We start from the raw sequence: 70,936 nt of genomic DNA, 5'->3' as shown, positions 1-70,936 counted from the left end.
CTGAAAAAGCACAGGCAACAAATCCGGTTGCCTTGGTAACAAAGCCAATGAAGGAAACCGGGCATAAAGGCAGCATTTGGCAATGAGCTTAGGAAAGGGGCTTGGAAGAAGTCTGGGAGTGGGTGTGCAGGGGCGAAGCATGGGACGAGGAGGAAACAAACTTGCTTGTCAATATCAGCACTGCGTCTAGGTCCATGAGTTTGAGAACTTCTTAGGTTCCACATTGCCTCTTCCGCTGACAAGGCTGCAGTGAGTGTCAGTAATTTAAATGCCTGTGAGCCCTGCCGAGACCGGTTTGGCTCAGTGGATAGAGCGTTGGCCTGCGGACTGAAGGGTCCCGGGTTTGATTCCTGTCAGGGGCATGTGCCTTGGTTGCCAGTGGGGGGTGTGTAGAAGGCGGCTGATCGGTGACTCTCTCTCATTGATGTTTCTCTCTATCCCTCTCCCTTCCTTTCTATAAAAAAATCAATAAAATATATTTTAAAAATAAAAATAAATAAATGCCTGTGGGCCCAGAGCTCCTCGGGCTTTCCTCCATCACCCCCTCAGCAAGCAAGGAAGCGCTGAGCTCGAGCCAGGAGAATCCCTGCCCCCAGGGGGTGTTTGCAGATAGGCTTAAGTTACTCGCTTGCTGCACTGATTAAACTCCCATCCCTGCACCCATTTAGGTGCATGTAAGGAGAACCTAAAAGTTCTCTCAGCTTAGAAAACACATTCCCCAGGGTCCCCTAAAACCTAGAGACCCTCGCCAGCTAAGGTTTCCGTTTCAATTTTAAATAATTCTCTCTTTTCTTATGAAATGACTAGAGGCCCAATGCACGAAATTTGTGCAAGAATAAGCCTTCCTTCCCACAGCTGCTGGTACCAGCTTCCCTCCGGCACCTTGTACCAGGGCTTCCCTCACAGCCCAGCTTCGTCCAGAAGGTCATCCGGAAGGACATCCAGAAGAACGTCCAGTCTAATTAGCATATTATGCTTTTATTATTACAGATTCTTATATTTAAGACTCAACCTCTGTAATCTTGTAAAGATAAAAGCTAACACTAGAGCAGCCGAGACCGGTTTGGCTCAATGGATAGAGCGTCGGCTTGGGGACTGAAGGGTCCCGAGTTCGATTCCGGTCAAGGGCATGTACCTTGGTTGCGGGCATATCCCCAGTAGCGGGTGTGCAAGAGGCAGCTGATCGATGACTCTCTCTCATCGATGTTTCTAACTCTCTATCTCTCTCCCTTCCTCTCTGTACAAAATCAATAAAATATATTTTAAAAAAAAAAAAAAGCTAATGCTAGAGCAAATGACAGTTTATGCGCTTCACCTAAACAGAAAGAGAAGGGATCAAAGCTTCTCTTCTCTTTCTGGCCTATCCCCAGAATGACTTTTCTTTATACCACATGTGTCAAACACAAGGCCTGCGGGCCAAATCCGTCCCGCCAGGCCTTGCAATGTGGCCCGCACCGCGCTGTCATCACTGCACTCCGCTGCGTTTCCATCACAATGACAGTTTATGACTGTTCAGTAAACCATTCGGCCCGCGATTTAGGCTGGATTTTAGATTTTGGCCCCTTCTCTGATTGAGTTCGACACCCCTACTTTATACCTTAATTCAATGAATTATACCATTAGTCAATGTTCCTGTTTAAAGTAAATAAGTGGACACAGGCCAAGCTCCTGAGCATGTCAAGAACCAATGATAGAGTTCAGCAGAAAATAGCTCACAGGTAAAATATATGAGCCAAACATGTTATGAAGGACTTTGAGCTAAAAATCTGGAAAACCCCGGATTAGAATCCGAGCTGCAGAGAGTTTAGGAACACTGGTCAATTCCCTTATTCAGGCAATGGACCAATATCTGTGCTACAAGAATACAACATATGTCGACATTACTAGACCAAGAAGTTTTCAAATATCCCCAAATCAAAGAAAACAGTCAGAAAATTTATAAAAATTAACTGGAATATCTCATCATAGTGAAATTTCTTCATAAAAAAGAAGAAAAAGAAAGGAAGGATGGTAGGAAGGAAGGAAATAAATAACCTCTCTTCTGGAGGAAGTAAAATCAGAGTGGGAAGTGAGTCAGTGGAAGGGAATATTCCAGCCAAAGAAGACACCTTGGAAATCTGAATGACAACCAATAGAATATGTGAAAAATAGTTATCAACACCAAATCTTATAAACATGTTTCCTGCCGAAACCGGTTTGGCTCAGTGGTAGAGCGTCAGTCTGCGGACTGAAAGGTCCCGGGTTCGATTCCGGTCAGGGGCATGTACGTTGGTTGTGGGCACATCCCCAGTAGGGGGTATGCAGGAGGCAGCTGGTCGATGTTTCTCTCTCATCGACGTTTCTAGCTCTCTATCTCTCTCCCTTCCTCTCTGTAAAAAAATCAATAAAATATATTTTAAAAATAAATAAATAAAAATTAAAAAATAAAAATAAAAATAAAAATCTGCCCAACCCCTTCCTTCCCTGAGGTCAAGAAAATTAATAAAACAGCCATCACGAGAATGTTCCATTAGGAAGGAGGGAAACTTAGTGCAAACATAATCTGAAGGTTTGCAACGAGTCAAAGCAACACAAAACCAAACAGTAATGTCAAGTTCTAAGACATTTGTATTCTACTGGCTGCAGTGAAGCGAGCGCACCCTAGTTAATTAAGTCACTAAAGTGCATGGTTCCCTCTCAGCATGCAACCTTCAGAATGGTTCTGTTTAATCTGGCTTTCCCAATCTCACTGATTGGGGTCGTGACAAAACCAACAGAGGTTGAGGAAACTGGTTAGCTAGACCTCTAAGAGAGGCGACATGGTATGATTTTGAGGATGTAGGCTTTGAAGTCAAACAGATCCATGTTCCAGTCTCCTGGCCTGTCCCTCACTTTGTGGCTTAGTACAAGATGCTTAAGCACTCTGAGATGCTGGTGCCTCGCTGCTGAGTGGAAATAAGAATGTCTGGTTTGCAGTGTTGTTGTATGAGTTAAATAAGATTATACTTCTAAAGTACCTGGCATAGCACTGGACAGAGATGACTCCTAGTGAGTGTTAGGAAGGATAATCCTAACAATGGCAATAACGACCACTGTGATGGTGATGGTGATGGTGGTGATGATGGTGATGGTGATGGTGGTGATGGTGATGGTGATGGTGACGGTGATGGTGATGGTGATGGTGGTGGTGGTGATGGTGATGGTGGTGGTGATAGTGATGGTGATGGTAATAGTGATGGTGATGGTGATAGTGATGATGGTGATGGTGATAGTGATGATGGTGATGGTGGTGATGATGATGGTGATGGTGAAGGTGATAGTGAATGTGATGGTGATGGTGATGGTGAAGGTGATGGTGATGGTGATGGTGATGGGGAGATCAGAGAGGGACACATCATGCACATACATGGCAATGAGAACTTCACCTCCAGTAAGTCCATCTTCTCGGGCAATGCTCCCAGCATGATGCATTCATGGGTCAGAGATTCTAACCATGGGCTCACTCCATGGCCCTGTCTACACCACAAGGCAGGCAGCCTGGACTCCCATCTCGTTTCAGCCCAGATTGGAAACTGACGGTGATTTCCCAGCCACCTGAGCCATGGAAGTCTACCTCAATAATTGTAAAAATGAATCTTTGTCACCTGATTCTTACTTTTTAGTGTTAACAAATGAAAACAGTACTGAGGCTCTTATTAAATACAAGACTCCACGGAGGATGAGGGGTGGAAGATGAAGGGTGAGCTTCGCTATGAGGGGGTGGGGGTAAGTAAACATCACCAAGTGGGAAATATTCTAGCCCTATTCCCAGAAACAGGAGGCAGTAGCTCAAGGCAGAAAATGACAGTAATGCCTTTGCTCAGAACTGTCAGCATGCATACATTGCATCAAGCCCTGGCCCGTGGACCCACTTTCTAATCTCATTTCAGCAGCCTCCTTCTGGGAGTTGGGATCCCCTCCTTATGCCTAGAGGCTAGATGTAAATTCTGCCTCTGCAAAAGGTAATTCTTTTCAGACTTTCCCTCAAGTTGCCTGTTTTTGTTCAGACAACTAAGTTCCACAAGCTTTTCAAGTCCACCTGGTGAGTTACCAGCCACAGGGAGGACTGAAGGGCAGACAGTGTCTGGCTCAGGGCCTCTCTGCTGCCAGTGGTTATTGTGTGTGTGATGTCTCCCCACTCCCCACCCCCAGACCCGGCACACGCCAACCTGGGCTTAAATCATAAACCTGTGCAAACCACTGCTCAAGCTATTCCAAGTCACCGAGCTGGCCTCCTCCGTCATGCTGGCTTTAGGACTTCATTGGCAGAGCGTGCTGGTGTATATACGTATCTAGGAAAATGCATTCCAACGTTGTGGTACTGAAGGTGGGGACTGGGCTATGTCCAGGAAAGCTCAGTCTCATAGTGCAAATGCTAAAGAGACAGAAAGGCATTTAAAGTGTTATACTTTTGAAAGACAAACGATAAACACTCTTTTAGTGGTGAACTTTACACTGTGGAGTGAATTTTAAAATTTTGGATTTGGTAGCAATCAAAGCATTAGAATGTAAGATTCTGTATTTGAAGAATCTCGGTGTTCCCAAGTTTTAAGTCCTATCAATAAAAGAAAAAAAAGTATTCAGGGAGAACTTCTCTGCTCAGAGGACTCTGAACATTGTCATCCTCTGAACTTGCCTGTTGAGGCTCAGTGACCAGGTAGTGGCTGGTGATGGGGAAGGCTGGGGGGAGGGGAGAGGGCGACAGAGAAGAAGCATGGGCAACAGGCCCATCCCTCCCTCTCAAAAGTCCCAGCACAACTCCCAACATCCTGCAAGAGTATGACAACACTCAGAAACTTAAGTGAAGATGAAATTGAGTAAAGGAATCCAGAAGAGTAAGTTGTAGAATATGTCACAATTCCATTCATCCCGACATAGTGTCAATATCATGATTTGTTCAAGATAAAGACCAAAAATAAACATAAACCAAGTGCACCATCTCATAGAGAGGCAGACCTTCATCAGACTGGCTCCCAACCCTGCTGTCAAGAGGCCGTTTTTCTCAGGGACACCTTTGCCAAGCGCAGCCCCACAGCTTAAGGGATGTGTGAGGAACACACATTCATTCTCCACTCCTTAAGCCCCCACACAGGAGAGAGTTGTCCGACGTCCCCTCTGTATCAGTCCAGAGAAACAGAACCAATGGCATAAACAGAGATATACAGGAAGAGATTCATTTATGGAATTGCTCATGTGATTATGGCTGCTACATCCCAAATCTGCCTTCTGCAAGGTGGAAACCTAGGAACTGGCCAGGGGGCAGGTCAAAGGCCTGAAACCCAAAGAACCAATGGTATAAATCCCACTCTGAGGCTGAAAGCCAAGGACCAGGAGTGCCAAGGACAAGAGATCAGTCTTGTAGAACGGAGCCCTTAACCCTTGGGTTCTGACGCTATCACCAGGTAAGCAGTGTCAGATTGAATTGAGTTGTAAGACACCCAGTCAGAGAATTGATTGCTGGCATGGGGAGGAGCTGGGAGAGTGAATCCTCACACTGCAATTGCTGTCTTAATCCTATTCCCAAAGGTACCCCGGCTGCTTCTCTGCCGGAAGGACTCCTGTCCTTCCATGTTACCAATGCACATCTGGGTTCCGGCTGTGTCTGCTCCCAAAGGCCCTTGTCCTTGCTCCTGGGTCTCTCTGATGAAGGGTGAGCTTCACCATGAGGGGGTGGGGGTAAATTACCATCAACAAGTGGGAAACATGGAAGACTTTGGGAGAATCCCTGCCTCTCTCAGTCCCAGTTCCTTCCAACAGTCTCCATGGTCATTTATGCAGAGACCAAGAAAACCACACTTTCTCACACAAGGTCTTTCACTCCTGGCTGACACTGTGCAGCCAGCCAGACAATCTGTCTTTGAGGAAAAATGCTGAACTCCTCCAAGCCACGTGAAATCTAGGGCTAAAATCCCAACAGTAGGGAACACAACATTCTACGGTAATTATTATCACTCAGTGCTTTTTTTTTTAAATATATTTTATTGATTTTTTACAGAGAGGAAGAGATAGGGATAGAGAATTAGAAACATTGATGAGAGAGAATCATCGATGTGCTACCTCCTGCACACCCTCTACTGGGGATGTGCCTGCAACCAGGGTACATGCCCTTGACTGGAATCGAACCTGGGACCTTTCAGTCCGCAGGCCGACGCTCTATCCACTGAGCCAAACCAGTTTCGGCACTCAGTGCTTTTTTGAACATTGAAAGTGCCATTCTCTGGTGAAGCTGGAAGTCCTTTACTGATGCCACCACACATGCCTGCCATCAAAGGCCATGAATATTCTTCCTGATCAACATTTTCCAGCAGGGACGCCAGGAGCTTCTGTGGCTGTTTGATGAGTGACTTTGCCAGGATTGAGAAACACCTCAAAAGAATGACACACAAAACTTGAAGATTAAGAACAGGCATATAAATATAGTTTATCCTGCAGGGACAGTGTACTACACATTTAATGGCTTAACAACACAAATGTATTATCTTACTGCTCTGGAGGTCAGAAGTCCAATACAGCTCCCTGGGCTGAGGTGAAGGTGTTGGCAGAGCTGTGTCCCCCTCCAGAAGGTCCAAGGGAGAATGTGTTTCCTTGCCTTTTCCAGCTCCTAGGGGCTGCCTGCATGACTTGGCTCATGGCCCCCTCCTCTGTCTCTGAAGCCAGCAATGTTGCATTTCTCCAACCATTCTTCCATGACCACGCTGCCCTCTCTCTTTTCTCTTCCACTTATAGGACCTTTCTGCTGACATTGGCCCACCCAGACCATGTAGGATGGCTTCCCCATTTTTTTAAGTATTTATATTTTTTTAAATATATTTTATTGATTTTTTTTTTTTTTTTTTTTTTTTTTTTGAAGAGAGGAAAGGAGAGAGAGAGTTAGAAACATCAATGGGAGAGATACATCAACCAACTGCCTCCTGCACACACTCCATCAGGGATGTGCCTGCAACCAATGTACATGCCCTTGACTGTAATTGAACCTGGGACCTTTCAGTCCACAGACCAATGCTCTATCCACTGAGCCAAACTGGTTTCGGCAGCCTCCCCATTTTAAGGTCAGATAAATAGTAACCTTGTCCCTTTGCCAGGTAATCTAACGTATTCACAGATTCCAAGAGTTAGGACATGGACATGATTCTGCCTTCCATAGAACATGTAGGAGTAAAGCAGACCAGACATGAGCTGAAAAGGGATGCTAATTTTTATGTGAAATATTTTGCTTCTTGAGCTTTAGCTGCTAAGTCAAGCTTAACCCCAAACAAACTCTGTCCACATCAAAGTCATCTATGTTTGCCTGTAGTCTGTAGTATACAACTTCTGCCTTATATTATGGAGCAGTGACCACTTACCTCTTTTTTTTTTTTCCACCTTCCACCAAAAGTCACATTTTGATTTCTCCTACTTAAATCCCAGGTTTTGATAGATTCAAACTAGTAAATGAATTCTGTTTGTGAAGTAATGGCTCATTTTCCAAATTTTAGACAAAGACAGAGATAAATATTGATCCTCTGTAAGAACAGCATAAGGTAAGGGTGATAAATAATGAAGCCAGTGTAAATTGAGTACTCATTAACCACCTTGTGCTATGCTAAGTGACTTCTATGAGTTGATTCCCTGAGTCCTCACAACAATTTTATAAGATCAGGACTATTATTTCTCCCATTTTATTAATGAGAAAAATCAAAGCTCAAAAAGCTATGCCCCCAAAGTCACACAGACAATGAGTGGCCAAGTCATTCAAACCTAAATCTGATTTCAGGAGCCATATTTTTTTAAATATGTTTTTATTTATTTCAGAGAGAAGAAGGGAGATGGAGAGAGAGAAACATCAATGATGAGAAAGGATTATTAATCAAGCTGTCTCCTACCTGCTCCCCTACTAGGGATCAAGCCTGCAGCTCGGTCATGTGCCCTTACTGGAAATCAAGCCGTGACCTCCTGATTCATGGATCAATGCTCACACACTTTAATTATAAATGTGGCTCCTGCCAGGGCAGGAGCCACATTTATAATCATTACATTATTCTGCTGATACATTTCTAACAAGAGAAAGAAAATTTTATTGTTGTGTGTGTCTGTGCCACTGAAGGGTAACTATGGACATGAGTTTCTTTGAGATGTTGAGAATAATATGGTTTTGTGTCTCTTTGCTTCCTTTGGTGACTCCTGAGGACCACCCAGCAGTGGGGTTTGAAATAATTCAAGCAATAGAGTGGTGACACACAGATCCCCTTCTATCAGATGAAGAAGTCACCAAGATCATCTAAAAATTATCACTTCAAAGCAACAAGAATGGATATTAGATTGGGCATCACACACAGGAGACTCCAGTCTTGCAAACAAAAAATCTTGAAAAGAAATCTGATTTCCTGAGAGACTTTCCACACAGTTTGAATTTTCTTTTGAACAACTGACTTCCTGGCAGCTCACTGCCTGCCCCCACCCCCCACCCCACCCCCACCCCTCACCTGGAGCGGTCCTGGAGACCACTGCACCTGGAGCAGGTGCACCTCATCAATCTTAGAGTTACACGATGCCCGGCATGATTAAGAATGTGGTACAACACTGTATGGTCAAGCACAAGCACAGTCATTAATCACCCTCAGCCTCCCTGGACAAATGCAGCCCAGTCCAGATGTTACACTTTCTGAATTTAGTGTAGAACCAAAACAAAATCCAGTTCCCCAGGTGTCTCTGGGTCCCCTGGTCAAGGCTTAGACCTAGTCTGGCTTCTAACACCAATCCTGAAAACATATGGGAGGGAGGGAGGGAGAGAGGGAGGGAGGGAGGAAAAGGGGAGGAGAGGAGAGGAGGGGAGGGGAGGGGAGGGGAGGGGAGGGGAGGGGAGGGGAGGGGAGGGGAGGGGAGGGGAGGGGAGGAAGAGAGTGAGAAAGGATCTTACTCCAGAAATACAATGTGTGTCTCATATCCCGGTTTCTTCTAATTATAGAAGGATCATATTTTCTTACTGTCTTTGTAGGTAGGTGGGATCATGTGACAAGTCTGCTTTGAAGCATAAGTGTTTGCTGGTTGGTGCAGGTCCTCTTTATTCTCTTCCCCTTCTGGGGTGATCATACGGAAATTGAAGGTCATGTGATGAGATAGAAGTGCTACAACACTGACAACTTTGTCTTGGAGAATTGCCCACATGCTCAGTGGACTTGAGTGAACAAGAAATAAACTTTGGCTTCTTAAGCCAGAGAGGTTGGGGTATTTTAGTTGCACAGTGGCTAGGACTTAATTGGGGCTCAATAAATACTTGTTGAATATTATATGAAGGGTTTCCTCAAACACTAATTAGTGATGTCTTATTTTGTATCATAATATTCTTTCTATCACTCTCCGTCCCTCACCTTCCATCTTCCTGTGCTTTCATAACTGTCTCAGAGGGTTGTGAAGATTCTGTGAGGTGATCCATCTAAAGAGTTTTCAACAGTATTAGCACATAGTGAGTACTCAATCAATGTTAGCTACTGGTGTTGTTAGTGTCTTGTGATTCCTCCCAAACTTCATCCTCACTTACACTTTTCACTTGATCCTTTTCTCTTCCCTCCCCCCAAATCCCTGTGCTCATGGACAGCTGGCCACCTGAGCAAAGTTGTCCATCCTATGCACTGGGTCCCAGGACCTTTATCTCTGTCCCTTGGCCCCAAAGCACTGGAAGGCTGGGTGAAATAGGCCCAGGCTAAGCATGTTATCTATTTTAGCCAGTTTTCTCAATTCTAGGAAGTAGATGTTGTTACGCCCACTTTATAGAAAAGAGATGTGAAGTCACTCAGAGAAGTCACATAGCCCCAGAGTGTTAAAGTAGGGACTCCACCCAAGGCCAATGCCGCTGCATCCACCGTTCTCTTGGTGCACATGGTTTTCCTTTGGAACACAAGCCAGGCACATCTTGCTCTCTAGAAATCGGGAAATCTCTCTTTTAAGATGCTCCGCCGAACCCTTCAGGAATTAACATCTCAAGTGTCTGAGTCACCGCCACTGGGGATATGCAATCTTTATTAAATTAGCAAAGGGCCAACCCAATAAAAGCTCGATCAAAGTGGTTCATAATGGGCTTCTGCTTTCCATAATGACATTGCATGTGTCCCTTCCTGGAGAAAGCTTGTGTCCGGGTAAGAGGTGGCCAGACTCACTCGAGTTCTCCCCCACCCCCCTTCCAATACCCACTTAATACAATAAAATCTCAGACCTGTCAGAGAGTCTGAGCCCTGCTTCCTGGAAGGATTTTTTTTTTTTTTTAAGTTCTATTTACATTAAAATAACCTCCACCCCAACTCTCAAGGTTACTTCTTACTGCAGTGGATCGGGGGCTGGAAATACACCCCAACAAAAAGGAATCAGAATGCATCTGGCTGATGCTAATCTCCCACTTGTATACTTCCCCTCAGGGAAGAAAGAGATAAAGCTGCTCTTTATATTCCACTATTGTCAGGTCTGAATACGTGCACAGTCGTCTTGGCTTCATACATATTAACAAAACATCCTGGAAGGAGCATTTCAGACACTCTCTCCCCGTCACTTTCCTGGAATTCAGTTAAACCCCTTCTATTGAGTAGGAAATCAAGCCGTGATCGGAGGCTAGAACCACGTCACACATTAAGTAAATGAAATCCCCATAATCATAAACACTTTTCACTCTTCCTCATTCATTTCCCTAATTTCTCGGCATTTCTTACTTCTTAGGCTTGAATAAAAGCAAATACTATTTTTTTTTCAACTCTGCCTTCATTTTTGGTCCTTTAATAACTTCTGGGCTCCACCCTGTGTGATCAGAAGTCAGTCATCTATGGAGCCGTTCACTGGGGCCGGTCTGACTAACCTACAGGTCCTCCACAGGTGCTGGGCTCCCTCTTGCCTTCAGGCCTTAACCACTGCTCCTCCTTCTGCCTAAAACAGAACTTTCCACCTCCCTCCTCCTGGTGTGACTTCGCTAATGCCTGCTCACCTAGCGATTTCTATTCAAGGCGTCCTCCAGAACCTTCCTCCTGCTCTTGGTGAATGGTGTCCCCACAGCACCCGCGCTTCCCTCCCTGGTGGCACCATGAGGACAGTAGGCACACACGGTGGTGTCTAGGATGGCTGCTGCGGATTCAACAAAGATAAATTTCCTTCTGTCATGTTCTCTGGTTATCAAGTTGCCTTGGGTGCCTGCTACCATGACCCTTTGGGAGAGTCATAATGGAGTTAACAAGGCAGAGGAAGGAGGTGAATCCTTCATCTGGGTCTAAAACTACATTTATGGAGCCTTTGCTACATGGTAGGGCTTATGTTACTGCTTACTACAGCATTTTATCAGATCTTCAAACCAAACCAGGAGAGAGGTGTGGCTGTGCCCTTTTCACATGGGGAAACCTCGTCTGTGTGGTGAGGCATCTGCCCCCAGCTGGCAGAGATGGAGCTGGCTTCAAGCAGGGATCCAACTCCAAAGCTCGCACACACCTTCCATATGACTGCCTGCAGATCCATTAGTCCCAAGAACCCCCCTATGCATTTGGAATTGGTTTGTTATATTATTTAAGATATTCAATTCTGCTAGAGAAAATCAGAAGCACAACAAGAAAAATAAGTATAGAAGCAAATAGCTTGGGAAACACAAGCAGAATTTGTTAGATATTATAAACTAGTGGCCTAGTGCATGAAATTCATGCACGGCGGGGGGGCGGGGGGGGGGGGAGGTGTCCCTCAGCCCAACTTGCACCCTCTCCAATCTGGACCTCTGAGGGGATTGGGCCTAAACTGGCAGTCGGACATCCCTCTTACAATCCAGGACCAATAGCTCCTAACTGCTCACCTGCCTGCCTAATTGCCCCTAACCACTCTGCCTGCCAGCCTGATTACCCCCAACTACCTCCCCTCCACATGAGCCTGCTTGCCCACAACTGACCCCTGCCAGCCTGCTTGCCCACAACTGCCCTTCCCTGCCCACCTGATTGCCCCTAACCACCTCTGCCTTTGCCCCACCACCATGGCTTTATCTGGAAGGATGTCCAGAAGGTCTCCCAGAAAGTCTCCCAGTCTAATTAGCATGTTACCTTTTTATTAATATAGATAAGTTGGTTACATATGGACACATGTTAGCATGGACAAGAAGTAGAGCATGTGTGTGCTGAGCAAAGAAAGGAATGAAAGACGAAGAGGCAACAAATATTCATGACTCACTAAATATACCTAAGGTAACTGAGGTTCCAAATCATCACAAAACATGTAATATACATGAGGCACTCGACACGTATGAGTTCTTAAATCGGCCACCCAGTGGTGACTCCCAATCCAGCCCCACAAGCCCTCTGCCAAATGAAAGCCAAGCTGTTCCTCAGGGTAACTGTTGAGTTACAATTAGGGGCCAGACCTAACGGCTCCTCCATTTCTCCCTTAGAGCCAGTACACGGTGTTGACCCCAGGACCTTTCAGCTGCCAAGACCCTTATTCCACCTCAACTATGCCCTTGTCCTCTCTCCATCATCAGGGAAGGCCAATGTAGCAGACAGGGGGAGCTTTGCATAAGCCGGGGTCCAGGCAGTGCGGTCCTTGTCCCCTGCCTGTGCCTGATCCTCAGTGCACAGCTACCCCAGCCCCCATTCCTTCCGCTTTGCATTGTGTGTTGTCCATCTCTACACTAAACCACATGATTCGAGCATCTTAACCTGTTCCTTGAGCTTCTCTGTTACAAGAGCTTTGCGGTAGCCTTCCTTCCGTTAGCATTGTATCCGGATAATTTCCCATGGGGCACCCTTGGGCAATTCTTTTCTCCTCCAAGGATGCCCTTGATGCAGTGGTATAAGGAAGCAAGCAGTGGATTTGGAGTCAGGCTCTTGGACTTAATTTAACATCGCCTTAGCCACGCTCCGGCTTTTTATGCTTTCATCCTCTCCAGATTTGTCAAGTGAGGATGCTAATCCTTCTCTCACAGGGCTGTTCTTAAGATTGAATGATGGTATTTGTAAAAATATTTTGCAAAACCGTGAAACCTGGATGACTTTTGCTTTGACACTCTGATCGAATGTGCCTTACTTGGTATCTCGGCGTCGATGGGAATCTTAATCCCAGTCTTTGGGTGGGCGGGCTAACCCTCACGTGGATGTGTGAGGGCCCCAGGGTCTTAGCAGGAAACTCACAGGCCCCTGAGATGCGCACTGTTCGAGACAGCACGGTGTGACAGGAAGTGGGCATCTCTACTGCCCACAGGACTCCCACCCTTCTTTGCTGAGAGTGGCTCACGGCTGCATGCTGGGTGTCCAGTACCTAGATGGTCCGTGCTGTTTGGGGGAAGGGCCACACAGTCCCCACCTCTTTATTGGCCAGATCCAACTCTCCCTGGGTAGAGTTCTCTCCCCTTCATCACCCTGAACATTGCCTTCCTCGCAACCAGCCCCGGCTCCAGAAGGTCCAGGTGCTGAAAGTCCAGGTGCTGCTCACTGTCCCCTGGAGGGTAGTGAGCAGTGCACACAGACGGGGTGAAGGGGATCACAGGGCAGCGTCAAGGTCCTGGCCCTGTCACTGCATGGCCTTAGGCAGGCTATGATTTAACCTCTCTGTGCACTGATGTCAGTAGAATGGGTTTAATGATAGAACCCAGCTCACTGAATTGCCATGAGGATTAAACAAATTTTAAAATGCTAAGAATTGGGGAAGGGAAAAGACTAGGAAGAGAACAGAGGATTTTTAGAGCAGTAAAATAAAGAAATAAAGAAATAAAGAAATAAATACCGTAATGATTGACAGATGCCATTACACATTTACCCAAACCCACGGAGTGTACACTATAAAGTGTAAGTGGACACTTTAAGCATGACTCCCACTATAAGCTACGGGGAAGTATGATATATCAATTGTAACAAAAGTACCATCCTGGTGGGGGATGTGGACAATAGGAGAGACTCTGCGTGGGAGGGGCAGGGAATACATGGGAATTCTCTGCATCTCCACCTCAAGTTTTTAAAATATATTTTCATTGGTTTCAGAGAAAGGAAGGAAGAGGAGGAGAGAGATAGAAATGATGAGAGCGGGGGGAAAAAAAAAAAAAAGAAATGATGAGAGCGAATCTTCTATCGGCTGCCTCTCGCACAACTGCTGGTGGGGATGGAGCCCACAACCCAGGCATGTGCCTGGCCGGAATCGAACTCCTGGTTCATGGGTCGATGTTCAAACCCTGAGCCACACCAGCTGGGCTTCACCTCAATCTTGCTGCGAACCTAAAACTGTTCTTATATTTAAAAAAAAAAAAAATGTTTAACTAAAAAATCCTTGGAACAATGCCCAGCCTAAGATATGCTTTCAGAGCTAGCCATTACTTATCATTATTAACTTTTCTATACTCAAAGAAAATAAAACACAATTCACTTCTTTCCCTTTTAAAGTGTAACTTACAAACAACAAAATGTGCAAACCTTAGCTGTCCCAGAAGACCATCAGGCTCAAGGCAGGCATTTCCACGTCCTCAGAGAATCACCCACCTTTTCCCGGCCAACACCCACCCACCCAGACAACACTGTTCTGGCTTCATCAGCGTAGATTAGTGTTGCCACATCTCTCTCGGGTGTAATGCTTCATTTCTAAACCAGGTTATCCTGTCGTGCAATAGCAGGCTTCTCAGAGGCTAGATTCCCTGCGATCACGTGTTTCCAGGGGATATACTCAGAGAAGCATCCTGAGAGGATGGGGTAGAGAATGGGGTAGCCCGCAGCCCCGCTCTCCAGACCCCCTGTGCCTGGCTCAGCCCAGCGGGGCATGAACGAGGGCAGAAGCCACAGCAGAGCTGAGCTGAGGTAGCTAAGAAAGACGACCAGGGTGTGATCAATAATTGATTCCCCAAAATAAAAAATAATGGATTCCCAGACTCAGGTTTTAAAGGGGATGAAGCTGCCGTGAGCGGACCTGGATCCCGGTGTCCCGCACGGGGCCCTGCGGCCTCAGGCGATAGCCACACGCAGGCCTGTCGATACTTTTAACTCATGTCACGTGCACCGCTTGTTTCACCCCCAAATAAATTAATTATGGAGGCTTTAAAGGATTTTCAGAGGGAATCTCATTACTCGCTGCACATTCGGCCCTTCCAATCAATAGGCCTTTCATTTTTACATGGTGAGTGGGAGAGAAAAAAGGGTTAGAAAAGGAAAACTTCTTCCAGTTTCTCACCTCCTCCTCTCCAGCCTCGGCACTCACTGAGTGCTCTGCAGCACTCTCCAGCTCTCAGCCTCCGCTGTGGCACCTGGAGCAGCTTAATTAACCTCTCTGAGCCTCACCTCTAAAACACCTTTGCTTCTCCCTCCACCTTGAGTGCTCGTCGTGCTTGTTGGCCACATGAGAAACTCCTGTTCGTTCTACAAAACCCTATTGCATTCGTCATGGACAGGATTCGGCACAGTGGTAAGAAGACCAAAGGTTAGAGGGAGACAGTCCTGGACTCCAGCGCCACTCCAGCACTTACTCTGCAGGGTGCCTCAGTCTCCTGATCTGTAAAATGGTGCCAGCACACAGGCCTCGCCGGTGGTCAGGTGGAATAAGTGATAGAATGCACAGGGCTGACCACATAATAGGTACTGAGTACCCACGGGCTCTCATCATGATGCAGCTGTTTACTCCACAACTATCTGTGGGAAGTCTACAGTGTGATGTCCCTGCGTTGGGACAGAAGCCTTCCATGAGCCACTGCCCCATCTCAACAACCTCTGTGAGACAGTAAAGCAACAAACAGACTGTCAAATCACAGAGGGAAGGTTAGGGAGATAAGAGATCAACTGAAGGACTTCTATGCATGCATGTAAGCATAACCAATGGACACAAAACTCGGGGGGGGGGGGGTGAGGGCATGTATGGGAATTGGGGGAGGGAGCAATGGTAAGACATGTACACATATAATACCTTAAAAATGAAAAAATAATAATAATAATAATAACCTCTGTGTGTAGGAATCTCTTTCATGCCCCACGTGGAAAGGGTTCCAATTCAGGGTTCGGGTTCTGGAGAAGGGCCACACACAAATGAAGGGACTTGAGAGTTGATGAAATTCAATTTGGTGATATGGGAACCAGGCGGTAGTCCAACTCTAGTGGGAGAACTACTCCTTGCTCTGGCCCTGCCATACCCTTTTATTGAGGCTTTGGGTAAGAAATCTTAGGCAACATAAACAGAAATTTACATGTAGCCCTTGGGCAGGAAATAACAGACACTTACACGGGACAAACAAGGTGGAGGCTGCTTCAGCTAACAATGTCTCAACTAAAGGTTAGAGCAATGAAGGTTGTTGCCCAGCCTTCCTGGCTTCCTGTCAACATATTTTTTAGTGAAACTGATTTGTTTCTGGCATCTGTGGACTCTGCAAGGCTCCCCTGCTTTATGCTCCCCGTAACCCTGTGGTCACTCTCCATGTTATGTTTGTGGGGCAGCGGGACAGCTCTTAGAGGGCAGGGGCCAGTCCCACTCGGCCTTGCATGCTCGGCGTTCGGCATGGTGTGTGGGCACACAGGAGGCCTCGCTCAGTACTAGCTGAGCTGTGGGCATTTAAAGCCCCGTCTACAGGCGGGTCCACGTGCTTCAGGAGCACCGGGAAGAAAGGGCATTGAGTGTCGGGAAAATGTGCCAGGGAAGGTGCCATCTGAGCCCAGTCTGGGAGGATGAGCTGGGCTCCGGTAAGGTAAAGGAGAGGAACTGCTGGCCGCCGAGGTCCCAGAGATGCTGCCAGGAGCCCTGCCTGTGGGGCCGCTCACAGCTCCGGCTCTCCGTGTCCAGGAGAGAAAAGCTACAGAACAGGCCCCTGGAACCCCGGTGCCAGCCACGGCACCCCACAGGGCCCCGGTGCACTGAGGAGCCGGGAGCCCCGGCCTGCGGGACGGTCGCTGAGGCTGGAGGAGCCGTGCCAGAGGCCCACGTCTGATTCCGCTCGTCCCATATCCCCAAGGTCTGGCACCCGGGAGATGCTGTGGAAACATGTTCTGAAGGAACAAGGAAGCACGGCTCTGAACCTGGAGGTCACTCAGGAGATGGCAGTGGGTGGAAAAGGAGAGCCTGTGTCCTTGCCGGCTTGGCTCAGTGGACACAGTGCCGGGCCTGCAGACTGAAGGGTCCCGGGTTCGATTCCCGTCAAGGACACATGCCTCAGGTGCAGGCTCCTGGCCCTAGCTGTGGGAATGTGAGAGGCATCCAATCGATGTGTCTCTCTCACACCCCTCTTCTCTCTTTAAAAATCAATGGGAAAATATCCTCAGGTGAGGATTATAAAGAAGGAGGAGGAGGAGGAGGAGGAAGAAGAAGAGGAGGAAGAGGAGGAGGAGGAGGGGAAGGGGAAAGGGAAGGGGAAGGAGGAGAAGCTGGACCAGTGCTGTCTATCACCGTGCAGCCCCACAGTAAGACTAAAACGGCATGAATGGTGAGGAATATCCCCTGTGGTTCCCTTGCTTTGAAATGTCTCACTCCCAAGCAACATCTCTTTTCACACATGTTTATTGCTCACGATGCCAGTTAGGGTTTCTGATCAGCCTAGTGTAATTCCCAGTGAAGCTGGGTCTGGCAGGTGGGGAGGGGTAGCAGTGCATTTCTGAGGACCTACGGCAGGCCCAGTGACCGGAACCAGGCGGCCTGGGCTTGAGAGCCAGCCCTGACAGGACCAATTCTGTTTCCTTCTCTGGGAAATGATAGTGCCTATTCCATGAGATTGCTACAACGACTCAGTTGGTTCATACCCACTTTTAAAAGCCTGGTACATATAGGCTTAATGACACAGGCGAGCTATTTCCGTGCGTTTTACACACATTGCCTCAATAACCCTCTCGGTGACCCTGGGAGGAGGCTGTCATCACGCCATTCTGCAGGTGGAGCAGCGCACCCAGCAAGGAGAAGCAATGGGCAGGTTTCCAGTGTCGCCCTGATGGCAGCACCAGGGCCAGGAGTCAAACCCAGGTTTATTACCTCCGAGGCCTGAGCTAAAGCAGCCGAACACCCTAAGAAATGACAGCTTTCCTGAACAGCAGGTGCACCAAAAAGAGGAAACCAACAGGGGGAGCCCTGTAGCTGCTCCAGCTTACCCCTGGGGGAGACTTTCCAGGCTGCCTGCAGGAAGGAGATGGGAGGGGAGACCAGCTATGACTGGATAAAGCTGGGAGTCAGGGGGCGAGGGATGGGCAAGGGAGCCCAAGTTGGCAGGTCAGAAAGGAGAGGGCTTCACACACAGACAGTGACAGTGACAGAGACACAGACACAGACACAGATAAAGACAGACACAGACACAGACACAGACACACACAGACACACACAGACACACACAGACACACACAGACACAGACACAGACACACACAGACACAGACACACACAGACACAGACACACACACACACACACAGACAGACACAGACACAGACAGACACAGATAGACATACACACACACAGACACACACAGACACAGACACAGACAGACACACACAGACACAGGCACACACAGACACACACAGACACAGACACACACAGACAGACACAGACACACACAGACACAGACACAGACAGACAGACACAGACACAGACACATACAGACACAGACACAGATAGACACAGACAGAGACAGACACACACAGACAGACACAGACACACACAGACACAGACACACACAGACACAGACACAGACACAGACACACACAGACACAGACACACACAGACACACACAGACACAGACACACACAGACACACACAGACACAGACACAGACAGACACAGACAGACACAGACACACACAGACACACACAGACACAGACACACACAGACACAGACAGACACAGACAGACACACACAGACACAGACACAGACACAGACAGACACAGACAGACACAGACACACACAGACACACACAGACACAGACACAGACACAGACACAGACACAGACAGGAGCAAGGGAGGGAGAGAAAGTTCCAAAGACCTGCGGGCACTTCTTGTTCATAGAAGCTCAGCTCAAGCTCACTTACCCTCGAATGGACATTTTAACCATTCTTTTCTCTAGGGCCTGGGGAGATCGCTTTGAAGTGGTATCAGAGGAATAACTTTCAATTAGTCCTGAGCAAGTAGAATGGAACTGCTGGAGATCGATCCCTTTCCCCCCTTACCTTCTAATTAATGGAGTGACTGCTCTGCTTTGACAACCACAGCTCACTCCCGGGGTGGGGGCCCCCAGGGTGGAGGGAAATGTACCAGTTACAGGGGAAGCATTTTGGAGTCTCTTCTCGTTTTTCCGGAGGCTCTGTTTGGGCTCCGTTTTCACCCCCGTTGCTGAGAACCGTGCTTTAAGCATAGGAATCTGCTTTGCAGTGAATGAATGGAGGCATGTGCTTGTTGTAGCTTTTAGAAATGTTTAAAGAAGAAACACACCTCTCCGCTGCTGGCGAGCACCAAAGGGAGCCATGCTCTCTGGAGCTGCCCTGAGGGCCTGGCAAAGGGGGCCATGGGGAGGAGATGTTCTGCCCTAAAAGAGTTGGGGAGGAAGGAAAGTGAAAATCGGTCCAGAGCACCACAGTCAGAAAACAGGAGTCCTCTCCCTCCACTCTCCCCCCCAACCCCGGCCACTGTGGCTCAGTGGTGGAGCCTTGACCTGTGAACCAGGAGGTCACAGTTTGATTCCTGGTCGGTCAGGGTGCATTCCTGGTTCGTGGGCTCAATCCCCAGTGGAGGGGGGAGCAGGGGAAGGGGGAGGGGGAGGGAAAATGCAAGAGGCAGCCAATAAAATTATTCTCATCATTGATGTTTCTATCTCTCTCTCTCCCCCTTCCTCTCTGAAATCAATAAAAATTTTAAAAAGGGCCGAAACTGGTTTGGCTCAGTGGATAGAGCATTGGCCTGCAGACTGAAGGGTCCCGGGTTCAATTCCGGTCAAGGCCATGTACCTTGGTTGTGGGCACATCCCTAGTTGGGGGTGTACAGGAGGCAGCTGATTGATGTTTCTCTCATTGATGTTTCTAACTCTCTATCCCTCTTCCTTCCTCTCTGTAAAAAATCAATAAAAATATTTTATTTTAATTTTTTTAGCCGAAACCGGTTTGGCTCAGTGGATAGAGCGTCGATCTGCAGACTGAATGGTCCCAGGTTCGATTCCGGTCAAGGGTATGTATCTTGCTTGCGGGCACATCCCCAGTAGGGGGTGTCCAGGAGGCAGCTGATCGATGTTTCTCTCTCATCGATGTCTCTAACTCTCTATTCCTCTCTCTTCCTCTCTGTAAAAAAATCAATAAAATATATATTTTTTTAAAAAATTGGTTGACCTATAAAATAGTTCTATTCAGAAACAGCTTTCAAAAGTAAGTCTTTTCACCCTAGCTGGTTTGGCTCAGTGGATAGAGCATAGGCCTGCGGACTAAAGAGTCCTGTGTTCAGTTCCGGTCAAGGGCACATACCGAGGCTCTGGGCTTGGTCCCCCGTAGGGGCGTGTAGGAGACAGCCAGTCAATGATTCTCTCTATCATTGATGTTTCTCTCTCCCTTCCTCTCCGAAATCAATAAAAATATATTTTTAAAAATAATAAAAACAATTTAAGTAAGTCTTTCCTTTTTAAAAAGTATTGAGGACCATTAGAACAAAATGGGAGGAAATTTTATTTATATTGATCTTCTGAACATTAAAATAACACATAGAATAATTATTCTTATACATCAAATACTTCAATTTATCTGTCTCTAGTACAATTTCAAACGTATTTTCTAAAGAATTAACGGTTTTATCATTTTTAATGTTTTCATAAAATTGCCTGCACTGTCCTTTCAAATTGCATGTGATGTTGAATAAATTTGAAATTGTTGAGAACTTCGACTGACTCTTTATAAACTCCAACATTTTTAATACCTGAATATTAGTAGGCAGCCTAAGACAAAAAGGCATATGCTGCCATGATGGAGGGTTGTGTTTTTTGGTTGTTGTTTTTTAATCCTCTCCTGATTGATTTTTAGAGTGAGAGAAAAGAAGAGAAAGAGAGAAACATCTATCGGTTGCCTCCCATACATGCCCCCACTGGGGATCAAACTGTAACCTTTTGGTTACATGACACTCAACCAACCGAGCCACCTGGCCAGAGCTAGAGGGGTTTTTTTTAACCCAACATTGGCTTAACCACAAACATTTTGTAGTTCAGTCACCCAAACTACATATGTATAAGAAATCGTATACAATTTGACAGGGAAAGCTCTACATTAATTAAAGTATCACCACTTGCAAATTGTATGTACAGTACAACCAACTCCAAGGACAACTTTACTCCATGGGTTTCATAATTTAGTAAAAATACTATTTTACCTTGATACTGTGTGGCACTCAAAATTATATTTGTATTCTTGTGTGAAGACTAATTTTATCTTCAGTGTTGAGCTTTTTAACTTCACCTGACAGCATTCACCATAGTGTCAGGTGTTTTCCCTTCAACCGAATGAATTTCCAAATTTCTTTTGTTTTCAATACTTGGGTGAAAAACTCAAATCATTATAGAAATTAAATGATTTTCTGTCTGAAGCATCTCCAGGCATGGATATAAACCCAGCACCACTTAACTGTTTACAAATTCTTCTTCACGGAGAACTCTAACCAATGCCCAGGGCCAAGAAGGAGGACCAAGTCCTGACCAAATCAAAGGGCCCCTCCCCAAGGCCAGACTCAGAGAAAAAGATGTGTCTGCAACTTAGTAAATAGCCCAGAAGATCGGAGGGTTGCTAAAGCTGGTCCTTGGTCTCCGGATAAGCAGGAAGTACCGAGGGGTGGGCAATGGGGTTGTCTAGGCAGCGCACAGCCCCAGTGCCCGTGTCCACATAAAGGGGACTATAAGGGGGCGGGGGCTGGGCCAGGACTGTGAGCTCACTAAAGTAGCGCCTGCACTGAGCTTACAACTGGGGTTGAGTGTTGACAAGGGTGGATGGGAAGAAAGAAGGAACCAACATGCCCTAGCCGGTTTGGCTCAGTGGATAGAGCATCAGCCTGTGTACTGAGGGATTCCAGGTTCGATTCTGGCCAAGGGCATGTACCCTGGTTGCGGGCACATCCCCAGTAGGAGGCATGCAGGACGATGTTTCTAATTCTCTATCCCTCTCCCTTCCTCTCTGTAAAAAAAAATCAGTAAAATACATTAAAAAAAAAAAAGGAGGAACCAACACAGCAATCTGGACCCAGGAAGAGCATCCTGTCCTCTTGCAATGTCCCTCTAGCGCCCCCTCCTGACAAAGCTTAATATGTTCGCTGTTACTGTCCTCAGGGGCGAATCTGGGACTCGGAGGTAATAAATTGATAGCTGGCATGCTGATTGAGAACACAGCACATCAAGCTTTTAAAAAAAGATTACATCTATTTATATTTCAAATAATGTTTGGGGGCCCACGGTTTAAGAGACGCTGGTCTTTGCGTAGCAGAGGTGGTTTGCTCAGGGGCTTTTATCCCCCTTAGAGGCATTCGCTGTTGTTGAAGTCCAAAATGTGTTATATCAACAACCACATCTGCGAAACACACTCCGCTTAGGAAGGCTGCCAAGGGCCAGGCTGGGTGTGTGTGTGTGTGTGTGTGGGGGGGGGGGGGGGGTTAAATCCTGCAGCGAGGATTTTTTAATGCAGGAAGCAAAAAAGATTCAATGAATCATTAATAAGAGCAATTTAGCAAAATACATCAACAAGTTCTCGCATTCAGTGACAATGTTATGACTACCTTCCCATTAGCCCAGATCTCCGGTTACAGGGGCTTTGGAAGTGCCCAAATAACACATCTCCTGAGCTGGCACAGATATAAAAACCCGAAAGGCTGGAGATACCGCTGCTTTTCACATCCCACAGAAAACCCTCCAGGTCTTTCTTGTCTTTCAAGTTCCAGCTCAAGCACAGACTCTCCCCAGCAACCCCCAGATCAGAATGAGCTCTCCCTCCTGCACGGCCTGGTTTTTTGTTTGTGCCTCTATAGAAGCGCTTCCCCGGGCTAACTTGTGGAGCTGGTTATGTCTGCATCTTTCTTCCTCTCAAGGGGAGGGCGCATGCCTCATTCGTCTTTGTATCCCAGAGCCAAGCACACGGCTTGAGGTGGGAAGCCCCCATCCGTACATGTTGACCCAAATGTGTTCACTCAGAGTGAAGGGAGAACTTAGCTTAAAGTCTCGTGATTTTCCTTCCCAGCTTGCAAAGGAGCTCGGCCACGGGCAGGCACCTACTAATTAGCTGCTTTCTGCTGTGAGCTGTCTTCAAAGCATCGGGCAAACACTGGTCTTTAGGGGGGCTCTTTCGAGATCGAGTGGAAAATTTATTTGAGAAGTCTGGAATCCAGAAAGTTTACAAGCTAATTCAAGTCCCAGAAAAAGTCATCAGACATTATTTTCTACTAGAGGCCCGGTGCACAAAATTCATGCACAGCAGAGGGGGTATCCCTCAGCCCAGCCTGCACCCTCTCCAATCCAGGACTGCTGGCTCCCAACTGCTCCCCTGCCAGGCTATTTGCCCTTAACTGCCTTCCCCTGCAGGCCTGGTCACCCCTAACTGCCCTCTCCTGCAGGCCTGGTCTCTCCAACTGCCTTCCCCTTCTGGCCATCTTGTGGTGGCCATCTTGTGTCCACATGGGGGCAGCCATCTTTGACCACATGGAGGCAGCCATCTTGTGTGTTGGAGTGACAGTCAATTCGCATATTACTCTTTTCCTAGATAGGATGGCAATTCTGTTGCAGCTCACCTCGATTCATTGCTTGCCTTCTCCTCACCTCTCGCTTCAAGTCTTGCTCCTGCACAATGTAAGACAGGACCACTTATCTGGCACAGTCTGAAGATATTGTATTTAGTGGGACATGGAATACTCTACCCCACTCCAACCTTCCCTGAAGAGGTCAGATCCGCTAGATTAGAGGCAGTAACCAACAGCCCTATGTTCCAATGCCTTCATGCTATAATAGTTTGTATCTTATTTTTGCAAAGTCCACTGTGGGTTAAGCAAGCCTTCAGGGCCACTGTGCCCAGGGCAGTAGCTCAGTGTTTCAGGTGATTCTCACCTGGTGCCTCTGACACCTCAAGACGAGGTGATGAAGAGAGAGCCGAGGATTTCAACTCCGCGTGTCTAGTGCTATGGCTCAGAAGTGACATGTGCTGCATGAGCCTCAGCAACTCTGGCCAAAACCAGACAGGATCTCCACTCGTGGGTAAGGAGATGAATATGCGTGCATCCAAAATAACAAATCTTAGGCTTCAAACAGGTACTCATGTGGCTGAACGTGATGAGCTGTGTGTTCAGTTATGGGAGAGCAAAGACAAATTGAGCAGAAACATCCTGAACTGGAAATGTATTGGCAAAACTACAACTAAAAGGCAAGATGTAAATAGAAGTTTTATAGTATAATATTTTTAGCTCTTTGAGAACAGGCCTTCCCTTATATAAATAAGCCTAATTTTAGACTCTTACATTTGATTTTCTCCACATTTTTGGGACACAGTAACACACAACATCAGAATAACGCCAGTGTGGGTTGTTGTTGTTGTTTTTTACAATAAGTCTCATTTGTTCACTGTATCTCCAGCATCCAAATCAGTGTCTGGCACACAGTAGGGTCTCAGGAGGTATTTGCTGAACAAATAAATGTCCGGGTCTACATCACTAAATTTACTTTAGAATCAGATATTGTTTTAAAACAATGTAAATTTAAAATAAAGTAAATTTTTTTAAGTTGTGGCATTTAAATCACTGGAGTTTTACACATTATTTTGATAGTAATTAATTTTTCCTCATTGTTCAAAATGTTATTGACAAGCATCTAATGTCATATGTTAGTTCAATTTGTTGTGGAAATGTTCCCTATATTAAAAGTTAAATACTTGTAAAAAAAAAAAATAAAGTGAAAAATAATAGAGAGAGAGAGAAAAGCTGCTTCACATTTCCCCTCCTCCACATTGGTGACCCTCCATCATCCTCACACGGAAATGGCAGGAAAGCTAGCAATCCAGTGTGGTTTAAGGCGGAAATGCTGGCGTTCAAGTCCAAGCTCTGACTTAAATGATGGCTCTGTGACCCGCCGATACCGTGACCTCCGCCTCTGTGAGGCTTAAGTGCTGTCTTGTAAACTAGTGGCCCTGCACACGAATCCGTGCACCAGTAGCTTGCCAGCAGCTCACTGCCGCCCTCCAGTAGCTCTCTCCACCCGCCCCCCCTCCTCATAGCCTGCTGCCCTGCCCCCTCCTGTAGCTCTCCGCTGCCCGCTTGTAGCCCACTGCCCCACCCTCCTGCTGATCCATGATCCGGTCGTTATGCTTCACGGAGTAACACCATATTGCATATTACCTCTTTATTATATAGGATAGGGAAGTGCCTTCCTACCTCTATGTAGTAGTAGTGCGAAGATTCAGGGAAATAACTATGCTCAACTTCCCAGCACCACACCCGACACAGCAGGAATTCAGTCAAGGCTGGTGAGGCCTCAATTGCCATCAATAACCATCTCCTGGTATGCAGGGCGCTGGCACCTTTTCGGGGACTCCTGGCATGGGACAGAGATAGACCTTTCCCAGTGACTGGTGTACGTTCTAGGGGTCTAAATTGTGATGGTGGTGGTGGCGGTGGTGGTGGTGACGGTGGTGGTGGTGGCGGTGGTGGTGGTGGTGGTGTGTGTATGGCCATCAGTTTGCATGTGGATTGGGCTTTAACAATGTGCAAGCTTGATAATGTTTGGGAAGCATCTGCCACTTTCCTGAACCTGACTTTCCACTTCAGTGAAGAAAGAAAACACGAGAGTATTGTGAGGGAGAAAGGGTGAGAGGAAAGGAGGGAGAGAGAAAAAAAATCAGAATGAACAGCGGCAAGTCTCCAATGCTTGAGGTTACTGATCGATCTTAGATCCACTCAGAGCTGAGCAGAGGCCCCAGGAGGCAAAGAAAATTGAACCAAGTTTCTGCATGCTAGCTGGTTTTCTGCGGCCCTTTTTTCTCATCCATTGCCAATGCCTGCCCCCTTGTGGACAGTCCTCAAATGCTTGTATTTTCTAAAATACCAGGGAACGGAAAGGCTCACAAGGAGAAAATATTAGGCTTTCTGAGGTTCCCCGTTGCCTGCAGGGTAAAAATTCCTAGACACAGATCCTTCGTGACCTGTCCCCTGCAAACCGTGCCAGCACTTTAATAATAAGCATCTCTAGTCCCCCAACAATAGCGTTGATAAGAGACCAACCAGGTGATGGGGCCAGAGTTCAAAACTAGCCTTTTCTCCCTAGCTGTGTGACTCTGGGTAAGTTACCTAACCTCTCTCAGCTTGTACCTCATTTGCAAAATGAGGATAACAGCCCCTCACCTAGAGTTGTAGAGGTGATTGAGATAAAATGTGAGAAACATCTCACAACTGCAACACCCTTCACCTGCTACTGTGAGCTCAACAGTGTTCTTTCCATTTGCTTAACGAGCATTCATTATGAACTACATGAATGACAAATAAGGCACGTTTTTTTTAAAGACCTTATAGTCAGCCGAAACCGGTTTGGCCCAGTGGTAGAGCATTGGTCTGTGGACTGAAAGGTCCCAAGTTCAATTCCCGTCAAGGGCATGTACCTGAGTTGCAGGCACATCCCCAGTGGGGGGTGTGAAAGAGGCAGCTGGTCGATGTTTCTCTCTCATCGACGTTTCTAGCTCGCTCTCTCTCCCTTCCTCTCTGTAAAGTCAATAAAATATATTTTAAAAAATAAAGACCTTATAGTCAGCTGAAAGAGAAATAACTACAGATACATAATTATTTTTTATTTTTTTATTTTGGTAAAGGCAGTAGTAAAGTTAAAGATAGTTGGAGCAAATCTAAGAGAAGGGATCATAGACTTTATTTTGGGAAGTAGTCCTTGAACGCCACCTCCAGCCTGTGACAGAGGACAGACATGGTCTGGGAGAGAGTACCGGAGAGATCAGGGGAGGGGCGGGAGGGGAGGCAGAGGCATGTGCTTCCTACAGGCCAGATGTGGCCACCCCGAAAGGGACATTGGCCAGCAGAGTGGCCTAGGCCCAGTGACCCCGGACCAGTGGCAGCCACGGACACATAGGGCTGCAGGGTTACACCTGCCAGAGGGGAAAACGGATGTTCAGGGTTGTGGGCAGACCCCAGGTGATGAATGCTTTGAAATTAGACAGGGCTGGTGGTGACGGATCACAAACATAACAAATGCCACTGACTTTTCCTACTTTAGAATGATTAATTTTATGTGATGTGATTTTATCTCAATCATTTTATTTCTTAATCAAAAAAGAACCTGGCCAGAGTGACTCAGTGGTTGAGTGTTGACCTATGAACCAGGTCATGGTTCATACCCCGGTTCACATCAGTCAGGGCACATGTCCAGGTTGTGGGCTCAATCCCCAGTGTGGGCGTGGAGGAGACAGCCAATCAGTGATTCTCTACTCCTCCCTTTCTGAAATCAGTAAAAACGTATTTTAAAAAAAGAAAATCCGTGGTACAGGTCTTTATGGACAGCAATCGGATGCCCAGGGTTCTGGACTCAGTTCTGCCACCTACTGGCAATGCAGATGCTACGCCAACTGGGTTTCCTCCTGTGTAAAATGAAGGGTAGGGGCCCATCGCTGGTTCTCAGTGAGGAACAGACTGTAACGTCACATGGAGCGCTGCTTCCAAAGGTTCAGGGCCAACGGGCCGGCCACCCTGATTCTGACACGCCCAAGCGAAGGTCGTGCCTGGCGCTATTGGAAAACGTACTTCAGGCCCCGCCCGAGTAGCTCAGATGGTTACAGCAGGGGTCACCGAATGGTGGTCCGTGAGGTCTGAAAGGTTGGCGACCACAGGGTAAAGCACTGTCCCTATATTCTAAGGTTGTGGGTTCGATCCTCCGTCAGGGCACTTATAAGAAGCAACCAATGAATGCATAAGGGGAACCACCAATCAATGTTTCTCTCTCTCTTCCCCCTGTCTTTCTAATATAAAAAACAAAACAAAATGCATTTCAGGGTTTGAATACAGCAGACTAAAGCTGCTAGCAGCCCATGATTCTAGCACGGAACTATGTGTACGACGTGCTTTGATTACAGAAGATACCACAATCAACGAAGTGCATTTATTAGGAAATCACGAGTGGTCCTCTCCCACACTCGGCGACCGCACAGGGAGAAGATGCCTGACGGAGTCCATGGATCTTGCTTATACCACAAAGGGAGTTTTAAGGCAGTTTAATTCAATGCTGCAAAAACTACATCTGTGACAGGAACGTAACACTCAAAACAGCTTGGGGCCCCAAATGTCCCCAACAGATCTCTGAACCGGTCAAGCCGACAGCCACTGTCAGGGACAGACAAACAGTTTCAAAAGCAACTCAACACGACGCCGACCCACAGGGCCCGTGCAGAGACCCCCGAAACCTAGGTGGTTAACACAGGTGGCCCATGGCGCCCCCTGCAGGCCTCCCCACACACCGTTTTATTTCACAGGAACATTTTACACTGCCATTTTGTCTTAGGAAAGCAAGTGCACGTTGAGGTGAGAGGAAAACAGGTGTCGCTATCTCGAACCAACAAACAGGATTACAGAAAACACGAGGCCAGAGGCGGCTACACTGAGACACGGTGGCTTTTCTGGCAGGCCCCTCGCAGGCACTGAGACGAAGCTTAAAAATACGCGGGGGTGAGTTCCGTCTTTCCCTCCGTCGTCACCACCTGGATTAGGCTCCCTGAGCTTGGCCGGTTTTTCTCTGTGATCCAGTCATGGAAGGTTCTAGAACAAACAAGGAAAGTGTTACGTTTTAAAAGCAAAAATGGGACACGTGCTTATATTCCCACCTATGGCTTGGGAGCCACCGTGACTGAGGCGTCACGGACACGTAACCAGGTCCCCGTGATTCCAACACTCCACTCGTTCCACTTTCCGAGTGGCAGGGGCTGGCGAGATGTGAACGTTCGCTTCTGTATTTTCCGGCATTGTTGGAATATGTTATAACACAGCGTATGATTTTACATATTTTTAAAAAGCACTTCAGTTCATTCTAAAAGATAGACACATGTGTAATAATACTTCATACCCTGCTATATTACCTTCCCAGAAATTTGAAACAGAGAAAGAAGAAACTCATTCTTGTTTTGTTTTTTTAGAGCAAACATGTATGGATCACCTACAGCTGTATCAGGCAATGGGGGGGGGAAAGTACAGAAAATAGACTTTTACACTAAAAGGCATTAAATGCTAAAACGGGCATTTACTAATTCTGTGTGGGGAGGAGCAACCAACCCTCCTTGAGGGAGGCAGGGGAAAAAGGCATAAGAAACCCAGGAGGGCCCTAACCGGTGTGGCTCAGTGGCTAGAGCATCGTCCTGCGGACTGAAGGGCCCAGAGTTCAATTCCAGTCAAGGGCATGTACCTTGGTTGCAGGCATATCCCCAGTAGGAAGTGTGCAGGAGGCAGCTGATCGATGTTTCCCTATCATCATTGATGTTTCTAACTCTCTATCCCTCTCCTTCTCTGTAAAAACATCAATAATATATATATATATATATATATATATATATATATATATATATTTTTTTTTTTTTTTTTTTTTTTTTAAGAAACCCAGGAGGTGGAACACGCAGCTGATGTTTTTGGAAACCTCTCCTTTGGCTGTTGAGTACACCACCCCTCTAACAGTCCCCCGGCCGGGACTCTGCAGCCCCTTTAACCGGATGGCACTCAGAGTTCTGGGGACATTCCTGAGTGCCAAGCTGTGCCTCCCGGACCAGACTCAAGTTCAACTGCCACATCTCCGGAGCTCCGCCCGAGTGTGGAGCAAGCGTGGGGGAGGACAGGCTCCAAAAGCAAGCGCACTGAAACTGCCTAACGTGCTGCCCTAGGGCATGACCCCGTCTCCGGGGCGGGGCAGGGCTGGGGACACCCCCCGACCCAGGGGCCCCGCCCCCCCTTCCCCTATGAGAGTCACACTGACGTACCATGCACACTCAGGGCACAGGAGGGGCTGGAGCCCTGGGCCCTGGCATTGTATGTGTGATACTCACTGCACCAGGAACTCCAAGGGCGTCCAGGAGCTGAAGTCGGCCTCGGGCATGGACTTCCTGTTCATCGGGGTGTCCAGGGTGATCCTGCGGAGCGGAGGGAAGTAAGCCTGTCACGTGTGTCCCCCTCGGCACCCGGCCTCCTCGGCCAGGAAAGCACACCGGGCTCCCAGCACCACGGGCGGCAGCATCGCACGTGGAGAGACCACGTGGGCAATCGGAGCGAGGCCGGGAAGCCGCTGCGCGCACACACAGGCCACGTCCGAGTGTAAAACCAAATGAAAGAGCCGCATTTGCCTTATTTTTTAAAACATAGTCTTGCCCGACTGGCACAGCTCAGTGGTTGAGCACTGAGTACTGACCTATGAGCCAGGAGGTCACAGTCAGGTCGATTCCCGGTCAGGGCACATGCCCAGGCTGCGGCTCAATCCCCCGCCGCGGGGGGCGTGCAGGAGGCAGCAGACAGGTGATTCTCTTTCATCATTGATGTTTCTCTCTCTCCCTCTCCCTTCCTCTCTGAAATCAATAAAAATGTATTAAAAAAAAAAAAGACCGAATTACAAGTATCCAAATAAAATGTGTGAACTAAACTTAATGGAGGAGAAGGGGAAACAGATGGGAGGAAGGAAAAAAAAAACAATTAAAAGATAAGAAAGACGGACCCGCCCGTCAGCCCGGCCACCGCTCTGGCCGCCAGGCTTGCCCAGCACCGGGAGAAGGCTCCTCGGGGCCGGGTGAATTGTAGAGCCCGGGTGGCCGCACGCACGCGTCCCTGGGGAACGGCTCTAGGCCACGGAGACGCTCAGCAGAGGGGGCCGAGGGGGCCGAGCACTCACGGCAGCACCGCGATGGCCGCGGCCCCGGGCGGCATGCCGCTGTTCTTCCCTGCGAGGCTCTGGCAGAGCTGGTGGACGGCGCCCTTGGCCATGCCGTAGCCGATCATGCCTGGGAAACGGAGAGAAAGCAGTCCCGTGAGCACTGGCCACCGCCGGTACGTCCGAAGACCACCGCCCAGGGCCCAGAGGAGGCGGGGAAGAAGGGCAGGACGGGCATCTATGGGGAGAGCGTGGGAGGCACGTAACACTGCAAGCGCACCTACTGGCACCTGGCAGTTAACGTTTATCACAAAAGCCGTAAGTATAGCCTATTTTTATTATTATTGTTGAGAACATTCAGGCTCAGACAGGGTAAGTCACACGCCCAAACTCTCTCTCTCTCTCTCACACACACACACACACACACACACACTTACACTGAGGCCCCCCAGAGGTGAAGGGCCAGGCAAGAGCTGGGCTCTGAACCCCCGGATTGTCCATTGTTTGGGAGCAAAATGGAGCTGTCATTTGGAGTCAGGCTGCACAGGTTCAAATTCGAGCTCTTCGACCACCACCAAAGAAATCCTGAGCTAGTTCTCATGGCCCTGCTAACCTCAGCTACCCCGTCGGTACAATGGGAATGAAGTACTTACTTCTGAGCTCAGCACACAATAGGTGCTCAATAAATGTTTCCCATCAAATTCAAAGAAGCAGCACGCCCAGGAGTCCGTCTCCCTGGGTAAAGTGTGAGCAACGCTGACATACGGATGCAACGCTGCCCACCAGTCTTCCTTTGCCCCACTGCTCAGCGGATGCTTGCTGACTGAGCAGGGCGTGCCTTTTCTCAGGACAGGGGTCTGCCTGCTCTGCAGACAGGTGGCAGGGACAGGGTCTCTCCCCTCCACTGCCCCCACACACCTAGCTGTGGACGCTCTCTAACTGCTGTAAACACCTCTCCTCCTCCACATGACTTCCGGAGTCAGCAGCCTCTTTAAAAGCTCCCGGCAGGCATGCTCTTCAGAACAAAACAGCTGAGGAGGCAGCAAAGGCCCAGAGGGAGGTGGGGATCACAGCCCAGCCGAGGGACCAATCACTAAACCGCTTCCACAGCAACCTCAGGTTGCAAAAGCAGGTCAAGGCCCCAAATGGTCATTTAGAAGCATCAGCAGAGTATTTCACTATCCCAGGCTTCTCTATTTTTTTTTTTTTTTTTTTTTTCACGTCAGACGGGTCATGTGCCAAAGGCGTAACAAGGTTAATGGGCGGCACATCTCACACAGCCGCCTGAACACCCAGTCATCACGCTTATGAACTCCGAAAGGATCAGGCTTCTCTGTTTAACCAGGGGCCGGGGGCCACCAGCGGTAGAAAGATCAGACAAACTGCCGGTGTTCAAAGAAACCAACTCATGAATCTCATCCAGCCATCCCCCACCCCGGCACACTCCAGGGCTCACTCTTCATTCCATTCCAACAACATGAGAGAGGATCTGATGAAAGAAACAAGCACCCAGCTGGTGTGGCTCAGTGGTTGGGTGTTGACCTATGAACCAGGAGGTCATGGTTCGATTCCCAGTCAAGGGCACATGCCTGGGTTATGGGCTCCGATCCCCAGTAGTGGGCATGCAGGAGGCAAACTATTGATGATTCTCTCTCATCATTGATGTTTCTCTCTCTTCATCTCCCTTTCTCACTGAAATTAATAAAAATGTATTTTTTGAAGCAAGCAACCCACAACCCTAATGGTTTAATTCTATAAAATTCTACACAATGCGGGGGGAGAAGTATTTTATAAGAAGCTAAGTACTTTCTTCCCAATTATAAAATGATCATGGTAGTCCCTCAAGACTGCTTTCCAAACACAGCAAAACCAAAGTGATCACTAGCATGTGATACAGTTTCTCCTCCAGAGGTGACCTACAAATACAACCTTGGAAATAAGAGGGTGGGGTTTTCTGGGTATATTTTCGTTTTTGAACAATTTTTCTTGGGTTTGAAGGACTACTAAGCCTCTTCGTTGTTTACTTTCAAATTATACACAGAATTCCCCAGGTTTTCCTAGGGTCTGAACCAAAGCTGAAAGATTTCATGACTCAAATAAATTTAGCAACACCTAACTAAGAACTTAAAGATGAGCACAGCTATGAGCATCTGCAGCAAAAGCAGCTGAGCAAGAGGAAGTCTGCAATAATCATGCCAGGTCACATTTACTGCTGACTCTGTCATTCCTTTCTAAGCCATTTGCATCCATTAAGATGTTTGCAAGTCCTAACTGCCATATAGAATATGTGATTATTTATCCCCATTTTACAGATGACACTACTGAGCCTTAGAAAGGTTAAGTAACTTGCCAAATATCACACACTAGGTGGCAAAACCACCAAAGACACCCAACCGGTATAGTCCCTGAGCCTGTGCTCTTAACCAGTATCCAAAACTATGAACAAAGAGATATTTACAAACCAAAGGAAAGTAGGAGAGCGTTTTGTCCTTCGGAAAAATTACTCTTTCATGTCCTGGGGTTTTCTTTTTTAAATGCCAAGCTGATCTTCATTTCTCTACTTACTTCACCTCTCCATCACCTTTAATAAAAATCAGAACTCAACCAAGCTAGCATCTGACATTTACACAGCTCTAACGACTGCAAGAGACACGGACGGGTAAGATTATAAGCTCTGAGACGCGTAGTAAAAAAATAAGAGGCAAGAAATTGCTGATTCGCAAGAGCCTCACAGGAAAAAGATGCCCTAACTGGTTTGGCTCAGTGGATAGAGTGTCAGCCTGTGGACTGATGGGTCCTGGGTTCGATTCTGGTCAAGGGCATGTACCTTGGTTGCGGGCACATCCCCAGTAGGGGGTGTGCAAGAGGCGGCTGATGGATGTTTCTCTCTCATCGATGTTTCTAACTCTCTATGCATCTCACTTCCTCTCTGTAAAAAAATCAATATATGTATTTTTTTAAAAAGGAAAAAGGTGCTCAAGCTCTCCAGCCCCTGCTCCCCCCCTTTTATTAAAGAGTTCCAGTAAAGGAGGACACTTTCTGCTTCTGTGCTGTAACCCCCAAACCGCCACTTAAATTCCTGTAACCCTACCTGAAAGGGGGTATTATGAGTCAAATTGTGCCCCCCAAATACCTATGTTAACGTCATAAAGCCCCGTACCTCAGTATGGGACTGTACTAGAGCTGGGGTCTTTAAAGGGGCAATCACGTTAAAATGAGGTCATTAAGGTGGGTGCACCATGTCCTTATAAGAAGAAGAGACTGGGACCCAGACAGGCACAGGGGGCCTCAGGAAAAGACAGCCTCTGACACGCCAAGGAAAGAGGCACCAGGAAGAAATCAAGTCACTGACCCTGCTGACACCGGCTCTTGAACTTCCGGCCTCTAGAACCAGGAGACGAACATCTGTTGTCTAAGCCGCGGGGGTACTTGGTTACAGCAGCCCTGGCACACTAACCCCGGGAGCAAAACACGCCGAGGAACAACAAAAACTGATGAACAAAAACAGATCCAGAGACAGAGAAACATCGATCAGACCGTCAAACCTCGGAGGGAAGGCAGGGGAGGGTGGGTGAAGGGGGAGAGAGCAACCAAAGGGCTTGTATGCATGCATAGGAGCCTCTCCAATGGACACAAACACCAGGGGGTGAGGGCATGAGTGGGGGGGATGGGGGATAACGGGGGAATAAGGACACATATATAACACATTAACCAATAAAAAATAAAAAATAAAAAAAGCCAAGGGAACTTGGATCTGCCGGAGATCCTGGGAAAAGCACACTGTTTAGAAGTGACAGGGGTTCTGCTTCAAAGTAAGGATAAAACTTAGTTCCTGCAGAAACCCAGACAAGTGAGTTAACCACGCTATGTTCCAGCTCCCTGACCTATAGACGGAGAAAGGTCACGAATGCCCTCGGCCCCAGGGTCCCCTGGGAACACACAGATGTGAAGGGGCCGATGAGGAGCAGGCCCTGAGCCGGGCGCCTCGCACACGTTAAGGCCTCAGCGCTGACGGCTGCTCTCAGGGCAGACGCTGCTGTCACCAGTTACGGTGACTCCGGCAGGAATCTGCTCAAATGTGTGATCTGTCCAAGGCCCCCCACCCCCCGGTCTAGGACAGAGAATGCACCCCAGCCTCTCTCAATCTGTCGCCCACACTGTTCTCGGCGGCTGAGCTGCCTCCCCGGGACACCCGAGTGAGCACAGTGTGATGGTGATAATACACGTTTATTCTCTGATCTGGACCTACTCCAGCACTGCTCGTTCCTGGAGTGGATCGTGGGTAAATAAGCCAGGTTGGAGGGGGGGGGGGGGGGGGGGGCAGATGGCAGCATTCCTTAGCCACTGGGAAGATGAGGAATTCAGGCCTAAAGGAAGCAAAACCCACCCTCACAAAGCACCCCAGAAAAGGCTTCAACATTCCCCATCTCACCAGCGAGCAGGCATCAGCGCTCCCATGTCACAGAGGGGGACGGGGAGGCTTACCGGGAGTCCCGTCCAGCGCGGCCTTGGCGCCCGCCAAGGTCAGGAGGCCGCCTTCCTTGAGGTGCTTGGTGGCCAGGTGGCTGGAGATGGTGGACGTCCACAGGCTCTGCTTCCACATGAGGTCGCAGTTCTTGAAGAGAGCTGAGGGGGGAGCACAGCGGGGCTCAGCCTGGGCGGGGGGGGGGGAGCCGGACAGCGGAGCCCCTCGGGGTGCGGACCCCGGGGAAGCACCGGCCTCCCCGGCCCCGATGGCAGGGTCTGGTACGAGCAGCGCGGGCTCTGAGGTCAGAGACGCGGGTTCGAATCCTGGCCACCAGTCCCAGCCTGCTCCCCCGGAGACCAGCCTCGGCTCAGCCGGGAAGGCAGACTGTGAACAGTCCGGGGGACGGCCCGCAGGAGCGGGGCCTGCTCGGCGGGGGCGTGAGGTTTGTAACGGGACCTGCGTGTCTACGTCAGGTTTGAGTGACGGACCGTTGCCACAGGACGCAGAGGGCTTTTACAAAGCTGCGTTTTCAAGGCCGAAAGTTTAATGCGGGCTTTGAAGACCCTTCAAAAGAAAGCTGAGCCCTGGCCAGTGTGGCTCAATAGTTAGAGCATCGGCCGCCACACACCCAAGGATTGTGGGTTCGATTCCGGTCAAGGGCACGTACTTGGGTTGCAGGTGCGCGCTAGGTGCAGGGACACATGAGCACAACGTGATGGTGGGGGGCAACCAGCGGATGTGTCTCTCTCACATGGATCACATGCATGTTTCTTTCTCTCTCTCCATCCCTCCCTCCATCCCACCCTCTCTGAAAAGCAATAGAAAAAAATATGTAAGGATTCACAAAAACAAAAAAAAGCTGAAATGACAACATTTCACACTTATTTTAACTCTCTGGCCTTGCTGAAAATGCAGGAAGAAACGAGTGGTGACTGCATTTCCCCTCCCCCTCACAAGGCACAAAGCCCCCATGAGGCTGTGTCCATGGCCAGGAAGAAGGCCCCCCAATCCAGCAGGGGGTCTTCCCCCAGGGACCGCGTTTCCCTGCAGAAAAGGACCCGCGCTGACCATTTCTTGTTCCCAAAATACACAAAAGGCCATCAGCGTGTCCTGCCAAAACCCCGTAAGATATCAGGTTCACAGTCAAGTGTGGCTCACAGGAAATCGATTCCTTTCTACACGGCTTTGGCTAATCCATGTAGAAGGAACGACAGAATCAGGAAACTCCATTCTCCAACCCCCACTGCGATCACTGACTCCGATCACTGACTCCGGCAGGGATGATCCACGGATGCCTGACACCCTTAGGCGATAGAAACCTGGGATTCCCACCGTGTATGGGAAGCGGATATGCACGCACAATGCAAAGCACCGTCCCACGGATTGCTTACCAATTGCAAACAGAAAACAGACCTTTACAGTGGAAGCCCATCAGCTACCCCCCCAACCCATCGGCAAACGGGGCATCCGGCCACCTGACACGGTGACAGTCCCACTGGGATTGGTAAGAAGTACACATGACTCAGGAAGAATTCTTGCCTCCAAGATACTTAACCTGATCCTAAGCAAGTCCCAGACCTAAATTCCAGCGCACCGGAAATACTCTGGCTAGATGAACAGGTGAAGACAGAAACAGTGAGATGCATTTGTATGAAAACTGCCCCGCCTCACCAAGTCTATCACAGGATTAGGGAGGGGGAGAGATTCTGCATTAAGAGACTAAAAACAACAAAAGGAGACATAAACCCTGATGCTTAGGAGGAAAAAAAACTCTAAAAGCTCTGGAATAAACTGGGGAATTTGAATGTGGGCTGGATCTTATTAATCTTACAGAATGACTATTAATTTCCTTAGCTATGGTAACAGTATGATGCTGACGTAGGGAAATGAGCATGTTCTTTGGGGACGCATGCTGAAATCAGCAAAGGGTTAATTTACTCGCCAGTGGTTAACAAAGAAATGCCCACAGAGCAGCCCTGCAGAGACCCAGCAGCCGGGACAGCAGTGTCAGCAGGTGCGAATCCAGATGGAGGAGGCGGGTGCTCCCTGGACTCTTCTCCCAGCTCCTCCCGGTGTTTGCATGTGTCCATAATAAAAAGCTGGAAAATGTACTCGGCATTGCTAACGGCTCAATGCGGAGACCTTTTGACCCCCGGAGCGATCTCTCTGTGTCATGCACGTCCCCCGGTCCCCGGGAATAAGCCCTGTGAGAACAGGGTGGGAGCCATGCTGAGTCCCTCCTGCCTGATCCCTCACGCTCAGTGTCCCCTCCTCTAGCCCAGTGTGCAGGAAGCTGTTTCTTCAACTGTGAAATGGGGTGGCCGTCCCTACCTCACAGAGCTGCTGTACAGAGTGAGGGACACACGCAGGAAAACACCTGGCCTGGCACGCGGAACCGGCCCGGCCCTGCCCCCGGACAAAGAGCAGAGCGGGGTGAATGATCAACTCAGACAAGGACTCACATTTGGACTTGGCATTGCCCCCGGCCCAGCCTCCAGCCACACACAGGATGGCGTCCACCTTCTCTTCACCCAGGAGCTTCCCGACCTCGGCCGTCACCTGGAAAGGACAAGAGGCATAAATCGTGGGGGAAACCCAAACAGGCCGACGCCTGCAGACATTTCCGTTTATTTCCCACTTTCCTGGAAGACGGGTCACGGCACCTGGCAAGGAACACTCTGAAACCCAAATGTAGGACGAGCCTACGATGGCCATTTGGGTTAGCAAAGCCCACCTACATTTCCATGTGATGTTTATAAAGCAATCTAGAATCTTCTTTTCAATTTTTATTTTTATTGACTTCAGAGAGGAAGGGAGAGGGAGAGAGAAACAGAAACATCAATGATGAGAGAGAACCACCGATCGGCTGCCTTCTGCATGCCCCTACTGGTGATCGAGCCCGCAACCCCAGCCTGTGCCCTGACCAGGAATCAAACCGTGACCTCCTGGTTCATTGGTCAGTGCTCAACCACTGAGCCACACCGGCTGGCCCTCCCTTCATTCTTAAGCCACATCCTGTTGCCAAGTGCCCAGGGTCCAGCTGCCGGAAGTTGGATCACCTCCCCTGACTCTGTTCTAACTTTTAGGAAAGCAGGGAGCCCACAGCAACAATGAAACTGTTTGACCTTTTTTTTACATCTACACTTTTTTTAATTCCTCCCCCTTAAATGTTGCTTTCTACCCAACAATTTTCTATAAATTTTTTTTTTAATATATTTTACTGGTTTTTTACAGAGAGAAAGGGAGAGGGAAAGAGCTAGAAACATTGATAAACATTAATCAGCTGCCTCCTGCACATCCCCCCCACCGGAGATGTGCCCACAACCAAGGTACATGCCCCTGACCAGAATCGAACCTGGGACCCTTCAGTCTGCAGGCCGACGCTCTATCCACTGAGCCAAACTGGTCAGGGCAGTTTTCTATAAATTTCATGCCTTCCTGGCTTCTGCATCTCTTCACTGTCACTAGTGGACTGCGGCCCGAGGGCCAATGTCAATATGTATTAGGTTGAATTTCCTCTTCCAGAACTTCACAAACAAAAACTGGATGTTGTGCTATTGTCCAGAAAATTCCTAATTGGATGTAAGGGGTGGAGGGGGAGGGAGAAGTTAAAGAGATTAAAGGTTCTGTACAGCCGAAACCGGTGTGGCTCAGTGGATAGAGCGTCGGCCTGCAGACTGAAAGGTCCCAGGTTCGATTCCGATCAAGGGCATGTACCTTGGTTGCAGGCACATCCCCAATGGGGGGTGTGCAAGAGGCAGCTGATCAATGTTTCTCTCTCATCAGTGTTTTTAACTCTCTATCCCTCTCTCTTCCTCTCTGTAAAAAAAGCAATAAAATATATTTTAAAAAGTTCTGTATAGTCAAGTCTCAGATACAAGCAACTTCACATTCAAAAAGCACATAGACATCAGCACTGGCCACAAGAGCAGCAGACACTGGCTGCAGGAATCACTCTGCCGCGGCTCTCAGAGCCTGGGCCCCCCTGCACTTAATTCCAGCTTCCTTTACTTTATCTGCATGGAGCTGCTCTGCTGCCAGGAAGCTGAGCACGCAGTGAGGAGAGCAGGCGTCCACTGCCCAGTTCAAATCCTGGCTGGGCCACCTCCCACCTGTTTGACCTTGAGCAAATACCGGGGCCTCTCTGTGCCTCAGACTCCCCATTTCTAAAAGGAAGACAAATTAGGAACTTTGTTCTGGGGTGTTACAGACATTCAGCAAGTTCATGTGAATAAAGCACTTAGGATGATGCCTGACCCGTAACAATGCCATGTCCATGAAAGCCAGTAATGCAGGAAACTCGGGGCCATATTGTGAAAAGTTAAGAGCAGAGGCCGTGGCCGGTGTGGCTCAGTCAGTGGAGTGTTGTCCCAGGCACCAAACGGTCACCGGTTAAATTCCCAGTCAGGGCGTATAGCCAGATTGTGTGTTCAATCTCTGCATACAGGAGGCAATCGATCAACGTTCCTCTCTCACATCCATGTTTCTCCCTCCCCCTCCCTCTTTGTCCGCATTCAACCAGATAAAATAGAGACGTATTTAAAAAAGAGAAAAGTGCCGAAACCAGTTTGGCTCAGTGGTAGAGCATCGGTCTGTGGACTGAAAGGTCCCAGGTTCGATTCCTGTCAAGGGCATGTACCTTGGTTGCGGGCACATCCCCAGTAGGGGGTGTGCAGGAGGCAGCTGGTTGATGTTTCTTTCTCATCGCCGTTTCTAGCTCTCTCTCTCTCTCCCTTCCTCTCTGTAAAAAATCAATAAAATATATATTTAAAAAAAAAAAAAAAGTGCCGAAACCAGTTTGGCTCAGTGGTAGAACGTCGGTCTGCGGACTGAAAGGTCCCAGGTTCAATTCCGGTCAAGGGCATGTACCTTGGTTGCAGGCATGTGCAGGAGGCAGCTGGTCTATGTTTCTAGTTCTCTATCCCTCTCCCCTCCTCTCTGTAAAAAAATCAATAAAATATATTTTAAAAACAGAAAGAAAAAAAAGAAAAGTAAGAGCAACAAAATTTCCCTCAGTGGCCACACAAGGCTTTCATAATTAGAGAAATAATACTTGAAAAAGGGAAGAGCACATGGCCAGTGGAGACCTATGCCCAGGACCCCCCACCCCCACAGGCTTGGGGGCCTTTTCTGGAATTACCTGGTCAGCCTGCTCGGTGAACGAGTCTGTCATCCTAACAACAACACTCGCGCTGGCCTCTTCATTCTCCACCACGTCGATGCTGGCCACCCACTGGAGTGAAGACGGAAACAGCTTTGGTCAAGAGACAATAGTTTGATTCCTTTAAAGATCCACAACCAGAATAGGGGCTGTGGGAGCAGGGGACATGCCCCCAGCACAGAGGGATTGAATTCTGCCTCTGCCCTCCAGTGGCTTTCTCGAACTCATGCTTTGCAGAGGGTCCTCGCCTGCCCAGTGGGGTTAGCAATAAACACGGTTAGTGTGAGAACTAAATGAAACAGAGGAGACCCTAACCGGTGTGGCTCAGTGGATAGAGCGTCAGCCTGTGGACTGAAAGGTCCCAGGTTCAATTCCAGTCAAGGGCATGTACCTTGGTTGTGGGCACATCCCCAGTAGGAGGTGTGCAGGAGGCAGCTGACTGATGTTTCTAGCTCTCTATCCCTGTCCCTTTCTCTCTGAAATCAATAAAAAATATTTTTTAATCTTTTAAAATATATTTTATTGATTTTTTACAGAGAGGAAAGAAGAGGGATAGAGAGCTAGAAATGTCGATAAGAAACATCGATCAGCTGCCTCCTGCACACCTCCGATGCTCTATCCACTGAGCCAAACCAATTTCGGCAATAAAAAATATTTTAAAAAAGAGAAACAGAGACGGCAGCAGCTGCCAGCCCAGGTGACACAGGGATCTTACCCCAAAAGGGCCAGGGCCCTGAGGTCTGAAGGCCCAGAGATAAAGATTGTACCCAGCTCTGAGGAACACCGCCTCCATTCAGGAACGCTCACTACTTCTGTCACCCGCCATGGGAGCGACTGAGACAGACAAGGTTCCATCCCAGACTTCCCAGGAATGAAAGGGGTGGGGACAGTCACAGGTAAAGCGAATGCCCCCATCAAGGGGAAGTCCCCCCCCCGCCAGGGGAGACCACAGTCCTCCCATCTGTAGCATGTGGACGCCAACAGGACTCTGTAGTAAAATGATGGTGTAGAGCACATGTGTCAAACACAAGGCCCGCGGGCCAAATCCGTCCCGCCAGGCCTTGCAATGTGGCCCGCACCGCGCTGTCATCACTGCACTCTGCTGCGTTTCCATCACAATGACAGTTTATGACTGTTCAGTAAATCATTTGGCCCGCGATTTAGGCTGGATTTTAGATTTTGGCCCCTTCTCTGATTGAGTTCGACACCCCTAGTGTAGAGTAAGAGAAACAAAGAGTGCGTCAGGGACCTGGTCTGTAGGAACACAGTGCCTGGCCCGCCTGGAATCCTTAAACTTGACAATGGTCACCACCTCCCATCTACACAGATTTCTCAGCTTCCAGAGCAGGTGTGCGGTAGGAAGGCGAGGTGTGTTCAGAATTCCTTAGAAGCATATTCCTGTGCCAGAATCTGAGCCAGAGGAAAACCCTGGGACCCTCTCTCTGGGCCCAGGGCACCCTCACCCAGCAGCTGCTGCTGCTGCCATCGCTGTGCTAACGGATCCCTCAGGCAAGCTCCCCAGAGCTCCGGCGTGGACTTTGAGCAGGTGACAGCTGCAGCAGCAAGACACAGGGCAGAGTCTCCAGCGGAACGCACTGATCCCCACTGGGAGGCTGGGGTCAGGGCTCCTGGCCCGCGCCCAGCTCAGTTCCTACAGGGCCACCTCCAGAGAGTGACCCTGATTATGCAAAGCAGCTGACATCGTCTCCTAATCAAAGAAGCCTCGGGTGTTTGAAGAGCTGAGCCTTCACGGTATCTGGTCCAATGGAGGCTAAAGGAACAGGAGTCTAGATCAGTATTTCCATAACAGGGGAGAGAAAAACTGCTCTGCCCTTCTAGATTCTTCCAGCTGGCCTGATAATGAAATCAGCATGAGAGATTAACAAGGGAAAACAACTAAATCGAATTGCAGAGGTACATCCGGGAGCCACACACAGATTAAGGTCAGAAACAGAACGTTAAAATGAAGCATGAGTTACCTTCTGAGCTAAGGATGAGGGAAGGCACCTCGGGGCCGCAGAGGGGAGAAAGGTCATTCAAAGGACATAAGAAAAGCAGACGTTCAGTCATTAGTTTGCACTGCCCTACACACAGGTCCTAAAAATATTTTTCTGGTGATGACTCTTATTGCGATCAAGGGCCCTAACTTAAAATTTTTAAGGGAGAGGTCAAAGTTTCTCTTGAACCCACAGGGTCTCTAGCCATTGGTTCAAAATAACTCACGTGCCATCTTGGGGAAGCCTCTTTTGAACCCATTCAATATACAAAATAAACATATCAATAACAGCTAACATTGAGACATATTTTACTTGGAGTCTGGTCATTTACACGCTAGGACACCCATGACCCCGTTTCATCCTCACAACTCCCCTAAGAGGCAGATCTTAGCAATATCCCCATTTTACAGACGTGGAAACGGGTTCGTGGAAGTGAAGCAATCAGTTCGCGGTGGGTATCAGGACTGGTAAGCAGAGCCCGGCGGTGTATTTGCCAATCCTTCCTCCTCCTCTCTCCCTGGCCCCTCACCTGCCTCCTCCTCCTCCCGCTCTGCTGTTCTCCCCCGAGTCATGCCGGGCTGCCTGGGCCGCCGCCGGCGAGGACCCAGGGGCAGCCGCCCCCTCCCGCTTTGAGCAAAGGCCGAACCCAGGGCCGGGGCGGGCGCGCACGCGGAGGCAGGAGCAGGCAGACGTGCAGACTCGTGTGTGCACCTTCAAGCACCCACCCGTGTGTGGGGTGCACAGGGAGCCCCAGCTTCCCGCAGACCGGCCTCCCAGGATGCACCGGAAGGCCCCTGCACCCCAATCCCCATCGCCCCTGCCCTCCACCCAGGCCGCCCCTCCAGGCACAGCCCCGGCGCCCCGCCCGCGGACTCACCCAGTCGCGGGCCCGGAACGCCTGCACGCAGCGGGAGCCCAGCGCGCCCCGGCCGCCGTACACCAGCACCCGGCGCGCCTCGCCCGCCGCCGCCGCCATCCTGCGCTTCCCGCTGGTCCCGCTGGTCCCGCCGCTCCGACCGCCCGAGCCGCACGCTGCGCCCCCCGCGCGCCCCGCCCCGCCGGCAAGGACGGCCAACCAGTGGAGAGGAACTGCCCCCCATGCGTCCCGCCCCTCCAGGCCCGCGCGCCCCCGCCTCTCCAAGACCAGCCAACCAGCTCAGTGGAATAGCGCCCGTGCGTCCCGCCCCGCCCAGGCCAGCCAACCAATGGAGAGTATCCGCCCCCGCGCGCCCCGCCCCTCTCAGGCCGCCCAACCAGTGAAGAGGAACCGCGCGCGGCCGCGCCCCGCATAGCGCGCGCTGCAGCCGCCCTGCGCGCGGCCGGGCTCCGGGAGGAAGGAGACCCAGAGGGGCGGGCACTCTTGGCCGCGCCCCCATTCCGGCGGGCCGCCCCGGGACGGGTGCGTCCGCTGAGCCCTGCAGCCTGCGGGGAGGTGCGGGGGACCGGCGTGCGGGGCGCGGGGCTAAGGCCGGAGCGGTGGAGGGCAGGAGTGCGGGAGTGGAGATGGCCCCGGCCATCATCTCAGCATCAGAGAATGGGAGATAAGACAAACCACGAGTGAGAACGTGTAATACCTTCACCAATGAAGAAAGAAGAAGAAAAAAAGTACAAATTGACAGTTACAAAATAGTCATAAGGATGTAAATAAAGTACATCATAAGAAATACGATCAATGATGTTGTAACAGCTATGTTGTACACCTGAAACCAATAGAATATTGTATGTCAACTGTAATTAAAATATTAAAAATTGAACTAAAAACTCAAAAAAAAAAAAAAAGTCAGACCACTAGTATATAGTTTTCCTCTAAATAGGAGTGAAGGCTACCTTGGCCATCCTGCTTAATAGCCTCAGTCTCCTCGCCAGTGAAAGGGGAATAACTAAGCTGCCTATGGTTTGGGAAAGGGTTTTAAAAGCTGAAACTAGAGCTGTGTGGCTCTAAATAGTAGTAGGAGTTTTGCATTTTGGAAGTCGGGGGGAGGGGGGTATTTTAATACCATTGCGGGGGGGGGGGGGGGGCGGTGGCATATTTAAGCATTAACGTTTACCAAACCAACAATACAAAACTTGTAGCATACTGTAGTGTAAGTGTTTGCATCTCCCAAATGAATGCTTTTAATAAAAATAAATACTGCTTGCTTAAAAATATGAGTACGTAACAGGCCTCTGGTCTGGTAGGAACACACGTTCAATGGTGTCTAGTCCTATAATACTGTCCTTGGACCTCTGTGACCGTGTGTAAGCCCCACCAAACGGTACCACCTGCCTCACCAATAGAGCCTGGCACTTTCTCTCTTGCAAACAGTTCACTCTGCTCATGGCCTGTGCCTTTCATGCAGGGTTTCTCAATCACAGCGCTGTCTGTTCTGTGCAGGCCACGGGGGGCGGGGGGCATCAGTCCTGTGCCTTCTAAGGATGCTTACAGCATCTCTGGCCTCTACTTCCTAGCTAGGAGCAGCGCCCCACGCATAGTCGTCACAATCAAAAATATCACCAGATATTTCCAAAGGTCCCCCCCGAGAGGAAGGGGGTGCCGGGGGAGGCAACATCTCCCTTGGTCGAGAACCGCTGTCCTAAAACTGCTGTAAGCTTGCCAGCAGGATCCCATGTCACACATCTTCGTGTCACCCTTCACCCCAAACACAGGGCCTGGTCCCCAGCACACACACACACAAGCTTATGCAGACACGGCGTGCAGGGATACATCGTGAGAGAACAGGCTGCATCCTGTAACTCATTTTATTATCAGACGCGTCATTACCAGAAACAGAATTACTAGGAGACCGGGTGGGGAGAACACCAGTTATTTAGGGCCCTCCGTATGCCACGCACGTGCTACGTGGCCTGCGTGGGCCATTTCATGTTACCTTGAACCGCAGTCCTGTGACAAGTTAGGAAACAGTCATGCGAGTCCAGGGCACGCGCCCGGAAGAACCGGAATTTGAACCCAGGTCTTTAATGGCTCAAGCTCATCTCCAATGTCATGCCAAGGGCCTGTGGGGGAATCAGATGTTTCCCAGAGAGTTTTTCTAAACGTAATTGCTTCACCTCTGAAACATCGAAAGTTGACATAGGTGCATCATTTGGGGCCAAAATGTGATGCAAAAGTATTGCACATGCCCTGCCTATCAAAGCATGCTTCATGTTAAAACGGAATGCCATTACTGGCAACGTGTTCATGTGCCAAGAACTCTTCTATTATTGTTTGCTTCATTTTAAATTTGATTCCCAATTACAGTTCACTTTCAGTATTATTTTGTATTTGTTTCAGGTGTCCGGCATAGTGATAGATCCTCCCTTCCTCCAACTGATGGACGGAGAATGATGTAAACTCCACCTGCAGCAGGACATTCCTGAGCACTGAACCACCAATCAGCACCTGCCAAATACTCTAAGCCCCCCATTCCTAAGTCCCTAGGTCCCTAATCATAGGCTTTACATGAAACCACCAATCAGCGTGTGCCGAGTGCCCTAAGCCCCGCCCCCGCTCTTTCCTCCCCTTAAAAGGTGCCTGAACCCTGGCCCTCGCTCTCTTTCTCCTCTGGAAGCAGCCGGCAGTGGTACTCTTCTCTTCAATAAAGCCTGTGTCCTGGCATCCGGTCTCTGGCCCCCCTCTCTGTTTCATCTTTCACAGTTTACAAAGTGTTCCCCCAATATCTCTGGTACCCACCTGGCACCGTACATACACGGCTATGACAATCCTATTGACTGTGTTCCCCACCCTCGTCACAATTTTCTAACTGCCAATTTGTGGTTTTTTAAATAAATCTTTATGTTAAAAGTCAACATAAGTCCTTCTCCCCCTCCCTCCCGCATTGACCCATTCCAGCCCACCACTGCCTCCCACCCCCCAAGCCCTCTGTTATAAGTAATTCGTTATTTATTACCAGAAAAATGTCATTGTGATGAAGATGAGCTTTTGCAGGTCAAACACCTGACTCCCAGTGTTTTCAGGAGAGAAATGGCTGGAATAGTCAGTACATCCCCGCCCCGCCTCGCCTCGCCCCCATCCCCGCCTCCCACAGAGGGTTCCGGAGTATCAAGCACTGGAAAGCCCTTTGCAGGTGGTAGAGCTCTGCAGAAGCTTGGGGGGCGGGGGGGTTCTTCGTTGTGGAGACACCCCAGACGCGAACCCCAGTTACAGGGAAGGACCCTGGCTTTCCATTCCCCTGTCTACTCCCCTCTCGGCACTCTCCAGCTGAGGCCCCCGAACCTCCTGTTGGTTAGCAAGGAACCCTGGGGCCCCCCTCCAGACTTCTTGATCCCAAAAAGGGATTTTTACGTGACCCTTCTGCTCAATCCGGCTCCCCAATGCCATTGTCTCACAAGATAATAAGGAGATATTTAAGCAATAGACCACAAGTCAGCATTTTTAAAGCCACCGTATAAGACAGAAATAAGGGACTGTTTCATGTCTGGTGGCTGCAGAATAAAAGAAAAAGAGAGGAAGTGTCGAGCACGGGGCTAGGGGGGTGGGAGGGGGAGGGCATTATTTGCTAATACATTGGAAAATCACGTTCCTTTCCCATGTCAGTGATGCTACAAGCACAGGGCGGCAGAGAGGACTGCAGTGGCACCCAGGCCGCAGTCTCACCCAGGGCAGATTCCCCCCAGGGGGAAATCCAGGAGCCACCGTCCAGCCCTGTCCACACACTTCATTAGAAACCTTCAGCACAGCCAAAACCGATCTGGCTCAGTGGATAGAGCGTCAGCCTGCGGACTGAAAGGTCCCAGGTTCAATTCCGGTCAAGGGCATGTACCTTGGTTGTGGGCACATCCCCAGTAGGGGGTGTGCAGGATGCAGCTGATTGATGTTTCTCTCTCATCAACGTTTCTAACTGTCTATCCCTCTCCCTTCCTCTCTGTAAAAAAAATCAATAAAATACATTTTTTTAAAAGCCTTCAGCACTGAAGTCATCTCACGGTATTTCTGACAGCGGTGACATCTCAGAGAGAGAAGCGCCCTGCAGGCATCAGAATGATGGACATCTGACACCAGGCATTGTTGGAGGTAGTCAGGTGCTCACCATTCCACGTTTTTCCTTCCTCCGGGTGCTTTTTGAGTGATTGCCGGTGTCTCTGTAGAGTCAGGCCTGCCTGGTTTTGCCTGCTAATAAACATCTTCGACGTGAAGAGTCCACACCCGGGTTATTTAAATACGTGAAAGGGGGAAGGAACAATTAAACCCCGGTGAAACTTTAGGCCAGTGGGAGGTGTAGGGTTTCTTCCTTCAGTGGCACACTCGGCTACCCTGGCAGGCGAAGGGCTCTCTCAGAGGCTCAGGGACGCGGTTGTAAACACCGGCCCGAACGCAGGGCTGCGGGAGGCCCGGGGCATGGACTTGGGGTCTTGACATGGTGGGTTCTGAGGAGCCGATCTTGGGCCAGAGGGTCGCCCAGCGCCCGGACGATGTCAACGGCCCCCTCTGCGGCTCACACGCCCGGGGGATGACCTGCGCCCACTAGGATGCCCGGATGGTTCAAGAAGGCGTGGTACGGGCTGGCATCTCTGCTCAGCTTCTCCTCCTTCGTCCTCATCATCGTCGCCCTGGTGCTGCCCCACTGGCTGAGCGGGAAGATCCTCTGTCAGACGGGAGTGGACCTGGTCAACGCCACGGACCCCGAGCTGGTCAAGTTCATCGGGGACATCTACTACGGGCTCTTCCGAGGGTGCAAGGTGCGGCAGTGCGGGCTCGGGGGCCGCGAGTCCCAGTTCACCAGTGAGTATGTTCGGGGCAGGAAAGATACTTTAGACGCTCACACCTATTTTTCCAGATCTGGAAGGGTGCTCGTGGCGAAATGTGGAGTTTGACTTCTGCCTCGCCCTGAGACACAAGGACAAAGTTCACACTCCCCCGGGGGTTCTTGTTCAGCACTAAGGAGGGACCTTGTTCCCCCTGTGAAGGCTCGTAGAGACATTAGAAATAGGGACTTGTGTTCCTTTTCGTTTACCCCTGTTCATAACAGCCGCTAAGATATTGAGTGCTTTCTTGAGCCAGACAGTCTGCTTTGTGCTTCACACGGCTGGTCTCTTAAGCCTTACAACACATTTCTAAAGAAGGAATTATTAACGGTCCCATTTTGCGGAGGACCACAGTGAGGCTCAGAGAGGTTGCATAGCTTGCCTGAGGTTGCCCAGCCTGGAAGGAGCAGAGAGGGACTTCATGGCCACGCCCCCTGCCTCGGGCACTCTTGGCCAGTCCCACTGGCAGGTGCAGGAGGCTGCAAGCAGAAAGCAGCCACCAGAGAGCATGGCAACTGCTTCCACTTCCGTTTATATAAAAGCTTGGTGTCTGCCCGGCTGGTTGAGTGTTGACCCATGAAGGTCATGGTTCAATTCCTGGGCAGGGCATGTGCCCAGGTTACAGGCTTGATCCCCAGTGGGGGAGGGGTGCATGCAGGAGGCAGCCAGTCAATGATTCTCTCATCATTGGCGTTTCTATCCCTCTTTCCCTTTCTCTTCCTCTCTGAAATCAGTAAAAAAAAAAAAAAAAAAAAAAAAAAAAAAAAAAAAAAAAAAAAATTTTTTTTTAATTAAAACTTCAAGGTCTGAGAAAAGCAAATGGGGTCTGTGCTGGGCTCTGGAATCAGACCAGGCCAGTTCAAAGCCCAGCATGCATGTTTGCTGGCAGAGACCTCAGACAGGGCTGCCGGCCATGAACGTGGGCGGGCACGAGCATTGGCTGACAGGCACAAGTGCTGGCTGGCAGCCAGGGTCACATCAGAGCTGCTCTGGATGTAAGGAGAGCAGGACTCCGGGACTGGCCTTCCGGAAAGAAAAAAACAAAACCAAAAAAGACAATATCCTGCAAGCCTTTGGAGTCAGATCGCTGGTGAGAACAGCGCTCTACAAAATCCAAATTACTCCTCATATTGCTGAGAATAAGGAATTGTATTTGTTATTTGATTTTATAGTTCAGAATTGTGGTTCTTAAGAACCTGACCGGGTTTAGTACCTTATTAAATGTATAAAGACAGAAGTTGGGCCATTGACAAATACTCTAATACAAATTGGCATCATTTAAATACATGAAGGAAATACATATTTTGTTATATGTATTCAAGAAAATAAGAATAGTTGCATTTACCCGCCAATGAAATTAGAATGGGATAATGAGGATATTGGAATATATAGCTCCCTTAAAAACATAACAGCCCTGGCCATATGGCTCAGTTGGTTGGCGTGTCATCATGTACAACAAAAGATCAGGGATTCGATTCTAGGTCAGAGCACACACATAGGTTTCGAGTTCAATCTTCAGTCTGAGCACAGATGGGAGGCAACTGATTGATGTTTCTCTCTCTCAAAATCAATTAAAAAAAAAAAAACACATATCCTCGGGTGAGGATTTAAAAAAAGACACATAAGATAAACGGCTCAGCACACACACACACACACACACACACACACACACATATACACACACATACACACATATATGAACAGTTAAATTAAAATAAAGGACAAGTTAAAAAGAAACACCCCAGAGCATCAATTTCCAAACCAATCATAGAGAAAATCAAAGAACTATATGTTTACCCTGGGACAACATGGGGGTTAGAGGTCCCACAACTGTAAGTTTAACCATCTGTTTACAAGATGAAATGATCAGCATGTAAGTGCACCTGTGAAGTTCAAATCCATGTTGTTCAAGAGTCAGCTGTAGTCCTGACTGGGTAGCTCAGTTGGTTAAAGTCATGTCCTGATACACCAAGGTTGTGGGTTCCATCCCCGGTAGGGGACACATACAATTACCCACCAATGAATGCATAACTGAGAACAACAAATTGATTTATCTGTCTATCTATCTCTTTCTCTAAAACCAATCAATCAATCAATAAAAATTTAGGGGAGGAGGGAGTCAATTGTACATAACAACCAGTTAAGATCCTTTTTCATACCTGAGGACACATGACTAACAATTTCATCTTTTGCTACTGGAATGAATATCCAATATATACAGCTTTGAACATATGTGAGTGTGCTCTCATGAAATTGCTTTGATAGAGTTACCAAATTGCCCTCTCAGGAGAGTATATGAATTAATATTCTACACAGTTTGACACCGTTATCAACACAGTGTATTGGCAAACTTTTTTATCTTTGCCAATCACATAGTGATTCTTTCCTATTTTAAGTGTTTGGTGAGGATTGCGATGCTAGTCGTGTTCTCGGGAGTGCATGTCAAGAAAAGGGATAATGAGCCCTGCCAGCGTGGCTCAGTGGTTGAATGTCAACCTATGAACCAGGAGGTCACAATTCCATTCCCAGTTGGGGTAATATGCCCAGGTTGCAGGCTCGATCCCCAGTGTAGGGTGTGCAGGTGGCAGCTGATCTACGATTCTCTCTCATCATTGATATTTCTATCTCTCTCTCCCTCTCCCTTCCTCTCTGAAATCAGTAAAAAATATCTTTCAAAAAGGAAGAAAGGGGTAATGAAACAAGTAGGTAACCAAGCAAAGCTACTATGTTTGGAATCAAAAGGGGCTGAAAGTGTGAAAAGAAAAACAAATGTATATTAGGGGCACTGAGGTGGGAGGGAAGGACAAGAAACCTTACGCAGGAAAATCCCTTGAAAAGGAGTTTATTTTCCAGGGTCAAGTTTCCAGTGCTCATGAGATAACCTGGAGATAACTATAAATGGAAACACTTCCAGACAGGGAGTTAGATCAAAACTAAGGACGCAGACACAGAGTGTCTGGAAACTTCTGAGTAGAAAAGACACCTTAAAGGAAGATGGGCCAAAATGCTCGCCCTCAGGCTTGGGAGACAGGCACCTTCCATGAATAAAGGGGGGCCGTGAGCCAGCAAAGGCCCAGAGGGGAAAGGATTGGGGGTGATGGGGTGAGTGGACCCAGAAGAGCTTCGAGTCCTGGATCCTGAGGGGGACAGACAAAGAGGTGCCTGTCAGTGGTACCCAATGATGAAGGAGGGACTTTGGAGTTCAAAGACAGACCCCAATTTGACCAGGAGGTATTCAGTAGACACCCTGGAATAGTTGCAGAGGAGTGAGTATGCCCGTTTGTTTAGTTTTTCATCATTTTGAAGTCTTCATTTATAACTACTGAAAATTGTTGTTGGATCGAACCCTGGAGTCAGAATAAGACCTGCTGATTGATTTAAAAAAGGCAGGCAATGATTTATTGAACTGGCCAGGACGGCCACGAGAGCACCACTCACAGGTGGGAGTACACACTCACGACTGCCCTGTTCCAGGTGTAGGCAGTCCTTTTAAAGGTCCAAACCACAAGAATTTTCCTTTGTTCTAAATTCTAAAGGCTGGGAACAGCCCACCGGGTCATTCCCAGCCACATCCTGCTGGACATTGGAATGTGGCTCTATCTTGCGAAAGCAGATAGTTCAGAAGCAGAGCTGAGTGGTTAATCTCTAAAGGTTATCTACAGTTTCTACTCCTGAAGCTACTGAGTCAGTGGGAATCAGTATCCTGTGGTCCTGGTCCACAGGTACAGAAAAATTGCCTTAGCCTCCAGGTCTCAATCAAACTACCCTATTGTTTAAGCAAGTAAGCGAGTGCCGAAGCCAGAATAGCAGGGTAAAAATTCAAACAGCAGTTTTTACCTAAATATGGTTGCTACCATACTTCAAAAATAGTGATCTAAGCTCTGTAGGCTATACAGGACTATAATCCTATGTGTAGAGTTCAGGGTCACCTTACCCAAAGATTAGGGAGGTAATGTCCCCAAACCTGTGGGGAAAAGGGGTTCATAAAATCAAGCTCCTATCCCTGTCACAAGGGTTAAAGAAGAGAGCAAATGTAAAATGCTCGACCACTGACTGCTCAGTACATGCTGATTACCCCCAATTCACACTCTGTGCAGGTATCATTATCCCCATTACACGGATGAGGAGACTGGGGGGGTCTGCGAAGTCAGAGAGTAAAAATAGTAACAGCAACAACCACAGCCACCCTTTTGGGGAACTGACATTCCCAGGCAATATTTAAAATATTATATTATAATGGAAAGGTATGTACACATATAATACCTTAATAAAAAATAAATAAATAAAATAAAATAAAATAAAATACTCTATTATGATACATCATTTAATCTTCACTGCTAATACGTGGTGGCAAATATAGAGAAAACAAATACCAGTGAATATTTCACTCAATTATCCCGCCACATGCATATGGATATTTTCAAAGAGTATTGTGCAATGTAAGGATTGAGTGTCCACGCCGAGACCAGTTTGGCTCAATGGATAGAGCGTCGGCTTGGGTACTGAAGGGACCCGGGTTCGATTCCGGTCAAGGGCATGTACCTTGGTTATGGGCATATCCCCAGTAGGGGGTGTGCAAGAGGCAGCTGATCGATGACTCTCTCTCATCGATGTTTCTAGCTTTCTATCTCTCTCCCTTCCTCTCTGTACAAACTCAATAAAAATATTTTTTTTTAAAAAAGGATTGAGTGTCCACCAGATACGGGGAAATAATGTCTGCCTTGCTGAGTCATTATGAGTGATGCACAGTGATGCTCCATGCTTCCTGTAGTGCCCAGTAGTGGGCGCTGTTATCATCCCTACACACTTCACTTGATCCCCTGGACAACCTTGTAAGATGGGTATGGAGGGCAGGGTTTAGAGGATCCTATTTGACAGTTGTGGCAAATGAGCAAAGCTGGGATTTGAACCCAGATCTTTGGGTGCCAGATCTAGGCTTTGCTCGGCTACATCCTGCTGCCCCCTTCACAGATATGCCTGAGACCAATCCTGATTTAATGAAGGCAACTCTCTTTTAACACATATTCAAGCTTTGTGATTGTCCTCTTTCACTGACTCTCTTGCCAACCTCTTTTGTCAAAGAGACGCCATCTGCCCGGCCAGGAGATCATGGTCCGATTCCCGGTCGGGACACATGCCCAGGTTGCAGGCTTAATTCTCTCTCATCATTGATGTTTCTATCTCTCTCCTTCTCCCTTCCTCTCTGAAATCAATAATATATACATATAAATAAATATATATGATCTCTGAACGCAATAATCTGGCCATTCAGTATATATATATATATATTAGAGGCCCGGTGCATGAATTCGTGCATGGGTGGGATCCAGCCAGCCTGGCCAGGGAAAGGGGACATGGGTGGTTGGATTGCCTGCCTGCTGGTCCAACTCCTGGTTAAGGGGACAATTTGCATATTAGCCTTTTATTATATAGGATATACACTGAGTGGCCAGATTATTATGATCTCTGAACGCATAATAATCTGGCCACTCTGTATATACAGTATACATATATACTGTATATATATATAAATGCCGTCCAGGTTTATATGCACCAGCTCACACCAGACCCCAGAGCTGTGCAGTCAACGTGCTTTAAGTTGCCAACAGGACACATTTAGATGTTGCCTTCTCCCCGAGGAAGAGAGGATGGTTGGGCAACTCACAAGTGGCAGATGCGGGGGCCATGACTTCATTCCTGGAAGGCTACAGCTCTTTGAAAGCCCAGCACTCGCTGCCCGGCCCTCACCCTCTCTAGTAAAGCCTCTGTGGTACGCCAGCGTGGGCCCCAGGAACGTGAGCCAAGCTCTGACATTGAAATAATGGCCGTGTCCCCTCCGCAGTCTTCCCCCAGCTGGTGAAGGAGCTCAACGCGGGCCTGCACGTGATGATCCTGCTACTCCTCTTCCTGGCCTTGCCCTTGGCTCTGGTCAGCATGGGCTTCGCCATCCTCAACATGATCCAGGTGCCCTACAAGGCGGTCAATGGGCCCGGTGGCATCTGCCTTTGGAACGTGCTGGCAGGTGAGGAGGGCCCCTGGGGGAGGCTGAATTCTGAGAACCTGGGTGGAGGGTGTGAGGGCATTCACCTGCCACCTCTGCCTTCACTTCCCTGGGTCTACAGCCTTCCTGTCAGGCCCTGATGTCCTTACTGAACACGGCAGAGTCTCTGTCACAATAAAGGCCAAATGGTTAGTGCGCATGAGTAGGGGCTGCTGCTGGCAGGAGCCCTCGCGGGTGACAGAAGAGAAGAAACCTGGGGATTTCACCTGCCTGTTTTGTTTAAACTTCACAGCCTCGCCGAAACCGGTTTGGCTCAGTGGATAGAGCACCGGCCTGCAGACTGAAAGGTCCCAGGTTCCATTACGGTCAAGGGCATGTACCTTGGTTGGGGGCACATCCCCAGTGGGGGGTGTGCAAGAGGCAGCTGATCGATGATTCTCTCTCATCGATGTTTCTAACTCTGTTCCTCTCTCTTCCTCTCTGTAAAAAAAATCAATAAAATATATTAAAAAATAATAAAAATAAATAAACCTCACAACCTCCATGTAAGGGGTAGGGAGTGTTATTAGCCCCCCATTTACAGATGAGGAGCCCAAAGCTCACAGGTAAGGTCACACAGCAGCGAGGAGCGGAGATGGGATTCGGATCCGGGTAAAGCTGAGCCGAAGACCTTTGCCTTTTCATCAACCCTTGGTCTCACTGATGACCATGGCACCCTATTTTCCATGTCAAACCAGGGCCTGGGCCAGGGGGGAACCTATTAATACAATGGAAATGGATGCCCTTGACCGGAATTGAGCCCGGGACCCTTTGATCTGCAGGCCACGGCTCTATTCACTGAGCCAAACCAGCTAGGGCACATGTGTCAAACACAAGGCCCGCGGGCCAAATCTGTCCCGCCAGGCCTTGCAATGTGGCCTGTACCGCGCTGTCATCACTGCACTCCGCTGCGTTTCCATCACAATGACAGTTTATGACTGTTCAGTAAACCATTCGGCCCGCGATTTAGGCTGGATTTTAGATTTTGGCCCCTTCTCTGATTGAGTTCGACACCCCTAAGCTAGGGCATGCAAGATGCTCTTATATCTTCCCACAGTGCCCTCAGGGCCTACATCCTAATCCCAAACGGTTTAGAAATTGAACTAATCCAGATATGCACTCCCAGGGGGAAAATTAGAGGGGTCAAGGGTGAGAGCCCATCCTATCTGAAGCTTATCCTCTTTCTGCAACACCTCTCATCCCTCAGACCATGTGGGCTACCTGCCACTTTAAGAAAGCAATTTAAAATTTGTGTCTCCCTAAGGGCATATATATTTGATTTTTTGCAGAGAGGAAGGGAGAGGGATACAGAATTAGAAACATTGATGAGAGAGAAACATTGATTCAGCTGCCTCCTGCACACCCCCTACTGGGATGTGCCCGCAACCAAGGTACATGCCCTTGACCGGAATCGAACCCAGGACCCTTCTGTCTGCAGGCGGACGCTCTGTCCATGGAGCCACACCGGCTAGGGCTCCCTAAGGGCTTTTTTTTTTTTTTTTTTTTTTTAAAGCCAAAGCGAGTGTGTTTCCTGGGCCGCAGGTTGTTACTGCTGGCGAAAGGCACTGCAAGTGAGGGCCGCCTCTCTGGGTTGCAGGTGGCGTCGTGGCCTTGGCCATCACCAGCTTCATGGCCGCCGTGCGGTTCCACGAGCTGACAGAGCGCATCGCAAACTTCCAGGAGCGGCTGTTCCGCTTCGTGGTGGTGGAGGAGCGGTACGAGGAGTCCTTCTGGATCTGCGTGGCCAGCGCCTCCGCCCACGCCGCCAACTTGGTGGTGGTGGCCATCAGTCAGATCCCCCTCCCAGAGATTAAGACCAAAATAGAAGAGGCCACTGTCACGGCCGAGGACATCTTGTATTGATAGCCTTCTCCTGGCCGGCCACGCCGTCTCCTAAGTCAGCCTGGGGCGGGAGTGGAGGCCTCATCCTGGCTGTGGGCTTCGCCGTCCAGAAGGCCCATGATTTGGGCAAATAGCAGAAGGCGACGGGAGGATGGAGGCTGGTACCGCGGCCAGAAGAGAAAAACGTTCCCGGATTCCCGGCATCGCTGTCCTTCCCTCTCCATGGCCTTGGACTTGGAGTTGGAGACTTTGCTCTTGCCAGCTGTGTGACATTGGACCATTCATTTCACGTCTACTTCTCAGTCCCCTCGTCTGTGAAATGGGGATAAGAATGACCTCACATGATGTAATGGGCTAGCATGTTGCCAGGCTGTGGATATGGTAGAGCATTCCACGAATATAACACACAAATATAAGAACATTCCAGTAGAAGCCTATGGACCCTGGCCTATTCCATGCATTATGGCGGGGGGAGGTTTGTTGATGTCCCTGCCTTCCGGAAACACTGAATCTTCCCACCTGACACAGGAACCAGAGAGCAATAATAACATTAAGAATGAAAATAACTGCCTTTTTTTTTTTTAGTGATTACTACCTGTAAAAAGTTGTTCTTAGAGTTTTAGGTACATTAGGCTCTCACTGCAACCATAGATGGTCAGTACAGCTTTCTATTTCCATTTTATAGATGAAACTAAGGCGCGGAGAGGTTGGGTAACGTGTGAGGTTGTTGGGGGGCTTGAACCGTGGAAGCTGGAGCCAGGGTTTGCATGGGCAAGCACTTTGCCAGTCTGTCGTCTGGTGCGTAAAGCAACGGCAGCGGCGCAGTGTGTGTGATCAGTGCTGCGGCAGCGCAGACGTAGAAGGCTGAGGAAGGAACGAGTTCTTCGGGAATGGAGGAAGGGACGTGGGATTAAATAAAGAATGTGTCACACGGGTGACATTGGATCTGAACTCTGAAAGGTGAGCAGTTTTTCCAGTGGTGAAGGAAGCAGGGCCGGGCAAAGGCCTTCAGGATGTGTCCGTGATGAGGGGAGGTGCAAGGTGTGGAATTACAAGGAAGGCTTGGAAGCCCAGGAAGAACCCAGAGGGATGAGAACTAATCCACCCGGGTGGAGAAGCCCAGCTGTTCTGTGTTGGGCTTGCACTTTCCTAAGCGGTATTGTGTGACGGTTCATTGTATGCGTTGGCTTGGCTAGGCCGCGGGACCCCGATGTTTGCTCAAACACTATTCCAGATGTTTTTTGTGAAGGTACTTTTGGGATGGGATTTACATTTAAATTAGTAGACTCTGAATAAAGCAGATTGCCCTGCGTATGTGGGTGGGCCTCATCTGATCAGTTGAAGGCCTGAAGGATAAGTCTTTCTAGTCTCAAGGGAGAGGGAATTCTGCCAATAATTGTCATTGAACTTAAAATGCACCTCTTTCCTGGAACCAGCTTACCCTGCAGATTTTGGTCTTTCCAATCTCCACAATCATGTGAGCCAATTTCTTAAATACTCCCCTCCTCTCTCTCTCTCTCTCTCTCTCTCTCTCTCTCTCTCTCTCTCTCTCTCACCATATTTACATAATGCACACACATTCTCTGTTTCTATTCCTCTGGAGAACCCTCTCTCATTCAATCATATTAATTTATTAATTCCTGGGGTGGATCTTCTCCCAGGTCTCCTGTCTTTATGCCAAGTAAACGTTAACTAATCCCCCAAATTAGCTCCTTCTTACATGACACCGGATTTGGACTCTCTCTGCCTTTGCTTAATGCGTAAGTGTCCATGGCATTGTTCTGTCCTAATTGCTTATGACCCCTGTGGGGCCATCAGTCTCTTCCAGCCCTCCACTCCCACCCCAGACACAGCGGCAGGCCTAGTTAGTGAACTGATGTCACTCATCAAATATGCAGATGGCACATGGCTGAGGGGAGAGTTAACTTGAGAGGCGATAGATCCAAAAGATAGTGGCAGACTGCAGTGCTATCTCGAAACACATGGGAATGTCAGTGTCCCGCTAAGTTTAACATCAAGTCCTGCTGACAGTGAAAAACAATCAATCACATAAATACGGGAGACTCAGGCAACAGGTTACATGAATAACATCTGGGGATCTGGGTACATTTATTCATTCAACGAGTATAAGAACTGATCTGGTGCTGGGAGTAGAGCAATGAGCAAACACAAAAATCCCTGCCCTCCAGAGATGTCCTTCTCCCAGCGGCGGGGGATGACGTGCTGAGAAAGCGAGTGATGGAGCCACAGAGCCCTTGGCCCAGCCAAACTCTCACCCTGATGCTGACCCCAGGCATGTGCGGGCTGTCACGAAGGGACAGGTTGGATTTGCTTTTGCTCCCAATAGCAGAATTACCTTATCAAGATGGTAACCTTGATCGGATGGAGGTGTTCCAGGGGGCGAAGGGCAGGCTTTTGTTCATGTGTGCGTATTCCTGGCAAGAGAGTTCACGGTTTTCTAAAGAGTTTCAGAAGTGTCTGTAGCACCTGAAGTGTTTAAACCAACGACCCATCAGGGCCAGCTGCAAGTTCGCTGGAGCTAATCAGGTCAACACAGTTCACTCCCGTGGTCACCCAAGTGCGGAGAGAACGTGTGGCTCCTTCAGTTTGACTGTAGCTAATGGCCTGGTCATGCATACGGTCTCTCCAGGGAATGCTGAGGCTCCCTGGGATACAGTGGCTTCTCCTGAAGGTGGCTCTCCGGTGATGGAAGAGGAAGGCACCCACACACATACTCCTGGCCTCCTGCTGGCTTGGGGGGAGAAGGAGGGAACTAGGTTCCTGGCCCCCTGACTGCCGCTTGCTCTGCCAGCCTCCCCAGCGCTGCCTATGGCTGGAATAATTTGTGAAACGTTCTTTCAACTGGTCCGAGTCCAGTCACTGCTGGAAGGCTTGCCCTCATCTTGGATCCTGTGGGCCTGATGATCCCTGAACGGCCAGCAAGTGCTTGCTCCCTCCAGCTCACCTGTCTGCTGGTCCACGCCCAGGCTCTGCTGCAGTCATCCACCTGCCTCAGCAGCCCAGCAGCCCTGCCTGGTGTCAATTCAGCATCCTGCCCCCAGGCATGGGGTGGGATGGGATGGGGGGGGGGGGGGCGGTTGTCCTGGGCTCCTCTCCATTTCCTCTTACAAAGTGATTAAGGTGATTCAAAGACCAGTAATTTCCCCTCAAATGCACTTAAGAAGTTTCCTGCTAATGTAATATAGTCCATTAAGAAATAAATTCCGTTTTAAAAATTAAGTCTCCAGACTTCATTACAAATTTAAAAATCAAATCACAGAATAGTCTGTAATTAGCATGAAATAGTATATACTTGGTATGAAATACACAGAGCCCATTGAGATGGTTATATTCCCCCACACCTGGGAAAAACATTGTGGAACTCATTTCCTGCCAAGTGCTTCAGGCGACCTTGACAATGGCCAAGGTTGATGGGGGGAACATGATTCTGTGCCTTAGGTGCTGCCCAGCCCTTTCGAGGTCACCATTTCCTCATTTGGAGAATGAGAAAGTTGCACTGCATGCCAACGACCACCCCGTGTACTTGACCTGCTTCCTTCCTGTGTCTGACAATTACTCAAGAAACATAACGCTGTCTTTATTTTACAGACTCCAGAGAACTTAAATAGCTTGCTCAAGTCACATTACAACTAAAGAACGGAGGAAGGGTTCAACCCCCATCTGCATAGTGTCAAGACCACCATTCTCCCACTACCCCATGCTTGCCTTTCCTTGTCACAGAAGACCGGAGAAAATTCAAGCAATGCTTAGAGAATGAGTTACACTGCTTTGTTACACAGACGGTCTCAGTGGAGTCACCTCCCAAAAAATCTGAACAAAGCAATATGGTGGGAGCTTTCCTTTATGTTCTTTTGGTCTCTTTGTCCCCCAAATATGTTTTTTTTCCGGGTCTTTAGCAGGCTTTACAAAGAGCCCCATGTAGATGTTTTGCAGGCAGCTTGTAACCTTGAGTGCAGCACAACTTAGTGGATAACTAACAGGCACCCGGTATGGGAGTGAGTAGAAACAGCAGCAGAGCCGCTTTCAAGGTCAGACAGTTGAATTCACAGAACAAAGGACTATTTATGCAAAGTGAAAATTCAAACAGCAGTTTTTACAAATAGAGTTACTATATTATGGAAAGAAGTAGCCTTTAGCCTCATCCTGAAAGACTCAGGGAGGAGGGGGGGGGGCAGATTTTTTCCAGGGCTTCTACAGATGGCTGTGCAAGTTGCACCCGCCCAACAGGTATCTGCTCAAATCTAGTCCATGTTGCCCTGGCTTGTCAGGGCCTGAACGCTCAGGGATGCTCCCACCCAGAGAGGGTATCTCTTCCTTACACTCACCAAGGTGTCTGCTAGGCTCACAGTGCTTTATCCCCATCCATGTAAAGTACAAATGTTCATGATAATATTAGTTTATGACATGGATTATAGCATGATGATTACTTTTCATATGTCCCTTAAAATTATCATCATTGATAGATTATCACTCCTCCTCATTTTCCTTGTAGTTGTGCCTGTTAAAGTAGGCGTAGGGCTTCAGAAGAAACCTGTGTCACCATGACCAACATGAAATTATTGCAGAATAAATTGGGGTTTATGCTCTCCCTTGCTCAACTGCAAGGCGCCTGTGAGCCAGCAGGTCCCATGCCAGGCTTTGTGCTGCGTTCTCCACACGAATCATCTTGTTTCATCCTCACAAAAACCTGAGGAGTTACTCTGATCACCAGCTATTGGGTTTTCTCCCTTGTAAAATAATCAACTTGAATAAGATGATCTCTGGTTTTGCTTTTCCCTCTAAAATGTTTTTTTTAATCTTATTTTAAAATTTGATTTTAAAGAGATAAAAAGGGAGAGAGAAAAGGGAGAGATAAAAAGGGAGAGAGGGGAAGAGGGAGAGAGAGAGCTGAGTCCTTTGCCTTGAGGGCTTCCATCCAATTTCCAAAGGCGGGGACCATGGGGTACTTCCCAGGGGAGGATCTCAATAGAATATTCATCATCTTTTCGGGTGTGTCCTCTCAGGGTCACGGTCAGGGGGTCATTAGCGCAGCTGGCTCTGAGGTCAGCCACTAGGACTTAGATGCACTCAGAGGACAGACCTTTTGAAGATCCAGACCATCTCCAAGCCAAGGAGGCAGGCCTCAGGAGAAACCAGCCCTGCTGACACTTTGAACTCAGACTTCCAACCCCTAGAACTGTGAGACATAAATTTCTGATGTTTAGAAACTGATTCTGAGACTGAATGACTTTTTCAAAACTGAAGTGGTATGATCCCTTTTCACCACTAGGGGGAAGCAGTCCACTGGCTCTCATTGCATTGTGTCCTGGGCTGTGACCATTGGCTGGACAGGGAACCTTGAATGGTTCTTCCAACTCAGATTCGGTCTGATCCTAATATGCAATTCCAAATTTAAATCACATAGGAAAAGCCCTTTTATACTGTATATAAAATTCCTGGCGAATTATTTTGGCCATCATTTCTCAGGGAGGTATTGCAGGACCCGAGAAGATAGAAACTGCTAGCGTGTTAGAGGTCTTCTATCTTTTAAGTCATCAGCCACAAAAGGTTTTCTTTTTTTTAGTCTTCTGGGGGGGGCAACAATAAAATACTTGGTTAACTGACAACTCATCAAGTATAAAAAGAAATGGGGCAATCCTGATTGGATAATTTTTTTTTTATCCGTAAAGGTTCACTCTTTAAAAGTTATTATCATTATAATAATACACACCAAAAAATTTTGGAAAACACAAAACTATGAGAAAGCAGATGAATAGTAACCCAATATGGATATTTTAATTTATTTTCTTAAATGATTGATACTTTAAATCTTTTCTGGAATAAGGAAAGCAGATGGATGGATGGGTGAATTCATTCATTCATTCATTCATTCATGGATGGATGGATGGATAGATGATTACACAGGAAATATCTCAATAGTTTCTAAACCTGAGCTTTAAAAAACTAAATAAGAATCTACTGGGGTTGGGGAGGAGAGAGGATAGTAGATTCCTGTGTGTGTGTGTGTGTGTGTGTGTGTGTGTGTGTGTGTTCTCCAGTTGAAAGTTTAGACTTGGCATTTGGGAATTACTGACATACTTGAGTTTGTGAGTGGTGCCACAGAAAATATTCAGGGCCTGCAAGGTTAAGTTCTTAAATTTCACTAACCCAAATTTCAGAGGCCAGATTGGAATTAAAGTAGCCATCAAAAAAAAAAAAAAGAAATGAAAGCGAAGACCAGAACTAGCTAAGGCCTGAGTCAGGGGAAGCAGTGAGTCAGGTGTGGGAGGGAGAGGATTGTGATGACTCACTGGCGGCCAGCACGGCGTTCACCTCAGCAGCTGCTGGGAGCAGAGTCTACATAGGGTGTCCCCCTGCCTGAGCCAGCAGCCTGACTCAGAGGAACCCAGGGACCCCAGGGCCTCAGAAAAGCCTCTCTGGACGTCAGAAATGAGATGGTGCTTCATCATCAGCATCACCAGAATGCTGGTGAGAAAGGCAGAATCTTGGGCCCTCCTCCAGACCCTCTGAATCAGAAAGCACACTTTTACAGGACCCTGGGGCCATTCTACACACTCAAGGTTAGGGGTTCTAGACCACCTAACCGTAACGGTGAGTCAATGGCACCAAGAGTGGCCACAGCAGACTCTTCATTCATTCATTCATTCATTCATTCATTCATTCATTAACTTAGGAAGATGCCCAGCCCGAGGGGTCCTGATATAAGTGCAGAATTAGCAGGATCAATAGGTTAAAGGCTACCCTCCCTGCAGATAAGAAGAGTACACGGATCTTAAACAGACGGCTCAAGGTACAGAAGTGTCGTGTCACATCTATATTCACTGGTAGAATTCATAAAAAATGAAACAAATCTTTGTGTGTGTGTGTGTATTTCGCTTCTCAAAGGCAAGGCAAAATATTGCCTTAAAACCAGGAAAATCACGACTACAGGTGTTGAGTGTTCACGATGCTTCAGGCATTCTTTCTCGTGCTTCACAAATCTCTTCCTCGAATTCAGTCCCTACATAGATTCAACTGGCCTCCACGTCCCCAAACTGCACTCTGCTACAGTTACTGGGCATTCATTTTCTAACTCCGGAACTAGAATCTGTGGAACTCAGAAACACACATTTCTACCCTTCTCAAATTTCAGAATCAGCACGTTAGCTTTTGAAAAATGCAAACTTTCAACTCACCTGCTTTGAGATTCTGAGTGAGAGGGTCAGGAGTGAAACCTGCAGCTCCCGTCTCTATAAGCACCCCAGGGAAATCTTACACACCCAGGCCACAACCGCACCCTGAGAAACGTGGGTCTAGGGCAGTGGTCGGCAAACCATAGCTCAAAAGCCACAAGTGGCTCTTTGGCGCCTTGAGTGTGGCTCTTCCACAAAATATCAACACCTGGGCGAGTCTATTTTGAAGGAGTGGCGTTAGAAGAAGTTTAAGTTTAAAAAATTTGGCTCTCTAAAGAAATTTCGATCGTTGTACTGTTGATTTTTGGCTCTGTTGACTAATGAGTTTGCCGACCACTGCTCTAGGGATTAGTGATAGCTTCCTACCCGGAGGCCTCACTTCCCAGAGGCGAAGAGGGGTTAACCAGAGCACCCCAGAGATGCACTGGCTTTACAAGCGCTTCTGTAACACCAGTGATGCCAATGAAACAGGGTTGAAACAGGGCAGAGCTTGGACTGACTTGCCTGGTGACGCCTCTCTGGCAGGACGGGGTGCCTGAACTTGAAGCTCTGCCATCCGGAGGTAGAACAGTGACTCACAGGTGAAGCCTAAGAGATTAGGGATTTTGTATTCTCCAGTAATTCCCTCAGAAAACTGTCCCAATGTAATCCTGCTAGAAACACAATAATAATTTTTATTTATTTTTATTTTTAAAATATATTTCTACTTACTTCAGAGAAGAAGGGAGAGGGAGAGAGAGAGAGCTAGAAACATCAGTGATGAGAGAGAATCATCGATTGGCTGCCTTTTGCACACCTCACACTGGGAATGGAGACCACAACTAGGACATGTGCCCTGACCGAGAATTGAACCGTGACCCTCTGGTTCATACATAGGCTGAGGCTCAACCACTGAGCCATGCCTGTGGGGTGATGCTGTGATCGTTATGTAAGGGGATTAGAAAGGGGTCGATATTGTTGGGTGAAGGAAAGTACAGCCACGGTCCTTGCAGGTTGGTTACCAAGAATGCCTCGCAGTTACTATGGGAGGGCTGGCTCCTATTTAGTGGGAGGCACCTCTGCACTAGGAAATGCGATGGCAGGTACATCTGCGACAGCCACTCTGATGAGGAAAGTAGCTAACTTCTCTGCATCAAGCATCACCTTTCAAATGCAGGAGACACAGAAGAATTACTAGCCTTGGTTGGACCCTGTCGATGTATAAATGCTCCACTCAAAATGGTTATCTGGACTGATTAATTCTCACAACAGCCCTTAGAGGTGGGCACATGGAGGAAGCAAGCAGGGAAGCATTGGATAATGTGTCCAAAGTCACAGCATCAGGTGAGCAGTCTGGCCCTCGAGCACAGCTCACTACGACAGTGTCTGTCCCCAACTCATTCACAGTATTTATTTGATAAAATCCTTTGCTGATTCCATGGACTGCAAATATCTTCTCCTAAACTCCAATTTGCTTTTTAGCTTGGTACCTTTTTCTCAAACAGAAATTCTCCATTATAATGGAATTGGATTTATCGATCTTTTTCTTTCTTGTGGTGGTTTTTGGTTCCCTATTTAAGATAGCTTGGCCTATCTCAGCTTCACCAAGATCATCTCCTGTGTTAGTTCCTGCACACTGACTTGGAAATGAGTTTGGTGTTTGATGTCAGGTAAGGGTTGAAACTCCCTTTCCCCTTCATGGATATCCAGTACAGCCAGCTTCATTTATTTAAAAAGACTGCAATAATACAACTCTGTAATACTACCTTTATAATAAATCAAGTGTTCAGATAAGAATGCTAACTCACTTTTCAATATCTGTTTGGCACAAAATAAATGATATTGGAATATTTTTTCAATTTCAGGAGATGTTACTTTAAATCTGATCATGATATACTATCCCATGTGTATGTCTCCACTGGTGAATTTCCATGAAGGTTCAATGCAGCTCTATTCTATCCAATGTTATGTGAGAACAACATTGTTCTCTGCGTTGGGAGGTGGAGGGTAAGGGAGAGCATAGAAATAAATGCAGAGAGGAAACATATGAATCCTCCACCACATAAATTCATTTGTTCAGGCCAAAGAAAATCACCAGTTTCTTTCCCCGCCTGGCATTTTTCTGGACTTGTGATGTGCTAACATCTAGGGAGCTGCATTAAAAAGCATTTCTCAATCTCGTCGGACCACAAAGTCTTTTGATCTCAGAGCACAGGGCCTCCATTCTGTTTAATGAGGAGAAGCGAAGCCATTCTGTTCCTGCCCAAAACCTGTAAAGTCACCTGTGTCTGACTTCACTCTTTCCCTCCTCCTCCATTCCTGGGGCTCACCCTCCAGTCTGGGGGCATTCCCTCCCGCCTGCTTGTTGTGCACTTGGGGAGAGCTTGTACTACATGGTGGCTGAAGCAAGGGAGAGACGCAGAGAATTCTCATGCTGTTAGAGGTGCAATCAAGATGACCCAGTGGTGGGCTGCACTGAAGAGTGAGGGAAAGTGAAGATTTAAAGATGACTCCTCAATATCTAGCTTAAGCAACAAAGTAGATGTCCTGCTTTAAAATTTTTTTAACATATATTTTAAAAAATATATCTTTATTGATTTCAGAGAGGAAGGGAGAGGGAGAGATCGAAACATCAATGATGACAGAGAATCATTGATTGGCTGCTTCCTGCATGTCCCCTATTGGGGACTGAACCCACAACCCGGGCCTGTACCCTTGTCCAGAATTGAACATGGGACCCTTCAGTCATAGGCCAACGCTCTATCCACTGAGCCAAATCAACTAGGGCTGTTTGTTTTTTAAATTGATTTGAGAGAGAGAGAGGAATGGAGAGGGAGAGAGAAACATTGATGTGAGAGAGAAATATTGATCAGTTGCCTCCTGTATGTATGTATTTAGATGTATGCCTCCACTGGTGAAATTCTATGAAGGTTTAATGCAGCTCTAGTCTATCCCAGAGGAGGTAAACAGACGCCTGGGAATGTGCCCTGACTGGGAATTGAACCTGCAACCCTTTGGTGTATGGAGGATACCTCAACCAACTGAGCCACATTGTCCAGGGCAGATGTCCTGCTTTGAACTGAGATGAAGGACACAGAAGCAGAAGCAGCCCTGGTGGGGATTAAGGAAATAGGAAGCAGAGCAAAAACAGTTCCTTTGTACACGAGTGGAGTTTGAAGGACTTTGAAACATCCAAGGGGAAATGAGAACTAGGCAGCTGGATATATGAGTCTGGAGCTTGGCTGAGTCATCCTGGCTAATGATACCAATTTTGCCAGCAAAAGCATATAGCTGGAATGGAACTAGGGGAATGATAAGATTGGCAAGTAGGGTATTTATGCGTGGATGGTATGAGGGCCATTGGATAATATGAGCACCACACACCTAATCTGGTCAAAGGCCTACCAGACAGGTGGAGGAAAAGAGACTGGAAAGATGTGGCTTCAGAGGTAGGAGATAAAGATACTTGTTAGAGGACAAGAGCGGTCAACAAGCTAAAATGCTGTGAAAGGCCAGTGAGCAAGAATAAGGACTGAGGAGAGTCCAGTGGACTCTGCAAACTGATGATTATTTATCTTGGCAAGAGCAATTTCAAAGGTCTTTTCTATATTCTTTTAAAACTGGAAGTTGTAGCTATTTCTCTCTTTTCCACATCCAACGTGGCTAGAGAGCAGTCCAGTTCCTGAGTAGGGGCTGCTGGAGATTTAGAAAATAAAAGAAAGAAACAGGCACAAAGATATAAGGAAAAAGCTGGGGCCAGATGGGACAGCTGTCCTCTGATGGAGAGACATGGCCCAGAGCCAATACAGCATGTTTATTTTATACAGCAAAAACCAGGAAGTTTTACTAAAGCTCCAGACTAAGGAAATTATGTGCATTCTTGTGGGTTCTTTGTAATCGTCACTTCTGGATGGGCTTAGATAATCATGTTTGTTCCTGGTGCTTGGCTGAATTTAGATAATGAAACCCACCCCCCGGGGACCTGAGCTGAAGGTCAGGCTGACAACACACCTGCCTCTGGCAAGGTGTGTTTCCAGGAAGTGGCTCTGCCTACGCCACTGGATTCAGCTGGCATTAATGAAAGAAATGCTCATGCGCTCTCTATGGGAGGTTACTCATGTCACTCCTCTGCTTTTCAGATTTACAATGTCTGAGAAGAGATCTGGTCTCTCCACTTCTAACCAGTCATCTTCTGAGCTCCTGTCCTCAATTCTCTGCTCCTTTCCCACTTGCCTCCTTGTTGTGTCTTTAAAAAGCCAGGAAGGCTCTGCCACAGGGCCTGGGAACTTGCTGTTTGCTCTGCCAGAAGTGATGTTCCCAGGTTTCTGTCTCACTCACCCCTTTGCTTCCTTCAGGTCTTTGCTCAAACGTTATTGTTCAATGAGGCCTTACTTGACACTCCATGTAAATCACTTTCGTTTCCACACAAGCCCTTTCCCTGTTTCCTACTTTATTTTTCTCCATAGCATTCATCTACACTGACATACTATCTATTTTTTTAATATATTTTTTATTGATTTCTTACAGAGAGAAAGGGAGAGGAAGAGCGAGTTAGAAACATCGATCAGCTGCCTCCTGCACACCCCCTACTGGGGATGTGCCTGAAACCAAGGCACATGCCCTTGACCGGAATCGATCCCGGGACCCCTCTATCCACTGAGCCAAACTGGTTTCAGCATACTATCTATTTTTAATTGATTTATTTTAATTGATTTATTTTATGTCCTCCTTCAAAAGTAAGTTATATGAGGGAAGAGATTCTGTCCACTTGTGTATCCCTAGAACCTAGAATAGTGCATATAACATAATGGGCACCTACAAACAGTTGAAGAGTAAGTTAATGCACTAAAATTTTCAGCTAATAAAACTGGTTATTTCACCTGACATCCCTGAGGGACCTTCCAGGAAAGGTTGGTGGACTGAGGGCCGCTCAGTTCTTTTGAGCAACATAAAGAAGAGCTGCCGCCATTTTCTTCCAAGGTCTTGGTTCAAACGCCTCTCCCTCTTCTTATGTCACCAGGACCTGCCCATCCAAGGTCTGCAAAGTGGCACATTGTGTCTCTGCACTGCTCCTTTCCTTTCTTGCTGTTACTACCCCAATGGATTCAGCTGACAATAATTAAAGATTCAGATTCATGAATGGAGTAACAGAAAAGGTAGATATGGAGAACATAAGCCAGAGAAAATGCTTCAAATAAGTTTGGCTGTAAAGAAGCAGAGAAAGAGGTGATTCCTGGAGAGGACTGTGGGCACCAGGGAAGCGGAGATGTTTTTGTTTGGTTGGCTGGTACACACTGCTATTTTTCCTTAGCTTTTTACAAAAAAACAAAAACCATTGCTTCACAGAAAATTGAAAAGAAAATACAATGAGCCCTAACTGGTTTGGCTCAGTGGATGGAGCGTCGGCCTATGGACTGAAGGGTCTCAGGTTCGATTCTGGTCAAGGACATGTACCTTGGTTGCGGGCACATCCCCAGTGGGGAGTGTGCAGGAGGCAGCTGATCGGTTTCTTTCTCATCGATGTTTCTAGCTCTCTATCCCTCTCCCCTCCTCTCTGTAAAAAATCATTAAAATATATTTAAAAGAAAGAAAGAAAGAAAGAAAGAAAGAAAGAAAGAAAGGAAAGCAAGTCCAACGAGGTTCTGTTTGCTCGTCACTTGGTTTTCCCACAAATACATAACCACAGCACAATATCAAAACCAGGAGATTGACAGTGTGTAACCTGTGTGTATAGTTCCCTGCTACGCAGTGACCTGGGCAGAGGGGCAGTTTGCTCATCAGATGAGTCAGGGGCAGGACTAGGGCATTATTTCTGGAAGCTCTTTTCTCTGGCCCTCCTGCCGCCCTTTTAATACACCCTTCTGCTGAGTCAGCCACCATTGGCTTCTGCTGCCAACAGCAGCCTCTGTTAGCCTTTCAAAGATCTTCCTTAATCCAGCATCACTGTCTTTTATGACCACCTTTTATTCCAGCCCTGACCCCTTCGCCCCAAGCCAAGCCAACACCTTCCCACATACCCCTCCATGTCCTCCTTAATCATCTGCATCCTTTTTGATCTACTGGTTCGCTTCACGCTTTTAATATTTTGCATTTATTACCTGAAGGACACAAGTGGGACCCATCCTGTACTTTAATTATCAATGCTACATCGAGTTGGCCTTGATCATGCATTCATTCAAACATTTTATGAATGCTCTGTGTGTGTGTGTGAGTGTGTGTGTGTGTGTGTGTGTGAGTGTGTGTGTGTTTGTGAGTGTGTGTGTGTGAGTGTGTGTGTGTGTGAGTGTGAGTGTGTGTGAGTGTGTGTGAGTGTGTGTGTGTGTGTGTGTGAGTGTGTGTGTGTGAGTGTGTGAGTGTGTGTGTGTGTGTGAGTGTGTGTGTGTGTGAGTGTGTGTGAGTGTGTGTGAGTGTGTGTGTGTGTGTGTGAGTGTGTGTGTGTGTGAGTGTGTGTGTGAATGTGTGTGTGTGAGTGTGTGTGAGTGTGTGAGTGTGTGTGAGTGTGTGAGTGTGTGTGTGAGTGTGTGTGTGTGTGCGCACACATGTGCGCACCAGACACAGTCTAGGTTCTAAGTTTCATTTCGAGAAAGTTTCGGCTCCCAAGAGGCCTCAAGGTTATAATACAAACAATGAGCACACAATGATTAGCACTTTGAGACAGGCTGCTCTAGGGGCATAGGGAGGGTGTGTAACCCAGAGGTGGAATATCCGTGAAGGTTTTCTGGAGGGCATGACATAGACCAAAATCTTGGTCACACAGAGAAGGGGGCAGAAAGAACTGGAGCATGCACACAGGTGGCTGTATGAACACTGTCAATATTTTTTTTTTAATCTCTTTATAGTCATCCTGTATCTGGTCTCTACTAGATCATAAAGTCTTGGAGGCCAGGGACACAAATTCTGTCTTATCCCACAGTTTCCAACAGAAAAATACAGTGAATACTTTGTAGTTAAGAGTTTGGTGGATGACTTTTACATCCCAAAGTGGACAATACACTCCTGATACTGTTCAGGAAGGACAAAAGTCTCCTGGAGGCTGTGAAATTTCTTTCTCCCATATCCTATTAGGCACATGAAAATGCACATGCTGTGGTCCTTGAAGCAAATGAGGACATGCCAGGAAGGAAGTTATCTCTTGTGGGAGCAGCAGAGAAGTAAAACGAAGGGAAGAAACTCGGGTGAATGGAGGAAGTGACAACTCTGCATCATGGCCAACTCTGAAGTTCACAGACAAGGTTGGGAGACAGGTTTCAGCACTTAATTTTTGGTTGTGGAAACTGCAGCTTGATCTCATTGAAACAAGAACAGAGTTCTAAAGTGTTCACAACGATTTCTCTCTTTTCAAAGAGAATATAGATGAATTCTGGAGAGTTTACTGAGTTTATGATGCAACTCTTCTTTAGCTATCTAAAGGAGGTGGAAGCCAAAGAGGACTATCATCGCAGAATCTCCCAGCCTCCAGGAAAGGACTGTCAAATCTCTGCTCAGCCTGCCCTCTTCATAGACTGTCTGTCTATGAAGACCAAGGCAGAGTGCGCACTTGGGTGGTGTATACCGCCTACCCGCCCACCCTGAGCTAGGTAGAACAAAGACCCACTTAAAACCAGGACCAGGTGTAACACATAGGATGGCTTTCCGATGCCTCCTAGAGCTTCCCATGTTCTCTGAATTGCCTTCAACCGTGTCCTTTTTTTTTTTTTTTTTTAACCACACAGTATTTTAAACACCTTTTAAAAAAATAAAATATATTAAAAAGCTCCTA

The 70,936-nt window shown here is 48.0% G+C and overlaps 2 protein-coding genes, 1 long non-coding RNA gene and 1 other non-coding gene across 4 annotated transcripts; 1 reads left to right on the top strand and 3 right to left on the bottom strand.

Annotated features, from left to right (window-relative positions):
- Nucleotides 1-28,116: 28,116 nt before the first annotated feature.
- On the bottom strand, nucleotides 28,117-43,427 carry QDPR (quinoid dihydropteridine reductase). The gene is made up of 7 exons (XM_036420032.2): nucleotides 43,259-43,427; nucleotides 40,364-40,456; nucleotides 37,686-37,782; nucleotides 35,241-35,381; nucleotides 30,777-30,885; nucleotides 29,944-30,027; nucleotides 28,117-28,672 (listed from the first exon to the last, which is right to left on the bottom strand). The coding sequence occupies exons 1-7, from the start codon at nucleotides 43,355-43,357 to the stop codon at nucleotides 28,567-28,569; spliced, it is 729 nt and encodes a 242-aa protein (XP_036275925.1). The 5' UTR covers nucleotides 43,358-43,427; the 3' UTR covers nucleotides 28,117-28,566.
- Nucleotides 31,976-32,079, bottom strand: LOC118710811. Its single transcript, XR_004985546.1, has one exon. It is a non-coding gene; the product is annotated as a small nucleolar RNA U13 (small nucleolar RNA).
- A 3,852-nt stretch (nucleotides 43,428-47,279) lies between the features above and the next one.
- CLRN2 (clarin 2) lies at nucleotides 47,280-56,571 on the top strand. Its single transcript, XM_036420043.2, has 3 exons — nucleotides 47,280-48,100; nucleotides 53,966-54,145; nucleotides 55,761-56,571. The coding sequence occupies exons 1-3, from the start codon at nucleotides 47,848-47,850 to the stop codon at nucleotides 56,024-56,026; spliced, it is 699 nt and encodes a 232-aa protein (XP_036275936.1). The 5' UTR covers nucleotides 47,280-47,847; the 3' UTR covers nucleotides 56,027-56,571.
- LOC123651461 lies at nucleotides 48,998-58,943 on the bottom strand. Its single transcript, XR_006740202.1, has 3 exons — nucleotides 58,362-58,943; nucleotides 56,171-56,317; nucleotides 48,998-49,146 (listed from the first exon to the last, which is right to left on the bottom strand). It is a non-coding gene; the product is annotated as an uncharacterized LOC123651461 (long non-coding RNA).
- Nucleotides 58,944-70,936: the final 11,993 nt, after the last annotated feature.

The sequence above is a fragment of the Pipistrellus kuhlii genome, unplaced genomic scaffold (genome assembly GCF_014108245.1).
Source record: "Pipistrellus kuhlii isolate mPipKuh1 unplaced genomic scaffold, mPipKuh1.p scaffold_m20_p_1, whole genome shotgun sequence".
Taxonomy (NCBI): domain Eukaryota; kingdom Metazoa; phylum Chordata; class Mammalia; order Chiroptera; family Vespertilionidae; genus Pipistrellus; species Pipistrellus kuhlii.
Note: the sequence above shows the minus strand (reverse complement) of the source record. Positions and strands in the feature narration are given on the sequence as shown.

Bases quoted from the DNA above. Each gene is read 5' to 3' on its own strand.
- QDPR (XM_036420032.2), bottom strand. From the start codon at position 43,357: ATGGCGGCGGCGGCGGGCGAGGCGCGCCGGGTGCTGGTGTACGGCGGC. The intron at 40,457-43,258 runs GTGAGTCCGCGG...TCTTCACTCCAG, and splicing joins CGTTCCGGGCCCGCGACTGG to TGGGTGGCCAGCATCGACGT. The intron at 30,886-35,240 runs GTAAGCCTCCCC...TCCGTTTCCCAG, and splicing joins CGCGCTGGACGGGACTCCCG to GCATGATCGGCTACGGCATG.
- CLRN2 (XM_036420043.2), top strand. From the start codon at position 47,848: ATGCCCGGATGGTTCAAGAAGGCGTGGTACGGGCTGGCATCTCTGCTC. The intron at 48,101-53,965 runs GTGAGTATGTTC...TCCCCTCCGCAG, and splicing joins CCGCGAGTCCCAGTTCACCA to TCTTCCCCCAGCTGGTGAAG. The intron at 54,146-55,760 runs GTGAGGAGGGCC...TCTGGGTTGCAG, and splicing joins CCTTTGGAACGTGCTGGCAG to GTGGCGTCGTGGCCTTGGCC.